This window comes from Strongylocentrotus purpuratus, unplaced genomic scaffold (assembly GCF_000002235.5).
Source record: "Strongylocentrotus purpuratus isolate Spur 01 unplaced genomic scaffold, Spur_5.0 spur5_scaffold_9, whole genome shotgun sequence".
Classification (NCBI taxonomy): Eukaryota; Metazoa; Echinodermata; class Echinoidea; order Camarodonta; family Strongylocentrotidae; genus Strongylocentrotus; species Strongylocentrotus purpuratus.
This window is the reverse complement of record NW_022145615.1, coordinates 30,568,488-30,640,576: the sequence shown is the minus strand read 5'-3', so window position 1 is coordinate 30,640,576 and position 72,089 is coordinate 30,568,488. Positions and strand designations below refer to the sequence as shown.

General features: G+C 36.9%; 2 protein-coding genes across 4 annotated transcripts in view; one reads left to right on the top strand and one right to left on the bottom strand.

Moving 5' to 3' along the window:
* The window catches only part of LOC115918401 (peroxisomal multifunctional enzyme type 2-like), an 18,713-nt gene extending 7,820 nt beyond the window's left edge, over positions 1 to 10,893 (bottom strand). Inside the window, exons 1-16 of the mRNA XM_030976904.1 lie at positions 10,732 to 10,893; positions 9,761 to 9,814; positions 9,042 to 9,149; positions 8,498 to 8,557; positions 7,792 to 7,860; positions 6,932 to 7,081; positions 6,109 to 6,231; positions 5,493 to 5,609; positions 5,018 to 5,083; positions 4,391 to 4,456; positions 3,909 to 4,021; positions 3,145 to 3,223; positions 2,636 to 2,790; positions 1,425 to 1,548; positions 1,024 to 1,130; positions 262 to 397 (exon numbers count right to left, since the gene is read on the bottom strand). Coding sequence (XP_030832764.1) covers positions 262 to 397; positions 1,024 to 1,130; positions 1,425 to 1,548; positions 2,636 to 2,790; positions 3,145 to 3,223; positions 3,909 to 4,021; positions 4,391 to 4,456; positions 5,018 to 5,083; positions 5,493 to 5,609; positions 6,109 to 6,231; positions 6,932 to 7,081; positions 7,792 to 7,860; positions 8,498 to 8,557; positions 9,042 to 9,149; positions 9,761 to 9,814; positions 10,732 to 10,789 — 1,585 coding nt within the window. The 5' untranslated portion in view covers positions 10,790 to 10,893. The remainder of the gene's footprint in view (positions 1 to 261; positions 398 to 1,023; positions 1,131 to 1,424; positions 1,549 to 2,635; positions 2,791 to 3,144; positions 3,224 to 3,908; positions 4,022 to 4,390; positions 4,457 to 5,017; positions 5,084 to 5,492; positions 5,610 to 6,108; positions 6,232 to 6,931; positions 7,082 to 7,791; positions 7,861 to 8,497; positions 8,558 to 9,041; positions 9,150 to 9,760; positions 9,815 to 10,731) is intronic.
* A 3,561-nt stretch (positions 10,894 to 14,454) lies between these two features.
* Positions 14,455 to 69,380, top strand: LOC100892028 (SHC-transforming protein 1). 3 transcript variants are annotated; one of them, XM_030976313.1, is made up of 14 exons: positions 14,455 to 14,791; positions 16,375 to 16,672; positions 21,785 to 21,855; positions 27,490 to 27,547; positions 32,315 to 32,434; positions 35,746 to 35,799; positions 40,313 to 40,364; positions 49,721 to 49,847; positions 50,407 to 50,554; positions 51,589 to 51,883; positions 53,289 to 53,714; positions 61,941 to 62,144; positions 67,400 to 67,683; positions 68,729 to 69,380. In XM_030976313.1, the coding sequence occupies exons 2-14, from the start codon at positions 16,499 to 16,501 to the stop codon at positions 68,861 to 68,863; spliced, it is 2,148 nt and encodes a 715-aa protein (XP_030832173.1). In that variant the 5' UTR covers positions 14,455 to 14,791; positions 16,375 to 16,498; the 3' UTR covers positions 68,864 to 69,380. The 3 variants fall into 3 exon arrangements, with proteins under 3 accessions (XP_030832173.1, XP_030832174.1, XP_030832175.1); XM_030976314.1 differs by having other exon boundaries at positions 53,289 to 53,582; positions 68,729 to 69,378; XM_030976315.1 differs by lacking the exon at positions 53,289 to 53,714 and having other exon boundaries at positions 68,729 to 69,226.
* The last annotated feature ends 2,709 nt before the right edge of the window (positions 69,381 to 72,089 follow it).

The window sequence follows — 72,089 nt, the reverse complement described above, 5'->3', positions numbered from 1 at the left end:
CGCAAATTAGCCACTTAATTTGCGTCTCCATCAGCCCGCAGTTGCAATTAGTGGGATATTTTGTCAAGAAAATATCCCAAGAAATATTGGCCTTGTTTCCAAAATATCCTGCTATTGTGGAAATAGCGGGCTAATTTGCGCCCGTCCGAGTTGTATAGGTCTGGTGAGGACGCAATTTCGAGCTTTGGGATAATATCCCAGTCTGAAAATAGCGGGTTATTTGAAAAAATTGAGCTGATGAAGACAGGCCTACTGACTCACCTCCCATGGCAGCAAAGGACGGATCAATATGAAGAGGATTGTAGTCACCACTGAGCCTATAGAGCGCAGCCTGATCTAGAGACGTCTTCTCCTGCAGAGAGGCATCAGGTGCACGGGATGGCGCTTTCGCTGTTTCCTGTCATGTGGTACGAAAAAGATCAGATTTGCTTCTGAAATTCAACATTAGATTACATTACGGTTGCCTTCATTTCAAACCACTCCGAACCATTGCAATAGATGAGACAGGAAATATGAATAAAGAGACAAACCTCTCACAAGCAAAAAGACCAAATAAACACACAAACAGGAATAGTCCCTTTGATTAAAGGGATCCAGTAATTTTGTCTCAGATTCTAGAAACAAAATCCTGGATTTAGCTCATGCTGCAATGATAATTATAAACCTTAGGTCAGTCAGGAACCCCATGACTTTTACAAGCGGATCGCCCGTCTGATTATCAAGATATTTATGATTGAAAATCGAAACCAAATTTTACATTGGCCAAACGATTTTCAGAACACTATGCCTTTAATACTGTAAGAATAACTTCACATCCTCATTACATTCTTATATCCTGCTCAGAACGAAAACACACATTTAGTTATCAAATGGAAATATGCATCCTCATACATAACACAGGGTGGGTCTCACATCACAAAGTTGATCCCCTAAGTTTATGATTATAACATGTGCAGAAACAATTGCAATTTCGTATTTTCAGATACCAAGAGTTCGATATGAAGCATGAAAAACTTGATATACCTTGAGGTGGGGAGATGATCGCTTGCCTCCGAAACCTCCTGCTCCAACGAGGAATACCACGTTCTGATTGACAATGACCAGTTCATTGTTTTCATCGTAGGAGTTTGCTAAAAAAAAGAAGAGTGTTGTACAACCACATGTATTATACCTGTTATCAAACAGCAAAAATACATGCCTGATTCATTTTCAGATGATGACTGTAAATCAGCTTTTTAGCCAGTAGCCTTCTAGCACTCATGAAAGTTTCATGTCATGAACAAAATAAAACTTCCTCACACATGCTACAGTTTTTTATGCAATTCATGACAGATTCATGCCACAAAAAAAGGTCATCTTAACAGCCCATCATGTTTTCTGTTTGTTGTACATACAAGTCAGAACGGATGCTGTCAAATACATACCATTAATGATGATAACGGCTCCAGATTTCTTGTCCACGATGTCCACAACCATCGGCTTGTTGGTGAGCTTCGCTGATGTGTCCAGAGGCTTCTTGAGTTCCAGATATTGTTCACCGTGGAGGATCTATGAAGAGTATGAAAGAATTTAAAAGGAGATGAGGAAGTTGTCCTACACATGCTCCTGTAATGATTGCCCCATGGTTGATTTCCTATACTTAACCAATTTCCTAACTTCAACCCTGGTCCAAAAGCCATACCTAAACCCAATGGCAACCCCAAGTGTGACTCAGTGTTATATGCTCTGGCTCCTAACCATTAGGAGCCAGAGCATATAACACTGAGTTCCTAAAGAAAATATATTCATTCAGATGGTCATTTCTCAGCCAAAACTTCACTTATTCAATTGGTTTTTGACATTTGGACATTATTTTTGATGCTCTTTCGGAAAATGAAGAAAAAATACAAAAATTCAAAAAATAGATTTTTATGACGTCACAACTTCGGTACTCTATACCTTCTGAGGCGCGATGGCTCAGTGGTAGTGCAGTGGTCTCTCAGTGGTCTCTCAGTGGTCTCGTAACCGGGAGTTTCAGGGTGCAAAACAAAGCCGATGCGCTAAAGGCACTCTGGTAATGAATATCCTCAAACAAACAAACAAACATAATAAAGCCTGATCGGAGCGATTGTCGCAAGAGCAGAGGTTGGATCACCGATAAGATGAAGTAGCTCCCTGATGTAGAGGTTTGCCTGGGGGTTTTGGAGCATCAGTCCAATCTTTCTTCTTTAAACGCAAAATGCTGTTCTAAAATACAGACCAGCCCTTCAGGAACAAGTTCTTGCTGGTTCCTCATGGCTTATTTTCTTTTCATCTAAGGACTGATTCTCTTACACACCTTATCAAATTATTACTTATCTTAACTTGCCTCACTTTCGTATTGTCTTTTTTTCACAAAACATAATGTTACAGTATCAACTTGAGGCCCTCTAAAGCCTGTCTGTACGAGTTTGGCCAGGGGGATTAGACCTCCCTACAAGGTCACTAGCAGGTGGTTATCTCATCAAATCAGCTCGCAATAAACATGAGAAAAAGAGGATCATGGGGGACCGACAGGCACGGATTAGGCACTGTTTGCTATATAGAGTAATGCAGTGGGGCTTTAAGACTAGCTTTACGATTCAGAAGCGATATATCATGAATAATGACCATTTACCCTTGTAACATCAATTGATTCTAATCCTGGGACAGAGGTAAGGTTTTGTAGTGCAGCGAATGATGGGATTACTCCAAACGTAGGCAGTACACAGAAATCTTCATTCAGCTCAAACAGGAACTTCAGATGGTCTGGCTGGGTGGTCGATACACCAACTGGAAGAACAAAGAAAAAACAGAACCATAATGATGGCTTTGTAACTTGCGTATTCACCTAATGGAGCATTAAAATATTTAAATATAACAGATAAATTGATGAAAGTGAAAGAGACGAGAACAGAAGAGAGAGAGAGAGGTAGAGGGAGAGAGAGGGAGAAAGAGAGAGAGAGAAAGAGGAGACAGAGAGAGAGAGAGGGGGAGGAGGGGGAGAGGGAGAGAGAGAGAGGGGGAGGGGAGAGAGAGAGAGAGAGAGAGAGAGAGAGAGAGAGAGGGGAGGGGAGAGAGAGAGAGAGAAAAAGAGAGAAAAAAACAGTTATCAGTTAATGGGTTTAAATCACAACATAAACTTACCTCCAAGAGCATAAAGAATCGCTTCTCTAGAAGTGTATTGAAAATCCTTGGCTCCCATCTCAACCCCGATGGCCTTGGACTGTCATGGAAGTAATGCAATGAGAATCATAAAATGGCCATTACTTTTTTAAGTTGCAAGTCACCATATTTGTTACAAAATGAATTTAATGAGTGATACTGCATATATCAAAGCCTTTATTCCTAGGCAATCTATCACATAGAACAACTTGCTAAGTTGACAAACATTCAATCTACAATGTTAACAATATTACAAATAACCAAAGACTTTTAACAATGGACATCAGCCGACATGCATGATAAATTGACCGATGCTATGTAGGTGTGCGTGTGTGTGTGTGTGTGTGTGTGTGTCTCTCTTTTTATCAATCTATCTATCTATCTTAATCTAGCTACAAGCATCACATATATCATGTATCTTTTCACTTCAGCAACTACGCTGTTCAACATCTTTCTCTCAGGTATTCTCCATTCATTCCAGCCTCATGACATTTTTTCCGTCTTTCCTCTAGCTATTTTTTTTCCAACACACTATCCACCAAATACACTTGTCTCTTCTTCTTCCTCAGTACTCCTCTTACTACCAAGCTTTCTTGTCAGTGCAAGATTCTCTCACACTCCTTCATATCACAAGTGTGGTAAAACTATTATCAGCTTATTCCTATTCTTGTAAAGGTGTAAAATATTTGGATAAAATCCTGATCACAGTACTTCCAAGTAAACTCATTATAAAATTAGATACCAACCGGATTAAATCCTCCATCATCACCGTCCCCACTGGTATCACCCTTAGAACTAGGAGAAGAATCAGCATCAGATGAGCCTTCATTCATACTCTCTAACATGAACATCATGGAATCTGAAAAAAGGAATCACCAAGGAAAATTCTTTTTTTAAACAATTTGTAATGTAAAATAAACATTTAAATATGTAGATAGTCAATTATAGCGTGAGTTTAATTCAGATCCCTTTCCTCCAAAACCTTACCAAAAAAAGTGTGTTATCTGCACTGTAATGTATTTTTTTCTCAAAATGCTTTATTGATGACTATGACTATGTCACCTTTCACATACATGAACAATGAGCAAATAAATACCTCTTTTCATATTGAGTGAAGAAAACGTGGCACCCAACTATTTTGACAAAATACCTTATTTTGATGGGTATAACCACAGGTTAAAAATGTATTTAATTTACTCCACAAATCAGTTGATTAACTTGATCTTACCTTGTGTGCTGGCAGGGTAACTGACTTTCCCTTCAAAATCACAGATCTTATCCCAGTTGTCACGAACTAGGTAGGTAGGTAGGTAGGTAAATATGTAGAGAGAGACAGACAGAAAGAGAGAGAGATTCAGTCAAAATCCTTCACAAATAGCATGACAGGCTGATGCAGAGTTAGAGCTTTGAAGGATATTTCACACAGACTAAAAGAATACAAAAACCACACATCTTCCCCCCATACATGTCTATATTTGGTTCCAAAACTCTCCCTTCAAGATCTCTATAAGCACACCCACTTGTTTTCCATCTATAACTGCATCTATGACTGACTGAAATCTAAACTGCATACACAATGCTAAATTGGAAAACAACTTCCATAAATGATTGAACTTGGAATATACATTCACTTTAACTCAAATGCAGTAATTACACTGCTATAGTGAGCCTAAACATAATGTTCTGTCTGTGTCATTGAATTAATCAATACAAAAAGTCCAAATACATGTAAAAATCGTTGCTTGAATAAATAATGATGTTTTGGTGATAGACTTAAATCAAAGTTTAGTAATGATGATTCTATTTCTTGGGTAAGTTTGTGTAAGTAATTTTTTTTTACTGAAAATAAACTTACTCTGTTCAGCCGTATACGGTTGGTCTGGCTTCAGGCAATTTACTCCAGCTGTCCTCTGCCATCGCACTGTAATACACAAAACAAAAATACAGAGAATTTTGGATGAAGAAATCACTATTCTCACTAGCTGTAATCCACTGCATGACAAGCTTTCAGTAAAACCTTTGGCATGTCTTTCATATGGCTTTCGTATGTAATACACAGGACTGCATCTGGGAAATGTTGAATAGTACCTTCATAACTTAATTCCACTGCTTCAACTTCTCTCTTTCTTCAACCCTATACCGGTATGTAACCTTTGTGAATTGTTGATGGTAACCATGTAAATGACGAGAAATTTTCACGAATTCTAAATGGTAGATTCTATTATGTCCTGAAAAGAAAAATTGCAAATCTGTCCCTCAATGAAAATTTAAAAAAGATTCTTAGATGTATTTATACATTTTTTTAATTGGGGTACCCTTTTTTCTCTTACGTTTGGCCGCCCATCCTGCTCCACATTCGTAGATGCCTCCTGTAGACTGGCATTGTTCATGACTAAGATAGGCTACCATAGGAGCAACGTAGTCAGGCTTCAACTTCTCAAATATATCTAAAACAAAAAAACAATTATAGTGTATACGTTTAATATATTAAGAAACATAGATACAGTTTATAACTTTATGTACAGGTACCTATGAAAGAAAAGCCCACTGTCAACAAAACATACAAATATCCTTTCATTTTGGAATCAAATACTTGCTATCCCAGGAAAGTATGAGTAGGTGAGTTTGAAGGAAAAAATTGTTCCATGCCATTACAGCCAGACAAACAGACATACATTTTAAGAGACAAAAAGACATGTAGACTCTAGACATGTAACATGAGGGCATACAGTGCTTTCTCTATACCCCCATTCACAGACAAATAGACAAATAAAGAGACAAAGAGACATGGTACAATAACACAGGAGCATGGCACCGTGCCCCATACCATCATACACAGACAAACAGATAGACAAAGACACAAACAGACATGGTACCGTAAAACATGAGTAAATTATCTTACCCCAGTACACCATCATACATAGACAAACAGACATGGTACAATACCTGGTGGCATGATGTCTTCAGTGAGTCTAGATGCCGCCATGGGGGCTATAGTGTTGCAGAGGATGTTATATTTTACGCCCTCTCTTGATAGTGTGTTACTCATTCCAACCAACCCAAGCTTGGCTGTATAAAAGAGAATTAAAGTGGGGAAAAAATTGTAAATAACATAACAAAATTTACATTTTAATAAAGATACAATTGAATCAAAATTTTCATCTCTGCAAAGAGTAAAAAAACACGTGACAGATAAGGATATTGGAGATGAGCAGAATGAGGGAAAGAGATATTACAATTATATTCTGCAAAGTACTGTAAAACTGACAGCAAGCAATACATAATTCACTCTAGATTCATTTCAAGAATCAGGTAAGTTAAGTGAATGTTACCGGATAAAGCTTCTTAGTTTAATCCCTTTTCTTTCTCATTGGTCACACTATAGCATATCCTTTTTTGCTGAGAGCCAGATGGACATTATCTTGAGGCACCCTTCTGGCTCTCAATTGCCAAAATGTTCTCTGACTTCAGCCTCCCATCCATTTCATTCACTTCTCAATTAACCCATATCCTATGGGAAACAGTTGCCCCTGTATTTAACATTACAGGAATAAGAAAATTTAGGAGTCAAAGAGTTTAAGGGAAATACAACCTAAATAGAAAACTACTTGAAAAGAAAGCAAAATAATATCATAGAAACAGACTTGTGAAAGTTTGAATAAGATCTGACAACAATAACAAAGTTATGAATGTTTGAAACGTGCCATCACTATATATGTAGTATATAATGTTCATAAACATATTTTGAGCAGTCGATGGGGAATCTAACCTGCGCTGTAGTTTGTCTGCCCAAAGTTTCCATAGAGACCAGCAGCCGATGATGTCATGATGATGCGGCCAAACTTCTGTTTCTTCATGTGCGGCCACGCTGCTCGGGTCACCATGAATGAACCTCGCAGATGGACCCTGTGAACCAGATCTGAGATAGACAATCACATCAATATTAAGAAAATATACCTCAGTTGTTTGAAGCTCCCTTTTATCTTTTTTATCTGGTATTTTTATCTACTCTTCCCCTTTCTGCCACATTTTCATGTTTTACTACTTAATAATTTCCCTGCCATATACATTTTCTATATATTATGTATAATTCAATTTAACTTAATGACACATAAATACCGCACAACGAGAGAGGACTGACTTGACAAGAACCTTGTGGTCCTTTTAAAGTTTTCTTTTTCTCATTTTCAGTTTGGTTATTAATTTTTATGTCACAGTTGCTTGCACATAATTACATGCACAATTCCTTTTGTGTACTAAACTTAACCACTAATTCAGTGAACACACAATCTCTGGAAAAAGTCTATGGTGGGGAAAAACACACGGATGTGTTTCGTGGAGCGGTTCCCTCTTTCATGATAATGGTATTCTAGCATACATTGCTTTATATCTCACTCTATCAGTAGACAAATATACTTTAAAACTTTTTTAGAACCTTTGTGGAGCTTGCATAATTCATAGAAGTTAAATTCTACAACTTTTTATTTGTATGAAAAGATACAACATGGGAGAAAACACTGTGAAAACCACTTTTGTTGCTAAAGCAGACACAGTGTAGGGGTTAGTTTGGGCTATTTGGAATGAATGAAAGCAATTCTGGTGCTAAAGGCTTTAAGATGTGATAGTTACCCCAGTCCATATCACTGATCCTGGCAAAAGACCGGTCCCTGAGAATGCCTGCATTGTTGATAACGATATCTGTATTGCAAAATCGGACAAGAGAAAAGATGGGTCAAAAACTTGAAATTCTTGGTCTTAAATACTTACACAAAACCCTGGACAAACAATTTAGATTATAAAAAACAAATACAATTACATATTATCTATAATAGAGTATCAGTTATGTAAATCTGAAGAGCTCATATGTCCCCCCCCAAAAAAAAACAACAAACAAACATCAGAAAATTAATAACGGTGGCTGTTCAATTATAAATGTGCTTGTATGAGCATATTTATGTCAAGAACGGAATCCAAGAATCTTTTTGCTATATACTTTAATGACCTCTGTTTAATAAATTGTTAGGAGGTCACTATGAACATTATAACCTTTTATCTGCTTTGGTTGATCAAGAAGACAGACAGCGGGCTGCCAAGGTTGTCTATTGTTACATATTCATATTCCACTATCACACATCAATCCTTTTCCTTTTAACTGTAATCGGATAGTGGGATGGCACCCAAGGGCAGTACACAAGACTGATTTATAATGAGGTCAAAACATGAGAACAATGATCTACATGTACAAGCTGATTGAACTTTAGAGTCAAGTAGCCACAGAGCTACAGCTTTTATCTCAAAGAGACAAAGTCTAGTTCAAAAGGAGATATATATTTACCAATCCTTCCAAAGTTATCGAGGGCAGTTTGCACAAGCTTATCTCCATCCTCAACAGAATCTACAGAACAGGAATATAGAAATATAATTAATTAATTCAAAATAAAAATTGAAGTGTTGAAAGGTAGTCGTATGATAGCAATACATGTTTGTATGTGATGCTTACAGCATGCCATGGTAATTGCATATTATATAATGTAAATCAGAGCAACTTACTTCTCTGCTCAACCAGATGATTTTTTTTTTTAAACTTTGGAATTAAATTGAGCATATATTTTAAGTTTACATAAACATATATATATATACAGAATACTATCCGTTCAATATCACAGTAGTGTTAAAGTAGTGTTATTAATTCACCTTAAATTCTTGGTCTGAAATATGCAGTGCCTGACAAAATAGCCATTTTGAAATCGAAATTTAAATTTAAATGGCATCTATCAAAAAATCTGTATGGCATCAAAGAGTAAATACTTTAAAATTGCATACCTGACATGTTTAATAACTTTCATGAAAATAAAGATACCAAAGAATAAAAAAATTACCATAGTTGGCTACAGCCTTTCCTCCTTTTGATCTGATTTCATTCACGACCTGATCAGCAGCCATCGAGCTCTTGCCTTGACCTGCTCTGTCTCCTCCAAGGTCATTAACTGGTCAAAGGTTAAATGGTAATTACATACATTATTATACAAAATTGAACTTTCAGATATAACTTTAATATTGCATAGAGTATTGTATTTATGAAGAGAGTGACTGACAACAGACCACCCAAACAATGCCATTACTAAAAATGACCAAGATTGGTGTGGAGTTACTTTGGTGGTGTGACAGAGAAATCAGCAAGGCATTTTGTCATACTCATATCCAGCAATAATGATTCCTACTCTTTCAATCTATGAAAAATACACTTGAATACCTAAAAAAGCCAAAATATCACAAAACAATGAACCACCAACTTTGTTTTCCTTCTCATTTAAGTCTTTAAGTATTCTATGACTATCACTCGCTTTCAACTCAAGCTCTTTGATCTGACACAGCACATAAACATTGTATACAGAAATTGAGAAATGAGGCTGAAAATTTTAACCAAAATATGTCATGACAGACCAATAACTACCTCTTCATATTTAGTCCTAAAATGCAATCTTTGATAGTCAATTTAGTTATCCTTGGTAACTTAACCTGTTGACCAAATTCTCTCAGTCCCATTGACTTAATACAGGAGCTGACCGGTTCCCATACGCAATGGGTTAAAACTTACCCACAACCGAGGCTCCCCTTGCTGCAAGAAGGAGGGCATACTCCTTTCCAAGACCTGTTATTATAAAAGGAAAGAGGAACAAATGATGAAAAAATAGATTTTATATTTGGGGATTTGTATTTGCTTGTTTGTAGCCCACATGTCCAGTTGGTGTTGAGCGCGAGCCCTGCCTTAATGTAAGTACATTACAATCAGTTCAACCTTTTGATGATGTCGGAAAACCGATTTCAAAATCAAATTGGCAATCTTTAGTCATTCCAGAGGAACCAGTGATTTGACACATCTATTATTGTGTTCGTTCTCGATATTTGTGGTCATCAAAACTAGTAACAGAAGTGCTCAAATTTCTGTGCAAACTCAAAACCAAAAAGGATAACAATGATGATGATGACAATGATAATGATGATCAGGATGAGGACGAGGACGAGGATGAGGAGGAAAATAATAATAATAATAATAATATTAACAATGATGTCTATACAAATTACAATAATAATTACAAACATTAGATTTACAAACATTGACAACAAAAAATGGCAGTCTAGATCTCTACGACTTTATCTTAAAACTATCTATAGGGTCTACATCTAGTAGTGCAATACATATTCTTAGATTGTTCATTGTATATTTATGAGCAAATATCTCCAAACTTGTTTTCTGCCGCTCCATGCATGATGCATCCCCCGGGCCCCTCCCCCTTTTTTTCTATCTCTCCCTCCCCCCTCTCTCTCTCTCTCTCCCACCAAGCACATTACTTTTAGGCTAAGCTGGTTCCTGACGGTTTCTTTCAAATTATCTAATTGCATTAATTGTTCCGTAAAATGCAACGATATTATATTATGTTCCTTAACAGGAACAGTCGAAGCCAAGCGCCCAGGCGCCAGATGAGCTCAAGTCCTACCGATACATATTTTACTGCGAGTGGGACTGGCAACGAATATGCACTGCCTTTTAATTTTGTTACATCTTACCTCCACCGGCCCCTGTAACAAGAGCAACGCGACCGTCGAATCGTAGTTCCTCCCCCATTTTAATCTTACTCCTACTGTGGTCTAATGGAACATAGGCGTAATTCAGCTCAGTACAGATCAATTTGAGAAAATAATTCGATCCAAGTCTAGATTAGATAAGTCACGACCATAGTCCAAAAGTAGGCTGGTTTTAGTCGTTTGCTGATATGCTTCACGGACGCGTACACTATATCGCAAAATATATCGCAAGGAAACAACGTGAAAAACTCTATCAAATGTATACAGTTGTCTGTGTAATGAGCCCTCTTTGAAATATATGAACACAACCGCCCTCCCGATCCCATCCTCCTAAACAAAGAGAAAATTGGTGTTTTATTTTCATTTATTTATTATTTGGGGGTGGGGGTGGGGGGGGGGGGGGTGGACAAAGTGGAAAAAATTCATAAATTTCCCTTAGAACATAGACGTAGGCCTACTGCACGTCTACTCCACATCTCCAAAAATAATCTTCATGATAATTGCAAGCACCAAAAGGTGAGATACAAGGCTCATGACAAGAGGATCCCCATAGGCTATATGTTTTCTACCCAAAATTTGATTGGCCAAGGAGTGGGACGAACAAATACACTTCTTCTATTTAGGTGGAATGTTATTAGTCAAGCGGACATAAGGGGTGTTTTGATCTGAGGTGCAACTAAACTGTTCTGCAATGGTCATAAGCAGGGGCGTACGCAGGATTTTTTCAAGGGGGGGGTTTTAAAATATTTTGCTCCCGAAAATTTGAAAATCGCGCCGGCCGAAAAGTCGCTCAGTGGGGGGGGGGGGGGGGGGGGGGGGGGGGGGTAAGCGGACACTTTTTTTTTTTTTTTGGAGGCCAAAAAAAATCGCAACGACTCAGCCGGCAGAAAAGTCGCTCAGTGGGGGGGGGGGGGGGGGGGGGGGGGGGGGGGGGGGGGGGTAAGCGGACACTTTTTTTTTTTTTTTGGTCTCAAAATTTCAAAATTTGACATTTTTTTACGTATGGGGGGGGGGGGGGGGTAAGGTCACCTTATTTAGGTTAGCCGTGGGTATAATTCTTTTTTTTTTTGGTTTTTTTAGGGGGGGGTTTACATACATTAAAATACCAAAGGGGGGGGGGGGGGTTTGAACCCCCAAAACACCCCCCCTGCGTACGCCCCTGGTCATAAGGAACTATATCATTATTATCATTATTCAAATATCATCATTAAATTTTTTTAAAGGCCAAGTACGTGTTTCTCATCCCCTTTTTTTAAAAAAAAAGGAAGAGCTGTGGAATTCCATTATAAATACTTTGGTGCTACTTTTTTTAAATTTTTTTAACTTGTACTTTTTCGTATAAAAAGAGCGAAACATCCTACATCCTACGACGGAACTGTTCTATGGACAGTAAATAAAAAAAAAGCTTTAAAATAGTCAGTATCTTATTATGCATGTCATCAACTAAAGTTGAAGAAATGGAAACGGGGGGGGGGGCGCTTACAAAATATTTCAGGTTAAATTCCAATTTTCCAAGTGCTATCCTTTATTGTTATAATTGAAGACGTTCAGGAAAACAATTACTGTAAATTTTTACGTTATCTTTTAAGTTTTTTCTTTCCAAACCCAACCTTTTTTATTTGTATATTTGAACTGTTTTTTTTTTAACCAGACCAGGATTTTATCTGTCATGGTTTCATTGTACGATAATGAAGATATGTTTTGTGAATGAATATTTTTTTTCTATTTATATGTATCCTCGATCATTGTAAACACACAATTTTTTAGCTACAGAATGTGCATCATTGTGCTCTATGTGTTTCGAAATAAAACCTTGAATCGAATTGAATTAAATTTATATTATATTGTCATCAAATGAAATCTGACATTCACTATATCCTATTTGGAATTATGTAGGCTATGAAGGAGGGGAAGATTAAGTATAGTACTGTAAATAAGGTTAAGTTTTTTCTGCCAACCTCCTCCCTACTAATGTTTTACTCGACATTAATTTTGCCCTACTTAAATTATGGTATTATTGTTTGGGGTAATACGTACAATTCTTATCTTCATAGAATACTACTTCTACAAAGAAAAAGCTATGCGTGTTATTTGTAACACTTCCTGGAGATCTCATACTGACGTTTTATTTGTTGAAAATAATGTGTTGAAAATAAATGATTTATATCGTTATAGCCTCGGTCAGTTTATGTACCAGTTAAATAATAATACGCTACCATCAGCCTTCAATTTAATATTTATCAAAAATAAAACTAAATGCCCTACGCGCCAATCTGACGAATTTCATCTGCCATTAACTATAGAACTTTACTTGCTAAATCCATATTCACTTACGCAGGCCCGAAGCTGTTAGCATAAAGAATGCCCCCAGTTTAAATTCTTTTAAATTCAAATTAACATTTTTTTTGGCGTAATTATCAAGCGTAAGCTTTCTCTCTTTAAATTTATTTAACTCAATAAAATACATTTGAATATTTTGATTCATTTTGTACTGGCCATCCGTATTCCAGTCGACCCGTGTTATGTTGTGTGTGTTATATAAGAGCCCTGCCCTCTCTCGTTGTCTCCCTTCTTTCCCTGTCCCTTTCACTCCTTCTATGTTATGTTTAATTGGTATATGTATTTGTGCGTTCCTTTATTATTGATATACTATTTTTGAACCTATAAGTTATAGGGGGCTGCAATCTACAAGCCCAGCTTTTCAGCAGTCCCCTCCATGACCAACCTGTTTTATATGCCTATTGTACACTGTGGACCAATTACAAATATATTGTTAAGTTTCATTGTTTTACTATGTACAATGCAATCCCATGTACTTTATTATTTTGTTGGAAATGGAAATAAACGAAATGAAATGAAAAAAAGTACTGAGTCGGAGAGGAAAAAAGTTGGAGAAGATAAATGAGCAGAGTTGTGACCTAAGTTGTTCTGTAAACGGCGGATAATATTTTTTTGTTTTTGTTTGAATGTATATATTTCTATTATACTTTATTTTTGTGCCGCGATTTATTGTATTGCCTGTTATATCATGTGGTTATTGCTGGTGGAATTAATAAGCCTCATCAATTGTTACTCAGAGAGAGGAAGAGGGCGGAGCCTCTGGAGTAATTGGGGGGGGGGGGGGGGGAGAGAGAGAGAGTGAGAGAAGGAGGAGGGTGAGGAGAGAAATTAACCTCAGGAGTAATTGGGGGGGGGGGGGAAGAGAGAGAGAGAGAGAGAGAGAGAGAGAGAGAGAGAGAGAGAGAGAGAGAGAGAGTGAGAGAAGGAGGAGGGTGAGGAGAGAAATTTAAAAAAATAATCAACCGAAGTGTTACTGGCTCTAAAAACCAACAATTAAATCAAACATTTTTTGGAAATCCTACGGCATTCGCCCTTCTTTACAAGAACTTGACCCCTAAAGTATGGACAGGGCCGGACTGGACCATGGCAATTTTTTAGACAAAGATCCGATGAGTGGTCCGCGAGGACGCTTTTAATTTAGACAAGGAGTAGGAGCGGTTGCTACACCAAACGCAGACTGGGGGGTTATAAAATTATAAATTAATAATATATTTTTTAAAGTTACACTTCGCTTTCCATAAATGTATACGCGCGCATACGTGTCCGTTTTCTCCTTCCTGCATATCATGTACAATCATGGTTAACAAGCCTGTTGTGCACTACGCGCGGATTCCTAATTGGATTTTATAGATCTAGAGCGCTAGTATAGTCGAGTCGAAGAAGCCGCCGAGGCAGCTCACAATAGTACCGCGGCATTATTTCGTATGCTCCATATAATGTAAACATTGGACCGTAGACAAGTTTACACGAGTGATCACAGTGAAGGAAGTAAACCACACTTATTCAGGATGATGTTCCAGGCCAGGATCTCGTCTGTAGACTAAAGACGACTTAAGTTATCTGTTGAAACAAAGTCATGCTTGGATTAATTCCAGAGAAGAAGATAAAATTGGAAGACGCTACCGCCGGTAATAATGATTCGTAACAACATTTATTAAACACGAAAGTCAACTCTTGATGACAGGTGCATGCATGCACGCAGGTGAGTACGCTCTGATTATATTTATAATAAATGAAACCAGAAGCGTTCTCGTGATTACCATACACTTGTCTAGCTACATTGGTAGTCTACATGCAATATATGTATCGTCACATTTTGAAGAAGTCCAACGTAGGCTAAGCTATATTTACAATTTACTGTCATGACATTGACAGCACAGTTGAGATTCGTGAAAGTGAGAATGGAGGTATGAAAATGAAGAGAAAGAGGAACGATGGAGAAGAAGTTGCATGCATCTAAATGTTAATTTTTATCAGTTTATGACCTTCAAACATGAAATAACCTTAAGTAAGTAATAAGATGAAGAGGAGGAGAACTAGAAGGAGGACATGGAGGAGGAAAAAGAAGAAGAAGAGGAGGAGGAGGAGGAGGAGGAGGAGGAGATGATGATGATGATGATGATGATGATGATGATGATGATGATGATGATGATGATGATGATGATGATGATGATGATGATGATGAAGATGAAGAGAAAGAAGAAGGAGAAAAAGGAGAATGGGAAGAAGAAAAAAGGAGAGGGAGAAGACTAAGAAAAGGAAAAGTAGAATAACATCAAACAAGATTGAAGAATGTCGGACCATAACTGAATCCACTCCTACATGTACAAACAATTGCATATGGTCATAAATATTCATAAATGAATGATACACGCCAATCAAAACTAAAACAACAGGTCTAAATGACTAACCATAAAGGTATGGATATCATTGTCATACACAAATTTTTGCTACAGACTACAGACTCTTCACACACATCCTGCACATGTAAACAAGTGGGAGAAAAATATTTAATTTTTGTTGTTGAAATAATTAATTTTAAAGAGATGCTCAAAAAATCACACTGTTATAAATATAACCATAATAATTGAGTTCTGTAATTTCCAGCCAATGCTATGAATCCTTTTATGAAAGTCAAAGTTTCCCACCCAATAATATGTGGCTTGTCCAATATTGATATATAAACGGGTGTTTTTCAAATAAATTTATCACCTTTTTGAAGAATATAGTGTCTTTTACAATGTTTACATGTACATGTATAGTACATGTACATGTATGTGCGATACCGACATTACAGACCACATGACACATGTGAGATTTTATGGTGTGAGCCTATTCATGAGGTACATTGTACATGTATGTAGCCCTAATAGAGCTCAGATCAGGCCAAACATTAGCAAAAATGGAAAAATATAATACCACTTTATCTACAAATGTATACAGTGTATACAGTAGGCTTGCGGGTGCACCATGTGAGAGAGAGAGAAAGGTTGAGGAGTCCTGAAAAGGACTCTGACTCGGTAATCTTTCTTGGGGATGTGTAGTCCTGAAAAAGACTGTTTGTTATCTTTCTTTAATTAATAGCATATAGTTCTAAGGAGAACTACATGTACATGATAGCGCTTTGAGAGAATGTATAGTCATACAGCTTCCCCAGTACTTGCGGTGAATGGTATGGGACACCTAATGCTCCTTGCCCCTTTCCAAATTGTGTTGTACAGTATGCCAATTTAATTCATCTTGTGGTCCTATAATATTTCATCCTTTCTGTCTTTTTTTCTACAGTTTCCAGGCTTCAAGAATCTAACACTTGCCAGGGAATTCTAAAGAGAAATTTGCAAGCTTTTGGACAAGTGAGGGGGAAAGAACAAATAACAAATTGTTTACATTTTGGAAGTGAAACAAAACTATGGCAGGGGTCATGAGTCACTTTAAGAAGAACAAAGGACCTAACATGGTAGGTCAAAGGTCAAATGAAGAACTGTGGACGAGGACAGGAACATTTATCAACAAACCAACAAGAGGATGGTTACATATTGAAGAGGAACTTAAAGACCATGGAGGAGTGTGTTATGGTGTGAGGGTAAGTAACAATCATATTGAGTTCTAAGATATTAAGTACCGGCACTGTAGCAAGTTTATTATTTTACACATAAAAATGACTGAATTATTCATAATCCTTTTAATTTTTTGTTTTTGTTTTTCGTAACTGGTTGAATTATGGCCTTTGTTGAATACTTATAGCTTTTAATAGTATGTCACATTCTAAAAAAACATAAATTTTGAGTACTTTTTTTTCTTCTTCATGAATATTTTTCGTAAATATTGCTGTAATCGAGGAAGGAGTCAATTCTCATTCTTGTGTTGTTTGGCTTTTACATGTACATGTAGGGGGACAAACCAATCAGGCTCTCAAGTCTCAATCAATTAAATATGTATAACAGATCAGACAGAGTCTTGACTGTGTGTTTTTGTGAGACTACAGTACCTCCCTTGTAATGGCAACATTGAGAAAGGATCTTAGACTTGATGAAAATCAAAGATTTATTGAGATGGTGGAAACCCATTCTACCCAGGCTATACATGAACTTCAGTGGACTATAGCCAGTTTTAGCCATCATTATACAAGCCATACTAAAGCATACTGTACATGTACATGTCTATTTCTGGATTAAAGAGTGATCTTTACATCTTTGTAATTCATAATTTCTTATATTCGTAATCCAATTTTGTTGAAACTTTGACCGATTGATAATTTCTCTAATTTTTTGTGTGCTTTTATTCAGAGCAATAACTGTCAAAAGTTTGATTTCCATTCACATATTCAGAGGGTTATGTTACAAACTTCTTACATGACTAATTGATCACACTTTTACATAATATTTATTCTATATTGGGTTTACACATATTTATCATAAATATCTTCAGGAGTAAACACTTAATGCAGACCATTGATGACTTCATTAAATAATGTACATGTACATGTAGGGTACTACACATGTACATGTGGGCTTACTCTGTACATTGTAATTGATGTACAGTATGTACACTGTACGCTCTCATTATCATGTTACTATGTGTTAGATCATGTTAGGATGCCTGATGATGCAGACTGACCATGAAAATCTCATTTAGTCGGCTGAAGATGGATGCCGAGAGATCTTTTGAGATGTCGTAATTGTCTTGGAAGGTGTCAGGATTTTTATGTTATTCAATAATGTAGGCTACTCGGCTTACATTGTAATTGATGTACTGTACAGTGTACATACATATTTACATGTGTACATATGAACGCTCCCATACTGTGTAATCATGTTGGGATGCCAGACGATGCAGACTGACCATGAAAATCTCATTTGGTCGGCTGAAGATGGATGCTGAGCAGAGAGGCCCTTTGAGATGCAGTGATTGTATTGGAAGGTGTCAGTTTGCTCTATCGGTCTCTCTCGGTCTCTCTCTCGGTAAAGCCACCTTTCTAGTGTGCATGCATGGCAGGAAGGAAGTAGCACGTGGGGCTCACAATTGCGGAGGTGTTAAATTGTGACCCTAATTGCAGTGCCCGTAGCTTAATACGTAAACACGTGATCATGTACATGTAGGTACATGTACATTAGCTTTGATTGAATGGGTTTTCTTCTGCAATCTGCATTCATAAAAATTTGTGAACATCTTGCTTGATCATATGTACCTGTATAGTAATGCAATTACAGTACACATGCACTTAGCCTACTTTACACGTACACACACAGCTGTTCCTAAAGTCTGAATTTCTTTCTCTCTCTCACTTTTTTCCTCAGCAATTCTTATTGAGAACAAAAATGGTTTGTGGCAATTTAAGATTAAAACATTTTAGGTCATTTTACATGTACATGTACATTACATTGTCATCTATAATATATTTTGGGATAAATAAACCTTTGCCCAGGGCTATTGCCCTTTGGAGCCACTCTCAAGTACTACATGTACTACTATTACATGTACTTCTACTTCTATTAATACTACTACTTCTACTACTGCTACTTCTATTACTACTACTACAACTACTACTACTTCTACTTCTACTACTTTTACTACTACTACTACTGCTACTACTACTACTAGTACTACTACTACTACTACTACTTTTACCACTATAATACTAGTACCACATGTACTGTTCTACTACTATTAATAATACTACTTCTACTACTACTTCTACTACTTCTACTACTTCTACTACTTCTACTACTACTACTACTACTACTACTACTACTACTACTACTACTACTACTACTACTACAGTGTACTTCTACTACTTTTACTACTACTACTACTACTACTACTACTACTACTACTACTACTACTACTAGTACTACTTCTACTTTTACCACTATACTACTAGTACCACATGTACTGTACTACTACTATTAATAATAATACTACTACTACTTCTACTACTACTACTACTACTATTAGTGCTACTACTACATGTACTACTACTAAAACTACATGTACTGTACATTGTACATGTACTACTACTACTAGTACTTCTACTTCTACTACTTCTACTACTTCTACTACTACTATTAATACTTCTACTACTACTATTAATACTTCTACTACTAATGATAATAATATCAGTGCCTTTACCATACAAAGCACTTCTAGATGCCAAAATTTTACCAAGCAGTAAAATAAGTAAAGATTATTCCCTATAGTTCTAAACTAAAGTTTACAAGCCTACATATTGTATGTACAGTAGAATGTGGCCCTATATGGAAGCTACAGGTGCATTGTACAATGTAGAAATGGAATACAGTAAAGCATGACTTGCCAGCAGCCAGAGGGCGAGAAGCAGACAGCATGATGACGATGGTAGGGTTGTGACAGATCAGTTCTCCTCACCACAACCCTGACCTCTGAAACTACCAAAGAAAAACAAAGTTCTCCCCACTTGTTTCAGACAGCAGACTTGAACCCCAGCATGAGACGCTTCAACCGTTCAAAACACAATGAATACTGTCTGTGTGAGCAACCATTTTGAGAGCAAATATATGTACAGTACACCGGTTCCTGAAATAAGAACTGTGTATTTATGTCCCAAATATATCCCTTTTTGGTGTGCAGGGGAGGTCTGTTTGAACTGGGTCAAACAATGAACTTATTAAAGTCCATGGCCAACTTGTACATGTGTGGTGTACATGTATTTGAGACCAGAATTGGTGCATCATACACATGTATTGTGCCGACCAAAGGTCCCTATCAACAATATATCATCCATACTGCTTGTCTACTTGTAGCTGTTGATTCAGTCATGAAAAAAGGCTGATTATATTTTAATAGTGTAATGCTCATCATAGAAATAATGCATAAATACTGCTCATAGCAATGGGAAGAGTTTGAATAATAATAGAGCAAGTTACACACTACAAAGTGTACATGTACATGTATGTACTATAAGAGTCTCAAGATAAAACAAGGAGGGTAACCTGTAATTTGTAGTCTCTAAACTTGGACAATAAAAGAGCATGAAAACTGAAATGTGACAGTTTCTTGGGGAAATTATGATTGAATTTATTTTATTCAAAAATACTTACCGGTATACTGGTCTGATATGCTGTAGGGCTTGACAATGGCAGGTTGCCAGGGACACATTGCTGATCAAATTCTTACTAATTCTTTTGAACTTTTGAAACGGGGATCATGCATACAGACCCTATGGCCCAAATTCACAAAGGAGGTTTGTCGACAAACCTAGGTTTATGTGCGTCATATGACGCGTTTCGTTGTGTTTTTATAAATCCTGAGACCTGCAATTTGTAATATTTTTTACATTAAAGGCATTCTGGTGTTGTCTTGAATCTTGATACACTTTTATTTTGTCAGGGAAAAGAAATTCCCATTTGGAGCCCTGTCAGTGTTTTTTTTATCCAACTTTATTCTTATCTTGTTGAGGGGGGGGGGGGGGGAGGCAAAATTGTCTGCCTCCAATGTATTGTTTTAAATCACTAGTTTCTAGTCATTACAATCTTTCAAACTGGAGAATGACGGGTTAAATTAACTAATTGGTGTTGATAATAAACAAATTTAATAATGTCTAAATTCAATCAAAACATCTGTGCTTATAGGCAATATTTTATGTGGGCCTAATGTAGAGCCTCTGTATGCCTACATTTTATCGCTGTCATGGTTTCCTTCATTGCAGCCTTTTGTAGGAAATGACAGTAAGTCTGTAGGCAAACATTGAGAATTTGAGATGCAAGCCTCTCATCTCCTCTCCCATTAGTCCTTAATCAAAAGATGATTTCTAAATGGACCCGTCTGGGCATCTCGGATGGGGAAAATTGATCAACCCAAGATTTTCAGGATATATGCATTTTCTTTTCTCATTATTCAGCTCCATACACGTACATGTAACTGATTAAGTACTGGGAAATTGTACCGTTAGTTCATTCTCAGAAAGCTTCTAACAAAAAATATTTGTACATTGTACCCGATTGTTCGGTTCATGTTTCATGAATGGGCGGTATGGCGGCTAGATAAGGCCGTTGTGATTCATCAAGTAGTTTGGTTTCAATTTGTCTTGTTAATGTGAATTGGTTTAACAAGGCAAGCCATTTTACAAATATATGAATGAAGTTCCAATCTGTACTGAAAATTGTATGAATGGATACATGTATGTATGGGAGTAACATTCTACATGTACAAGCAGGCTTCATGTACTATACCGGTACTGTAGTAGTTCTCAATCTTACATGAACTACAATGTATATTAAGGAGTTAAGGACACATTTCTTGCAAACTGGTCTATTTTCTATATTTCGCTTTTCAAATTAAAAGTATTGAAATAACAAATTAAATTTACACATTGTACCCCCAAAATGAGGCATTTTCTTTACTTCTTCACACATTTGTAACAGCTACTTTTCTCTTATATTGTTTATTCTCCACCTCTTGTAGAACATGTACATTGTACATGTATGCATTTGACAATATGATATGTGTATGTTTACCGTGTAAAAAGCATTTTTTTTTTTGCATTCTTTATTTCTCCAACAGGTTTACACACTGTATATCTTCATTTTATAAATAACACCACATTGTGAGATGTCTAATACATGTATGCAGTGCTCTGTCTTTTTAGAAGAATGAAATCATTCAAAAATATTAATTCTCTCTCTCTCCCTCTCTATCTCTCTTCATCTCTCTCTTTCAGTATGTTGGCTGTGTGGAAGTGAAGCAATCAATGAGGACATTACCCTTTGAGATGAGAGGACAAGTCACAAAGTAAGTTCTTTATTAATTCTTCTGCTGACAGGTACACCATGTCAGTTGGAGAAATACATTGTTGGTCTGTTGTTGCACAAAAGTTTCATTTGTAAAGCAAATTCGAATAATCATATCCTATCATTTGAGCTCTGTTTCCCTCCATCATTCCCAAAATATGCAACACATCTTAGTAAATATGTCTGTTGTAGTCCGGATGTTTTGTGATAAAAAGATCCAAATGTTTGAGACTTGAATATTGATATTCAGCAAAATTTTCATACATATACATGTGTACATACATGTATATATTTTAAAGTAAAGTGTTATGTTCTCAATGAGTCAATGTTTATATTACTCACCTATTTCATATCTTTTCCTAGAAGGGACAAGACATTACAAGCACTTGATGAGTGCTAATAACAAAATATTGAGTACAGTATCTCAGTCATACCATCCTTCTCTAATTCATACCTTCAAAAATTGTTAGGGAATCATTGTCATGAGGTCAAATCATGTTTTTTTATGGACCAACATTTACAATAAGACCACACAACGAATGCATGTATAAATCTCCATGAAATGAAAAACTTGGGCAGAACTGCATGCTGTTTGCAGGTGGTAGACATGACAGTGATAAACAGTGAGGTGAACGTCAACGAGGTTAACTGATAAGTTTGTATACAAGTTTGTACATGCTGTACAGTATACTTACAGTATGTGATATGTACATGTCTATGACATTTTATCTGATAAAGAAATGAATATTTTTTATGACTTCCCTCAATCACCTTGCCAATATTCCATGTTATCTGTATCACATCACTGACAAAAATGCAAACAGATTCTGTTATGTACAGTTTGTAGTCAAAACAAAACATATCTAGTGCCAGAAAACAGATGTGAATTTGTATACAGGAAAGAAGGTTTAATATGAAGAATTCCACAACAATAGAAATGTGATTTAAGAATAAATATTATATTTTAAGCTACAAAATGAATGTATTGTACGGTATATGTGCTTTTTGTATATTTTGCATTTGAAGTTCAGCTACAATGTAGGTCATCGCTTCCTTTCTTAAATTTTCCAAAGCTTTTGCTGTGGACCTATTACTGACAGTTCAACCGGGTTCTATAGAATCTATAGAAAAGAAAAACAAATTACCGTCAAGTTAGGGATTTTAGTGTAGTTCCACGATTCTCTGTTTGAGTATTGCGCTGTATAATATAATAAGAGAGGATAATCAACTGTACGTGCCTTTGAAGCAAGGTCAAGATGGATCCCATCCGGTAATCATATTAGAGCATGAAAATCACACCTGCCTACATAGAAACCCAGACAGCATGGAGTCTCTGTGGTAACCCAGCGAGAAGAAATTCTCTAGTTGCGTTCCCACTGGCTCTCACAACAAACGCAGAGTCCTGTGTGACAAGATGTCTTCATGTGACAGTGCTCAAACCCTTCACAAGGCTCATAATACATTGTACATTTTACTGGGGGCAGTTTTGCCTTCTGAAACTACTGGAAACACCCCCTTAGGTTTATAAGTACAGTATACAAATGATGCACAGTTTTGAGTGCGTCGGTAGGGATTATGTGCACAAGGTACCTTTGAAAGGTTTGAACCCACGAGGCACAGCCGAGTGGGTTTTAGACCAAATTCAAAGGTACCGCGTGCACACAATCCCACCGACCCATGAATTAAACCTGTGCATCATCTGTTTTATAAGATGGGGCCCCAAAAATTGTCAAAAATACAAAATGTTATTATTTTACAGATTTACCGGATGCATGGCGAAATCATGCGTCCGGTAATTTTTTTTACCGGGCGCATGATATTTTTATCGGACGCATGATTTTTAAGTTATCATGAAATTTAAAAAAAAAAAAAAAAAAAAAATTGTCATTTGAACAAAAAAAAAATAATAAAGAATTTGAGAATTTTTTTTTTTTGAACAGATTATAATTATCAAAAAACATGATAAACAAATAATTATCACCAAAAAAAAAATTATCACAAAAATCATTAAAAAAAAAAATATATAAAAAAAAAATTTCTCAAAAAAAAAAGAAAAAAAAAAGGGGAATTATTAAAAAGAAAAGGATATCGGTGGTATCGATGGTGGTATTGATCGCGGGCACCCAGTAAAAATAATTACATGGTAATTGACCAATCAGATTGCAGGGATTCTTCTACCCATCTTATAATATTGCTTGGAATAAAGAAGTCACACCAAAGTACATGTAAGTACCGGTACCTCCTGGTTTCTGTTTTTTTCCCGGTAGGATCACTCTTTTCTTTAATTAAAAAAAAAAGAGCCCACAAATACCGTTTAGAGAATTACTGTACTTGCAGCAAACAAAAAATGGGTTATGTTCTCACAGTTCACAGCTCTACATGTAACTGTAGATTTGATGAGTGTGAGAAAATTATTAAATCTTTTTTGATTTTCGAAAGAGGAATTCCTGGGAGGTGTTTCACAGAGATCCTAAGTCGAACTTATCTCTAAGTTGGACTTAAAAGTTATGGAAAGCCATTAGCATCCTTGAAAATATTTTGTAAAAGTTATTTTAAAAGGCATAAAATGTTGATTCAAATCATTCATATTTTCTATTATCATGGGAGATTTCATGTTCATGATGTGGAATTTATGGAAAGTCTAAAATACTTGCTTTTTGCTTTTGAATATATTCTATTTTAAGGCTACAAATGGCTCTCCATAACTTTTAAGTTCAACTTAGAGTTAAGTTTGACTTAGAATCTTTGTGAAACACCCCCCTGGTGTTTCAAGCCTGTTCTTGTCAATCTTGCAGCTGTATTCTTGGTGCATGACTGCATTTACATACCCCGTGTTGTGCCACTTAACAAGCTAATTTCCAAATCTTTTCTGCGAAAATTGAACATCTGGTAGATTTCCAATTCAAGTTCTTAGAATTTTCTTAGATAGTCTCAAGACATTCTTGACCCATTTCCTTCATTTAAAAATGTAAGCCAGGAAATTACGCATTAATTTAGTACCGGTAGTTCTAATATCTGGTATCAGTTTCATATTGCTTATTGACTTTTTAATTGCTATCTTTTTTAAACGAGGATTGTTGATTTTTTTTTCATATTAATTTTTGTATATCATGAATTCAAATCATTTATTTGAATTAGCATTGATTAATAAATATACAAACTCTGCGTAAAACGAATCTACTGAACAGAAATAAAAATATGCTTATTTTACATGAAGTTTTTTTTTTTTATATAGGCCTATACACTGTACACTGTGTAGGCCTTCAGAAAGATATTATAGAACTCAGTTTGCACTATGGTGTAGTAAAGGCAAAATGTAACCCATAGTGCTTTACAGCTTTGCCAATACTGCAAATAATGATATTCTGATCTCAAAAGAAGCCCTGGAAAGTGCATTTACTTTACGGTATGCAAGGCTGATTCTTGATATATTATAAAGTCTCTAAATTTCACACTCGTACAGACAATTCCATTCACTTTGTCAGACTCGGTCGTGATTACCAGAATGACATTATGTCTATCCCTGTCAATCCGTTCCTTCCACATGGCAGGCTGTAAGCATGTTCTATCCTTGAAGGATGTGACATATCACATGCCAGTGAACTAACGCGGATGTAACTCTGGGTATCTTACCTTATCCTACAAGCGCACTTGAATTAATAGGCTTACTGGGAATAAACTCTCTGCACAGAGTCTGCAGTGAAGTCAAGGAAGGGGCAGGATATATCGAGGAAGACAACCATGCTCACTATAAGTTACCTACATGTAGTGAAAACAAAAAATTGTCTCATTGTTGATCAAAATGTATTTTTCTCCCCAAGGAAAATTGCTTTGCCTTTTTTTATATATACATAGTTCTTTCTTGATAAGAATATTTTTAGAAATCATTTGTAGAAGCTTGAAAATTCCTGAAACAAATGAAAATGTTTACTTGTGTACCCGGTACCTGTATGTAGTGTACAGTGTCCATGTGCATGTACAGTAGTTTGCAAAAGCATTCTTATTAATGAATGCTCCCTTGTACAGTTTTTAACACTACAGTTTGCCTTCTGAAAATGTACAGTACCCTCCCCAATCTTTCACTAATTGCTTGGCTTTGCTGCCTGTGCTATGTGCACTTTAATTTAGTCTGGGGGAGCTCGGGAAGTGAAAGGAAATAAGATTATTCCTAAATCGATTTAATGATGAACGTGCTGTGTAGAAACGAGAGAGCTCCGGAATGTATTTTGAAAAGTGTAGGCTCTAGAATGACTAGATACCGGTACTTCAATTTAGAATTTGTAGTGATCTCTTTTCTTCTTGAAAAATTAGTCTTGTACATGTGGGTGTAGAATGAAACATCCTCATGAGATAAAATATCCTCATTTCTAAAAAGATGAAAAAATTCTTGAAGTTCAAAACAAATTAAATCTACATGACATGAATGACGGTAGGATCAATTAAGAATCCATTACTTTTTGCTGCAAGTTTTTGCTTGAGTTGAAGAACATGCACTATATGAGTTTTAATTGAATTTCGTAGATTCAAATTGAAATTCCTCAAATATTGAGACTGGTTGTCCGGTCCGACAACCTCCGCTAATGGCTTAAGTGCTAGAATTTTGCTTTTTAATTGGCTTTTGCACTTGGTTCTGCATACAATGTATGTGACACGTATCCTCAGCTGAGCACCTACATGTATCTTGTCTGTGGCAGGATCCTGAACGTACCTGTACTATTGTTTGTTGAAAGATTCAATTATCCGCTCAGGAAAACAAGCAATTGTGGTTTCTCCAAGCCAATTATTTGATGAGGAAGGGATGAGTATCTGCCTATTAAATGAATAGGCACTTGTAAATTGCAAAGAAAAGAAATGAGTGAATTTCTTGACAGTCTGTGCAAGGACTGCAGTCTACAATGAACTGAGCACTAATAATAATATTGGGTTCTTGTATAGTGCCCATGTCTGGCATATTTGACACTCCTGGCGCTCCTGATTATTACCCATTACAAAATACATATGTATGAAACTGATAGGAAGGAGTCTGCGAATATTGGATTCTAAGACTAAGGCCCGTATTCTATTAAATTTAAATCCTATGCTTGGCGTCATTTTTTGTTCAATAATTCGGTCAATAATTGCGTTAAAGAAAGGACGTTAGTCTGGGATGTAAATTTTACTTTGTTAAACATGATTTTAGATCAGAGACTGGGTTTAACTGAATTAGTAGAACTGTAGAGTACGGACCTAAATGTTTTGGCTTGATCCATATCACATGATCAAAAAGACTGGTCTGCAGGGTTTAAATGTACATATTATGTACATGTCTGTTCAATTGATTGTTTCTGAAAAAATGGCTTATGAGATTGAGAGAATCTTCAGCAATTGTTGGTGATAAACAATCCTAAAAAATAAATGACAAATAAATGAACAACCTGTAAATATTCATAAAATTGTATATGTAATACTAATATGCAGGTAAATGTATGAAAGAGAACTGGGGCAGCATTTCACGACCCCCCCCCCCCCACAAAATAAAAAGAAGGATGATAAACAAACAAAAACATGTAAGTTAGAGTAATGCCTTGTGCCTGTATAAAGACTGTGTCTAAAGAAACCATGTTATTCTTCTTCTTCTTCTTTTATGTCTTTACAGAGAAGCTATCTTCAGAATATGTGACGCAGCAGGATTCAAGTATACAAGAAAGAAAAAGGTAGGATCAAGAAAGATTTATTATTGTCTTTAATGTAGGTTTTATTAATACTTCAAGTAAAGTCCACTAAAGGTAATCTTGAGTTTTTATGGAAAACCAATTCTCACAGAATCATAGAATTAGAGTTATATTGCATTGCCAATGATATCTGTTGAACGATTGTGGCATGAGTTAATGTACATGTAGTGCAGTAAGGAGAGATTAAGGAAGATGAGGAGAGATTTACATGTAGGCCTATTAAAGGTAAAGACCAGTATTGGAAACGCCCCAATTTCAAAAAATGAAATGGAAGCTCTTATTACCAATCATGTGAAAGAATATGTTTTGACTAATACATTATGATAACATTTTTGCCGGGAAACCGCCTACTAATTGATATATTTGGTAAATTAGTTTATCTATTGGTATGTGAGAGATAAACGCATGTGTCGCGCACGTGTGCGTATAGTCCCATATACATCTTTCTGTGTACAGTGCTTGTAACTTTACCAAGACTGGGCCAAATTTCTTATCATTTTGATGATTCCAGAACCTTGCAGTACACACCAATACTTAATGCTAGATGATCAACCTTTTCTGATCGATTCCACAACGTTTCTTTTACAATGCAACCGCATGACCATAAATGGTCTTTATCTTTAATGTCTGATGAGGGTCAAGTTGATACACTGTATACAATTATATACATGATTGATTATATCAATCAGTGCACTAATTTCATGGAAACTAAACTGTTAAATGCACCTGTAAAACCTCAACAGTCATTAATTCAATTGCTTTGTCTAAAGCATTAGATTTTAAATGGTATAATAGTATTTTATCAAGTGCTTAGCGAAAGTGAAACTATCGCCTCCTTGACGTGAGAGTGTAAGATAGTTTGCCTTCCAGGCCATTATGATTGATCTTTTTTGATCATAAAAAAATTAAGTTGTTACAATTGTAGGCTTATTATTTAATTGTTTAACACAGGAGTGAACTTGAATTAATAATAATAATAATAAACATAAATTAGTCTGTCTGAGACCACCTTGAGGATATATTGACCATGTTGGCCAAATATAGATTTCATGACTGTGTATTGTACTTGTACTGACCTCTGATGGAGACTACATGTAGAAAGTTTACAGGGTTTATGGCAAGCTACGTGTTATCTCAAATAATAGCAAGCAGTAGGCTTCCTGCCAGGACAGGCAAACCGGCATCAAATTCCTTTCATACCTGTCACTCCATGATGGTTTTGCTTTCTGGGTAGTGACTAAAACTTACTGTACCACCTGAGATGTTTAAAGGTACTGTTTATAGTTTAAAGGTACATGTTCACTGTACTGTTAACGTTTAGACTTAGGGGTATTCAGTGAAACTTCGCATTGTGCAGAATGAACAGGTGCAGCTTAAATTGATACTTGGGAGTTGGGGGAACAAACAAACAAGGGAAATTTCAACCTAAGTTCATTGTTATTGTTGGAAAGGAAAAATTCTAAATGTAAAGTGCTTAGAAATATATTACATGTAAGTAATTATTAACAAGTATTAAACAAATGTAACAATTGTTTTAAAAAAAGTCACTCTCTCTCAAAATCTCATATTCAGTTTGAAAATTACAAAACTGCCCCTCTGACTCCCAAGTAGAAAGTAAGAAAATGATTCAAAATAAAAAATGTGCAATATAAATTTGTAAAGGCAATGTCAGAGTTTGCATGGATGATCCAAGGGTGTCGTATACTCCTCTCTGACGGGCAAAGTGAGAGCTGGGGTTACCGGTAGTTTCTATCTGCGACCATTTTAAGCGTGTATCACGATAGCCTCACTGGGACTAATGAATGAAACTTGATATTAAGAGCAGACTGACTTTATCCCTGCACACAGTCTCCTGCTTTAGCATCTGCCAAAAGTAATAGGGTTCAAATCCACTGAATGGTAGTTTTGAGTATGAATTTGCAAAATTTGATATTCTGAAAGTTTAAACTTTAGTTTAATTGTATTGCTGTGTATAATGTACCTGTACCTAAAAGAATTGAAGCTACAAATTGCCCCTTGTAAAGTCAAATGGTGCTGGCCCATTATTAATTTCTTTCTAACTTATTAGATTCTTTAATTGTCAGAATTAGAATGAAAAAAAACAACAACAACAACAACATGTTTTAACCTTGTAAACAAACCATCTGAGAATCAGACTTCAGATATTAAATAAGTTACTACTTCCTCAAGGGGGTGATATGGCACTGCTTGTTTATGAGACAAGGGATGTTTGTTGTTGTTTTTTTAATAATTTTTTAAAAATTGGTTTGTTTGTTGTTGTTGTTGTTGTTGTTGTTGTTGTTGTTGTTTTTTTTTTGGGGGGGGGGGGGGTCCTCGTAGAACCCTACATGGAAATGGATCCTGCTTTTCTATAGTCTTGGACAGCCCTTTCAGCTCATACCCTTTATTAGTATCCATTGACCTAGACTAAAATTCGTCGCTGTTTTCACGAAGTGACGGTAGTGAAAAAAAATTGCATTCACTTTGCGTTACAATTTTCCTCACTACTGTCACTTCGTGAAAACAAGGACGAATTATGTAATACAGGGTCTTCGTTACAGGAGCTTTAGCTAGAATAATGCATGAGTACATTGAACATGTATTACAGACCTACAAATAACAAGTACCAGTTGTCTGACTGCATGTGCAGTCTCCCAAGATCTTGTAAAGATCTGCTATGGTGCTACCCCAGCAGTGATTAATCCTCTCAAACCACATTCACCATCTCCATTATGAGCTGACAAACTTACTGATGTACATGTGCACTCATGTATCGCTTGAATGACAAAGTGAAGGTCATTGTCAAACAGACCCTGCTGTTCCCATGGCAACAGACAAAAATATATATCCTTCCCCTAGCTGCTGGATCCAGGTACGCACTGTCTGTCGTGATGTACTAAACTCAAGAAGCTTGGAGATGCATAAGTTTTTCACTTTCATTGAAAGTTTACCCACCTTTTCAAAGCTTTATCTTATCTGGAACTATTGGGCTCGTGAATTGTCTCAAGTTTTAAGCTTCATCAATACTATTTTTACACAAGCACATATAGGCAGTGACAGGGGGGGGGGGGGGGGCAGGGGGCTCGGGCCCCAACCCCTGGCAAACAAAGGAAATGAAAAAAACACCTTTAAAAAATACTGCTCACTCTCCCCACTCCCCCCTTCCTCCCCCTCCCTCCTCCTGTTGAGCAAAAAAAAAAAAAAAAAAAATAGTACTCACTACCCCCACAGAATCTCAACAAGCACATGCTCTTAACTACTGCCCAGGGATTTGACTGAAAGTGTAATTTTGAAATGGGCACAGATTCAGCTGTGATACATGTACAGTGGACATTATATTTTTGCATCCCCCTTAATATTAACAAAAAACAACAACATTTTTACAAGTTGTAAATCTATAGTGTACTCTCTCTTTAGCCTACATGTAGGTCTGTACATGTACATGTATGTTCCACTTTTTCCCCAAAATAAATGGAAAGCCTATATTGTCTGCTGATAGATAGACGAGTATTATTCATTTAGCGCTGAGTTTAGTGTGAGTGTACATGTATGATATATATATTTCCATTTGTTTCTTGCAAAAATGAATACTAGTAATAACCATTATTCGATATATCAAGAGATTTCCATTTACAGATGAAATACCTGTAAATGGATAAATGTCATTTTTCGTATGGGACACATTGCATGGAAATTCCCTAGTAGTTATAACATTTTGATGAATAATTAAAATGAACACAGATTCTTATCAGATGCCAAATACACTGTAGTGGTGTCCGGAAGGAAAAGGCAAACTATCAAGGAAATGAATTACATTTACTTCTTGGTAAACACGTAGAACAAGGACATGTATGCTCCCTATGAATACCAAGCTGGTATCTCTTTGGTTGTACATGTAGCACATGATTGAAATATTGTTTGTATTCACTGCATTTCAAGGTGAATTATTTCTGATTACAATACAATCCATGGTTGTTGGACATTTGTGTACTTGTGCCTACTTCAATGACGTGTACACAGCAGTTATTTCCAGTGCCCCACTTCCTCTTTTGTAGTACACACATATCAGGTCTTTCACTCCATTCTAAACCCATTACCTATCAGAGTTGGGTGGTTATTGTACAAAAATGACAATTTAGCAGTCAATGGGTTCACGTTTTTGTGAGCAAGCAGAAAAGCTTCAAAAAAGTTACTATAAACTAACGGTAGAATTATAGGCTTAACGTTTTGTTTTAAGCTACAATGTAATTGTCAAGGCATTGATCTTGCTACCCACTCTCTACCCATGAGAGAAATGGGGACCTGGTAGGAGAAGATGCCCTCAGCCCTTGTAAATGAATGTGTCTACATGTATACTTCATTGAATGGAGATGGTGCACACATTGCCCCAAATTCACAGAGGTTTGTCGACAAACCTCCTTTGTGAATTTGGGCCATTGTGTGTGTGTGTGTGTGTGTGGGGGGGGGGGGGGAGGTTCAAGGAGCAGTATAAAGATTTTCTGTAGCTCACTCGGGTAATCCCTAATCGCTACCATTATTTTCATGTTCATATTTTCATAAGGGTTCAAATGGATAAACACTTGTTAAAATGTTTGTATCCAATCCTGTTTTTTGAATGTTTGATACCAAATACATGTACACATGTAGTCATAAAAGTTGCATCTTGTTTTTGTTATTCTATTCATTAAAAAAAAACCTGTATGTTATGACTTTCTCCCATCTTTTCTCACATCGTTTTTCTCTTACCAGGCAAGCAAGACAATCTGTAAGATTATAGGAGAGAACCCTAACATTCTATTTGGAGGAGCCAATGTCAATCTCACAATATCTACAGCCAGCATTAACATCAGAATAAAAGAAACCGGAAAGGTAGATTGCTAATTACACTAACTGTTCATATTTGTCATGCTATCTCAAGGTGCAAATGTGCTTTGTGCTTTTTTGGTGTATGTGATTTTCATCAATTTTGGTAAAGAAGTTTGTTTTTATGTAGCTGGTCCAAACAGTCCATCTGCTGCTTGATGAATATATCGGAATAATATTTTAAAAAAACTTGCTTCTCATAATGCAATTAGTCTCTTAAATTTTAAAACGATTGCAGAAACTTCAAAAATCAACCTAAGGCAATTTCAGTAGCCGTGTCCATCGCCCACATGTATTATGGGGAAGCATGACAATGACATGTTGGTGTACCGTGTAACCATGAATTCTGTAGGCAATGCATTTTAGTTAGAAATCAACCTCTAATTCTTGGAAGTCATTGTGATCGTGTTTTCATCAAATGTTATCAATGCAATACACAAGTAGGTAAATTGTCAACACAAAAGATTAATGTGAATTACGTGGCGTTCATTTCCTAAGCATTTCATCTTAATTGAAGGAATGCATATTTTCTTACTTATTTTACTTATTTCTATTGTCTCGATGTATCTTCTAAATGTTTTTTTTCTTCCATATTTGTAATAATTATTACCGGTATGCCAGTTCATTTTTATATTCCAACCCATGTATTTCACAACTGCCCTACATGTATCTTATGAATGCACACGCACCCACTGTATTCTAATTCATTTGCAAGATGTAGCATTGATGCAATGAGAAGTCAGTTGCTTATTGGAGAGTCATTGGAAGGAGAGATAATGACATCCACAGATGTGTTTATAATGATGTAAATTGAGTTCCGAGATAGATGGATGACAGTCGTCTCAATTACAAAACATCGCTGGAGTTTCATTTCCAAGTTTATGGTGAAGCCCTGTTCATACATGGGTGTTAGCCACATCAACAAAAAAAAGAAGAAGAGAACTGTTCATACATAATGTGAATGGGAAGTGGGGAGGAAATCAGTAGCTTTACTGTGAATAACTTCATCGCTTGCCAAGAGCCAGAAGGGCATGATTTAAACTATAGCACTTTATATAGAGTTAAAGGGAAAGTCCACCCTGAAATTAAGTTAGTTTTAATAGGAGTAGAAAAATGAGAGAAACAAGTCAGTGAAAGTTTGAGCAAATTCCGATTAAAAATAAGGAAGTTAGGATTTTTGAAGTTGTGATCAATCAAACACAAATTGGCAACTCTATGACGTATCATGCGAGCTCAACTTCCATTTGCTCAGTACTAAAAAAATCTAAAATTTTCATTTTCCCTCAAGAAAAATTTCAACCGTACATGCACCCTAAATATAATAATTGCAAATATGTTTCTATATTCCCCCTGCAAGGAACAAATATATATTCCATCATCAATAACGAAGAAAACATGATTTTATGGAATATTATGCACAAAGCAAATGAGGGAGAGCTCGTATAATAAGTCACAGAGTTGCCAATTTGTATTTGATTGATCACAACTTCAATAATTCATAACTTTCTTATTTTCATTCAGAATTTGCTCAAACTTTCACTCACCTGATTTTCTTATTATTCTGCCTCTATCGAAACAAACTTATTTTGGGGGTGGACTTTCCCTTTAACACCTTTCTGTCTCTAATCTTAGCCAAATAAATATGAACATATTAAGCATATGTACAGTACATACACAAATACACATGTTCATACATACATACATGTACATGTATGTATTTGTATACTTGGACCTACATACATGTATGTATGTGTACAATGTATTATCAGCTGCAGAAATTCAAGGTGCCCTTACCAGGTATTTTTTTAAATTTTTTAATTATTTTTTGTTTGTTTTTGTGTGTGTGTTTGTTTGGGGGGGGGGGGGGGGTTCCTGCGCCATATGTGAACAGGGCATGATGGATGTATGCATTAAACTCCTTTGACCAGTGAATAAGACATCCTATCTTGACCTTAGTCTACTTGACCCCCTTACTACAATGTACATGTAGGCTATCTATCACAACTTGATATTTCATATGATCGGCCATTTAGGCCTGTACCCTATATTTACAGATGTAGTTATAAACTTGTAATGGTACTGATTATGACCAGAAATAATCTGCTTCTCTGATTTGTCTGCTTTCTTTTAAAGTAGTTTACTATTCAGGTTATATTTCCCTTTTAACCTGATACATTTGGCCTAGACTGTATGCCCTTTTACTCTTGTATGCCCTTTTACTTACGTTTTAGGGGGGGGGGGGGTAGTACTGAAGATTCTATTGATTTTAGGGAAACAGTGCAAATTGTATGTATTGGGAATTTTAACTGGAGAAAAAAAGTGCATTTCATTTTCATTTTCATTTTCATTTTCATTTTCATTTTCATTTTCATTTTCATTTTCATTTTCATTTTCATTTTCATTTTCATTTTCATTTTCCTGTTTTCATGGCGCACTGCAATCATTGTGCCATCTTTATTCAGGGATGTCCTGATCATTGGTGTGTGATCTCCAGCTCAATGCAGTTGTGATTAACTCTGGTTTCAGTTCAAAGAAACGGGTTCAAGGCCATTTATACAGTATATCAAAACTTAAAGCCCCTTGTCAGAGATACACAAATAAGAAATTCAAATTCTAGATGGACATATCACAAAGGCCTATATTTTTCTATCAAAATTCAAACCTGATCCTGGATTCAGAGCCTTAGGCTTTTGTTCAAATTGGTTTGAACAAATAGAGTTCCCTTTAAACCTGGTAAATTGGCTTAGTTTAATTGTATGCCCTTTTACTCTTGAATATTTTTTTTTTTTTTTGGGGGGGGGGGGGGTAATACTGAAGATTCAATTGATTTTTGATAGGGAAACAGTGCAAATTATACTGTTCGGAAGAGGAATTTTAACTGGAGAACAAACTGCACTTCATTTTCATTTTCATTTTATGGTGCACTGCATTCATTGTGCTATAGCATACAAAACATGGATACATTTTGTGGATGACAAAATAATAATGATACATGTACATGAAATTGATTTTTGTTTGATTATGGCTTGTTCGTCTCCTTAAATTATGTAGTTTTACTGTATTCATAAATAATTAAACAAAAAAACAATACACATATTTACCTTGCACAGCTACCTATGAAATCCCCAGTTTGATATGTGCCCTAATTATTTTCCTCTCTGTCTTTTTGTCTATCGTTTTGAAGAAATGTGTTACAACATTGTAGAATTTCAAAAGTTATCAGCTGCAGCATGTACCTCTCATATCCCCCTTTGTATACATGTATGTACTCTAATGATTTTCTTCTTTTCTTTTTGTATATTTTTTGTGACTTTCAGCCAATAGCCAACCATCAGATGCAGGGCATCTCGTTTGCATCAGGTGGCGATGCTGTAAGTACATTTATACCTCTATTAACTTCCTTCATTGTACCTTACATGTTTCTTTGACATCAATGTGACATGGCAGTACATTCATATTGGTTTCATAGCCAACTAAGTTTTTATGTACATGTACTTGAGATTTAATCATTCTGTATAAGAATAGCAATCAATGAACCAATGTCATTATGTACTATGCGATTAAAAAAAAATAGTCACTTTATGGGAATACTCATTGGTAAGATCTGCTATATAGAAACTATTAGATTAACATATATAAAGTAGACTGAAACTATTTGATGAGAAGAGTAGACTGAAACTACCTGACTGAGAATCTGGTGTAGTGCAGGTAATTACAACTTAATTACCGGTATTCTTTCTTGTGAGACAACATTATTGAACAAGTACGATTTAACACAAGAAGATTTCTGTCTCTAATGATCTTCTGAACTATAGGTGCATATGGTTTTTCTTAACTCAACGTATCTTATAACCTAAGCCCAAACTAGTCATTTTAAACTCTTATGCTCATTGGAAGCCTACTCATCCTTCCCTTTAAATGTGAAAACATGAGCAATTACTGATAACCAGTAAACCGTTTTGATGTATGTATAAACCCTGGGCCATGTCTTGGATAGGACCCAAGTCTTTCACTCGATCAGGGAGGAATTTAACACACGTGTTACCACAAGAGGGACTTCAAGGTGTTAGAATGGCAACTGATTAATAAGCCTACATATCTTTATGGGCTTCATAAACAAGTTTCTGGCAATGCTCATGTTACATACATTGACACGTTGCTCCATGTACTGTGTTACTGAATTAAATTCATGCTACCCTCATCAATCTGAATCTGGCTTGAAAGGAATGATGCATTTTGATACTTTGAACTACATTATTATACATGCAGACCATATATTTTAATAGTTTCTTGTGACCTTAGACTAGTATTGAAATATGCTGTGATTGTCAGTCTTAAAGTTACATATAAGTTACTGTATTTTCAACATCCTTAGAATAGAAGTCAAAGAACTAAGAATGAGAAATTTCATGAGAATTCTGAATTGATATGATGCTGAAGATTTTGTTGTTATGTCAAAGGATATTATGATTTTTTTGTCATAATATTAGATGAAATTTTTGATTATAAAAGATATTGCAATTTAAAACAGATTTTTAAACTTCATTTCATATACTGTGTATTAATATCTAGTTGCTTAAACTTTGCTAGAATGAAAGTATGTTGAATCAGCGCCAAGTACTTGATCAATATTCAATAGTGATAGTCCCTAGTACGATAACTACATCCCTAGTAATGTGAATATGAGTGGACCAAGGTTATACATTAAGTGCCAATGTCATTAATTTCTCCTGATTTTTCATTTGGGAAGACATCTAGGAGTAAAACAGGACATCCTGTTATAGGATAGCGTTGTTATCTTCCTGTCCAGAGGGTACACAGAATACTACACGTATATACTAGAGTATAGTAATAAAGAAAGTAATTACATGTTGTTGTCTGGTGTACTTTCTCAATCCTTCCTGTTCAAACTCTGATTTATGACATGGGTCTTATTTTCACACAAAAACAAGGAAATATGCCTGTTAGGAGGTCTTTTTACAATACATATTTGATTTCTTTATACAATTTTCCTTCACTTTGATGGCTTCATTTCCCTTGTTATACCTTTTCCGTATTTTTCCTTGTATCTCTAATTTCCAATGCCTCTGGTATATTGTTAATACACCGCCATAGCTACATGTACAGTATATGAATGCTCAAGGTTTATAATAAATAATAAATAATATTATTAATATAATAAATATATATATACAAATATATATATCAAGGCCCTATTCCTTGCAAGCTGCCATTCCTGTACATGTAGATTGATATTTTTATATTTGATTTCTATTTTTTCTTGAATCTATCACTGTCATTTTTGTTTCTTCTCAAATTATAATGTTGTATTTCTTGCTTTCATCTTGAACCTACATGTAATATGCATATGTCCTCTTTGTATTCTTTCTTATCACTTCATCACACCATTTTAAGGATGAATAAGTAGGGTGCTTTTCAGAGTTCTTTAGGTGGCTTTTCTCCACACCTGGAGTTATCAATATGCCCATGTCATGTACACAGAGCCCTTCAGTGATTGAACAGTCATCAATAAACCAGCAGCAGTTGTTCTTTATTCATCAAAAGAGAGATTTACTGCTCATATTAATAGATCATCTCTCCATTTTTAAATTCATTAAGATCTTTGACACTGTTTGGTCAAAAAGAAGGTGGGATTTAGGAGGGTGTTACATTTTTGTAAAGATTTCCTGCTCGTATTAATAGATCATCCCTCCATTTTTTAAAGTCATAATATCTTTGACACTGTTTGGTCAGAAACAAGGTGGGGTTCAGGAGGGTGTTATATTTTTGTAAAAGATTTCCTGCTTGTATTAATAGATCATCCCTCCATTTTTTAAGTCACTAAGATCTTTGACACTATTGGTCAGAAAGCCCAAGGTGGGGTTTAGGAGGGTGTTGTTACATTGGTCATGTCTTGTAAGGAGGGGGAGAGATAACAAAAAGTTCTAAATAAAGATCAGTGGATATTAGTTGATAATTGGCTTCAGGAAAATACATCTGCAAAGGACCTGAAGGGAATTACTTCATATCCTTATGCCCTAATGACTCTCACCAGAGAACATGAATGTGTAATATTGAATACTTGTCCTATGACTTTGAACCATGATTGCAAGTGAGGAAGCAAAGGACATGCTTCAAATTTGCATGTGCTTGTGAAAAATATAGAACTGATTTATAGTGAAAAAATGATAGGTCTCGTTACTACTAGGGCGCGTTTATCAGGGCTTGCCACTAGATATGTACATATCGTACCCCACTATCAAACCCCACTATCGAACCCCACTATACGATCGTGATTTGCGGGATGTCGCGTTTATCGTCCCTTCACAATTCAAAGTAAAGGCCTTGTGTCTGCCCAGCTGTTTTGACCCGGGAAGCAGACAGTTTCTCGGAGGTCAACTTCACATACATGCTTGTACACAACACATGGGTGGTCCTATTTGTATGTGAGGTTCAAAACAGCTTTACGTTTATCAACCTCTCAGAAACGTGATTCTGGCTGTATATGTCACATTCAAAACACACCTTTTTGCATCTTTAGATATGCCCATATCTACAGACGTTTGAAAAAGGCTTTGCGTTTATCACCTTCTAAATTTGCCTGAAAGACGTTTGAGAAACCTGATTCTAGCCAAAAATCTGGTCGATAAACTCAACCCTAGACATGCAAATAAGGCAATACAAACATGTTCATGTGTATGGTGCAAATTTGTACCCCTCGCTTATTGTACATGTAGGTTGTGGGAAGTGATATTGAAATTTGTATCCCAACATGCCCGGAATCTGATAATTGGCTACTCAATTCTGTCATACACATTGATAGTAATGAGTTAATTATTTGTACTGGTGTACACTGTAATGTACATGTACAGTTGTAGGTCCAATCTTTACAATCGCAATTTGAATTGCATCTACCGGTATATCTACTTGTACATTAGGAATGCAAACTCTGATTACATTTCAGTGAGTAGTGTCTCCCAATATGAAAGATTAGTATCAGACAGAGAGAGAAAGATGGTCATCAAAGTTGACCATCCTCACTTGTGTAAAGGTATATGAGGTAACACAGATGCTTCATTTGGTGACATACTGTATTACTTTTACTTTTCACCAGTTTAATTTTGACATTGATTTGTAATAAAAAGATTATGATGAGGTGAAGGGCTATCCAAACAATTGCACAGTGTGATTCTGTAATTGAGGATGCATTGCCTATGTTCTATATGTACATAAATATCCTACCTTTCATCAAATGTAAATATTTATTGTTTTAATTGCCTGGAAAGTACAGGGTCAATGCCAATCAGTTATTGCTACAGTATACACCTCTAAAGCACTCCCATTCGCAGGGACTGTCTTAAGTCTATAGCTGACAATCTGGGTCATGTCTGCTTGTCCCCAGTTAGATTTTGACATTGATTTTGTAATAAAAAGATTGAGTTGATCGTAAGTGCTATCCAAACAATTGCGCAGTGTACCTTCTGTAATTGAGGATACATTTGTTTGGCACTCCCAATCAAATGTAAATATGTATCATTTTAATTGCCTGGAAAGTGAAGTGTCAATGCCAATCAGTTACTGTTACAAGATATGCCTCTAAAGCACTCCCATTTACTAATAAACTGTTTCAAGAATATATGCCTTGATATTGAAAGACACATTTTCCATCCCAGGCCAAGCCTGTGGGCGTGCATGTAGCATTTAATGGGTGAAAGCCACAGGGAAATTAAAATTTTGCCTTGTTTTCTCCTTGAATCATTTATAATCCTGTTATTGCATTAATGTAGTCACTGAATGGCACAATGATAGGTATGCCTCATTTACAATGTGATTATCTTTTTGTTCCTCTTTCTTCTGAATCTTCCTCTCTTCTTCATTTTACAGGAAACTCAGAACTATGTGGCGTATGTGGCAAAGGACCCAGTCAATGGAAGAGGTAAGAAATAAACAAAACAAAAATCGTTCTTAAAAATCACCTGATTGAATTACGCCTGTGATATTTGGCAGTTTTCACCTTTGATTTATTTACAACATGCTATAATTTTTGAAAATTGGAGTGGACTTGGCCTGTAAGTACAGATCCTATGCAGTATGCCATTAGCCTAGTCTCAAAGTGCAGACACTGTTACACTAAACGAAGGACAAGGGTTAATGCCTGCAAACTAGAGATTAAAGCTGTGTTGCTCTTCTGACTGAGTGGACACTCAGTACTTACTATTGTTATACTGCCTGATACATTGTTATCTTGCTTGTCTTTCAATTTGATTCCCAAGATGTCACTAGAGAGATCGGGTAGAAGTTGTTGAGGATGAGATTGTATGCACATTGTATGCACATTGTTCCATTGTTTGGGCTGTTTGTCAACAAAGTATCATTGTTGATGCAATAAACAATCACTTCTGCAGTGTAATGTAAAATGACAGTTTTAAAAGCAGCAACTAATAGTTGAGAAGAACAAAAGAACATAGGAGAGAACAAACAAAATTGGGTTCACAAGTCATGAAGACATTCATGTAAGTGCAAATTTGAGTTAAAAAGGCTGTTTGTCAGAGACTAAATCAATCTGGGAGTATCGCACTCTATTGCGGTAGTCCAGATCGGTTTCACCTATCTCACCTATCTGTCTAATTATAGAATATGTAAATAGAAACCCGGTTATATAAGCAGCATCGGAGCATGAGGATACACATGTATTAATCATAGTCTACGAAGACTTTGATTACTTGACCTACACCGAATGGGGATCGAGTCATGCTTTGTAACAGTATCCCTCATTAACCTTCAAGCCACATTTTACCTGGCCTGCATTTGATGAAGATTGGGAATGAGTAATGTTTGTATATAAGATTTTCTTTCATTATACCAGTTAATCCTGCCCCTTCTTTAATAAGTAGGCCGCTTTCTGAAGTACATTTGTTTTGTAGGCCTTGTTCTGAAGTAGGCACTTGTAATTACAACTGTATCTGAGCAAGAGGTACATGTACATGTATGACTCACTCTCTGTCTTATAATTTGTAAACAGAACAGTTTAATGATGGTTATAGTAATATTATTCTAAACAATAAGGATCTTTCTATAAAAGTGAGATAGATTTGATCACAAGTTTGAAACATTCATCAAATCATATTTTGTTGTCTGATTTCATTAAACAAAATTCACCAGTCTGCTTCTCAGATTTGTTTTCCTGTTTAAAGGGGGTGACTTTTTCATGGCCTGACTCGGGGGAGCAATCAGGTATAATACGACTACGGAGATGCGACTGCAGTGTTCACGTACGTACGCAAAACCGAAACGTGAGGAGAACTTTGGTCTGTTTCGTGAATGCTAGCGCACTCTGACCATTAATCAAGTCCATTCGTTTACGTGCAGTTGTTGAAAAGAAATCGTAGATGGCAATAACCAGTATTCGCCATGCTACACCCCCTTTAAAACACTGGTACATGTAGCTGGATCTGAAGGTTGGATTTTCCTTTGAAATATTTGCTACCGTGGCAAGTGAAATTAATGAGCGATGATATTTTGGACTTTTTGCTGATATCTTGCTACCCATAAGTCCATAACTCCTTTATTTGGCATGATTTGGCTTCATTTAATCTTCATGAGTACCTTTAAGATTATAGTGTGATTAGTCAGAGAGCGTTGCTTGACATGTGCTCACCAGGCCCAGCAGATGTACCTGTCTAGCTGCCAACCATCGCAACATGACGGGACCCTCCAGAAGGATTCCTAGAGATGAAGTATGATTCATGCCTCCAGGCAGGTGACCCTCTTCTCTGTATCATTGCCATTGTCACCTGAAAGCTAATACTTCCTGTCTTCAGGCGGCGTTGTCGTTGTAACATCACTCAAGGGAGAGGAGGAGAGATGGGGTGCGTTTATCGTCCCATTATTTTGCCTAGAATCAGCGTTTTGAAACGTCTTTCAGGCAAATTTGTAAGGTGATAAACGCAAAGCCTTTTTCAAACGCCTTTAGGTATGGGTATATTGAAACGCCTTGCGTTTTGAATGTGACATAGAGCCAGAATAACGTTTCTGAGAGATGATAAACGCAAAGCTGTTTTGAACCCCACATACAAATCGGACCTTCCCAGGCTAATTTCCCGTTTGGAGAAATAGCGCAAGCCATGTGCTGTGTCATGTTGACCTCCGAGAAACTGTCTGCTTCCCGGGTCAAACGACGCAAAGCAGCTGCGCAGAGACAAGGCCTTTATTTTGAATCGTGAAGAGATGATAAACGTGACATATGTACACATAGAATTGCAGATTCTGAGTGGCAAGGCACGATAAACGCACCCATGGATCAGAATATCAAGAAATGGAAGGAAAGGCAATCCAATGAATATTTGGAAAAGGCCAGTGGCGTTCATACGACATGTCCTGATTGTGGTAAAGGGAAGGGGGGAGGCAATGCATTCATTGTATACAAACCCTTAGAATTTATGATACACGGTACTTTTGTTTTTTCTGTATGATATTACTATTAGGCTGAGTACTTGTATTACATGTAGGTTTCTATTGGTGATAATTATGGAATAGAAAGTGATAAGCAAGTCATTCTAGAATGAATTGGTTGAGGATAGAGATTATGAAGTAAAAACAAGGTGTAAGTATTGGGTGAACCAGTAGAAATTAGTGCCAGAGGAAATTTAAAGTTAAGACGTACACAAAATGACAGGCAAAGATAAAAATTGGAAACATGCCATGTGTATATAGTCACATACTTGGACGTGTTAACCAGAGATGCCAAAATAACATTGGCACTTGAAATTTAATCTTTCTTGATGAGAAGAGAGTTTCCAATGAGAGCTTTCTTTATCTTTGTAGATTTTTGTCCATCATGTCTTTCTTACAATAACAGTAAAGAGAACAGTTCCCTCTAGGAAAAATTGTATGAGGATACAGATTGTGTAGATTGTAAGTGTGGACATGGATCACTCAAAAGGAAAATTCCTCTTTAGAAAACGTGATGTGGACAAATGTAGAAAGAGTTTTAATAGGATGACTTGTTTACTTCTACTTCATCCAATACTGTAGTGTAATGGAGATGAAGCTTGGGGAAAGATTTGAAGCACATGAGCTAGGGTTTTTGTTTGAATAAATAGAAAAAGAAATAGTAAAGCCAAAGGATAAGATAAATTTAGATTTGGGGGAAATGGGGAGAAGAGAAGGAGAGAGATGGAGGAGAGAGATGGAGGAGAGAGATGGAGGAGAGAGATGGAGGAGAGAGATGGAGGAGAGAGATGGAGGAGAGAGACGGAAGAGAGAGATGGAAGGGGAGAGATGGAGGATAGAGGAGAGAGATGGAGGAAAGAGATGGAGGAGAGAGACGGAGGAGAGAGATGGAGGAGAGAGATGGAGGAGAGAGATGGAGGAGAGAGATAGAAGAGAGAAGAAAATGAGAGAGATGGAGGAGAGAGATAGAAGAGAGAAGAAAAGGAGAGAGATGGAGGAGAGAGATGTAGGAGGGAGATGGAGGAGGGAGATGGAGGAGGGAGATGAAGGAGAGAGACGGAGGAGAGAGATGGAGGAGAGAGATGAAGGAGAGAGATGGAGGAGAGAGATGAAGGAGAGAGATGGAGGAGAGAGATGAAGGAGAGAGACGGAGGAGAGAGATGGAGGAGAGAGAGGGAGGAGAGAGATGGAGGAGAGAGATGAAGGAGAGAGATGGAGGAGAGAGATGAAGGAGAGAGAGGGAGGAGAGAGATGGAGGAGAGAAGAGAAGGAGAGAGATGGAAGAGAGAAGAAAATGAGAGAGATGGAGGAGAGAGATAGAAGAGAGAAGAAAATGAGAGAGATGGAGGAGAGAGATAGAAGAGAGATGTAGGAGGGAGATGGAGGAGGGAGGTGGAGGAGGGAGATGATTGTGTCGATCAAATAAGATCAAAGAAGGTGAAGAGTGGGTGAGAACAAGGATAGACTAGTATGGATAAACAAGATGAGTGGCTTCATCTCATGAAATGTGATACATTGATGTCCTTAGGTATCCTAGCTTGCCTTGTTGAGCCTTGGTCATGTCCAGTGTGGGCGAGAGGTTGGATGATTAGTAGGATAATGATATCCTATGGCATTGAGGTGAGAAGAATGGTATCAACTTCCTCGGAGGATGCTAGATACATTTACATGCATGTACATCTTGTATACCATCTACATGTAGGCTAGAAGGAATAAGCAAGGGGGAAGGGGAGAGAGAGAGGGAGGGGGGAGGCGGAGAGAGAGAGAGAGAGAGAGAGAGAGAGAGAGGGGGGGGGGGGAGGGGAGGGAGGGGGAAAGAGGGGTTGGGGTTGGGATAGAGGGAATATTGAAAGAACAACCTACAGGACATATATATCTTGGAGCAAGATTTTGTTAGGCTTGTATGCAAGAATAGTATTCAATTCTGAAGGTTTTAACAAATCTACTGAAAATTTGCAAGTATCTGGTGATATGTGTATGAAATTTAGAAGAAAACTATACATGTTGTTTCTGCTTGTATGAACAATCCTTATAATCTGGTTACTATCTTTTATCCCTTTGGACATTCACTCTGCAGTAATTAATGTCATATCTCATTTTGAAACATGCATCCAGCTTATTAATAATCATTCCCCAGAGCTGTATCATATATCTGGTAATATAAGTGGTAGAAATTCCTGGGATACCTGACTGTCCCTTCATTGAGTTTCACTTCATGTGATGGATTAAACGTGTACCCTGGTCCCACATATATATATATGTCAGATAACATCATTCAATACTTATATCTTTGTAGTTTTGATAATTTCATTTTTAGCTTTAATTCACTTTCATAAATGCGAATGCTGCCACAAAACATGATGTCTAGTTTGGAAGAGGCAGTATCACATTTTGTTTTGAGAGTTCAACCTTCCATTACACTAATAATAGCTTTACTAAACCAGGAGGCTTTGTTTGAGTTTTTGATTACATAATAAATACTGTGTAAAGTAGAGTATAAATGTCTTGTCAGATAGTCTATTGTACACAGAATATTGTTTACCAGATATTGTAAATAGTAAAGGGTATGCAATTACAAATTCAAATTCATATCTCTTTCTTCCAGAATGGTAAGATCACATATCTATATATTTGATAAAAACAAAAAACAGTAGGATTCATGTTTGATATGGAGATAATTTTGTTTAATTTGTGCAATGTTGGATATACATGTATGGATACAAGTTTGATCCAATTACAATATGAATGTAAAATCGATATTGAAACTGGGGCTCTTTTGGGCATTTTGGGGGCTATTTCACCCTGAGCCTCCGTGTATTTTTTTCACTGCATTGACATATACATATATATACTGGAGTTAAATTGTTCCCTGCTCTTGTTATCAGTTCCACTTTTTGTGATTCTTGTGATTCTGTCACTATTAGAAAGGAAGGATATAATGAGGAAAAAGGTACATTTATGTATGCCCCACTCCTTCCCAAATCACTTTTTCCTGGTAAAATGATCAAAGTCATGAAATGATGTGGTTTCTGTGGTAAGTCGTTTTTTGCATACTTGGTTGCTTATGAATGGGACTACCGGTAGGCAATGACCTCTATATGGTCTAATACATATAGAAATAGAACACATGATGTGTATCAGTTGCTATATGAGTGATCATTGCGGTTTCATGGCTATAGTCCCAGTCTCCCTGGGAAAATGAGAATGGACTGGATCCATGTGAGTTGGTTTTGTTATGGTTGAGGAAAATGAGAAGTGTTAGTGGCCTGTCCTTCACTTCACTTCCAGTAAAGTTTAAACAAAATGTGACAGATTTATGTCAAACTTTTACAAGGTATAAATGAAGTAGACCAATCATTAATGTTCTTTCTCTCTGAACCTAGGCTCTTTAAATTCTCTTTCTTCCTTTCAAAAGGTAATCTTGAGTTCTGGTACCAATGGAAAATAACAATTTCACAGATTCAAAGAAAAGTAACATGTATCCTAGCCGTAGATCAAATGTGACCTAGGCATAATTACTAATGAGTCTTTGCTATTGTTACGAAGCCCTACAATCCCATGGTCTTTCTATGGATAGAATGTAGATCATTGCAATCTTTATAAAACAGGATTCATGGATAAAGTGACTAATTAGCATAAGTCTGCCCCTTAATTGGATATTAGTTTAGATAGGAACTCCTACAACCTCATGGCCACTGTCTTGTCATGATATCAATGAAATTAAAATCAGCATCGTAAAACATGTAATGAGAGTGGACTGAGTGAGAATGGGACTAATTGGCAGTACCTCCCAATGTAACAGATGTTCTGATGGGGCTCTAAAGTAGTTCATGTCTATGAAACATTTATGTTAAGGGAGGAGGAGGAGGGAGGAGGAGGAGGAGGAGGAGGGAGGAGGAGGAGGGGGAGGAGGAGGGAGGAGGAGGAGGGAGGAGGAGGGAGGAGGAGGAGGAGGAGGAGGGAGGAGGAGGAGGGAGGAGGAGGGAGGAGGGGGGAGGGGGAGGAGGGAGGAGGGAGGAGGAGGAGGAAGAGGAGGGAAGAGGGGGGGAGGAGGAGGGAGGAGGAGGAGGAGGAGGGAGGAGAAGGAGGGAGGAGGAGGAGGAGGAGGGAGGAGGAGGAGGAGGGAGGAGGAGGAGGGAGGAGGAGGAGGAGGAGGGAGGAGGGGAGGAGGGAGGAGGGGGAGGAGGGAGGAGGAAGAGGAGGGAGGAGGGAGGAGGGAGGAGGGGGAGGGGGGAGGGAGTAGGGAGGAGGAAGAGGGAGGAGGAGGGAGGAGGAGGAGGAGGGAGGAGGAGGAGGGAGGAGGAGGAGGAGGGAGGAGGAGGAGGGAGGAGGAGGAGGGAGGAGGGGGAGGAGGGAGGAGGGGGAGGAGGGAGGAGGGAGGAGGAGGAAGAGGAGGGAGGAGGGGGAGGGAGTAGGGAGGAGGAGGAGGAAGAGGAAGAGGAGGGATGAGGGGGGAGGGGGAGGGGGAGGGGGAGGGGGAGGGGGAGGGGGAGGGTGGTTTGGGAGGAGGAGGAGGAGATGATGATGATGATTGGGAAGAAGAATTATTAATGCATTTGTATCATGAGATGTATTACAAATTTAATGTATCATAACAGCCATTTCTCACAATTCACTTCTCCTATAAACTGAAACATATTTAGACAATTATATGCCACTGCCTCTATGGTGACATTGGAAAGACGCATTAAAAAAAAAATCTTCTTATGTAATGGATTATCTTTAAAAATAACAATTACATGATTATGATCGGACATCAAGATTGTGATTCCTTACATTGTACATTCATTGTCAAGTTTCTTTACTTTAAATGTAACCTTGGATGTCATGCAATAACAGGGGCATCATGAAGTGGGTCAAACTGTGTGGGACGCAATGAAAGAGTTTGAAAGTGAAAGAGAGCCTAGCTGATCCTGTTGGGACATGGGAGTTAGGCAGCGTCATGTTAGCTATGTTTGCATGGCGATGCCGAAGTTTTGAACTTTGATAAAACCAGAAAGTTTTAAACAACGTTACACTAAACAATGATAGGGGTTCGTACATCACTAAAGCAATGGGTGCTCGAGGTTCTAAACCATAAGCTGAGCAAACAGACCATGCAACACCAATTAAGCTGGTGAAACCTCAAAAGGTATATCTAGGAATGCCTTTAAGCTCAAATTTGAAGGCAGAATGAGCGATGTGAAACGCTCATCGTAAACGCTCATCGTAATCGCAGTTCCACGGTGTACTGTTTTATGCTCACTTCTCTGGCTCCTCCAGGCAATTCTCGCTGGGTGGCCTTCAGCTGGATTCGCAAACCTGCAATGCGCATATGCTACGTAGACCCACTAGAGGTCAGTGCGTTGACCCCATTTAAATGCGTTTACAAATGATCGCCGATCATAAACGCACCTTTTTGTGAGTTTAAGATCGGCGATCGTGATCGCAGTTTTTCGGTGATTCTACAAAAGTGAGAAAGGACGCAACCGTGTTTTGAACTAAACGCGTAACAGATGCCTGATTCTGGCCAGAAAAAGTTGAGCATAAACATACCCTTTATCAGCTCGAAACTCCAGCTGGAGACTCCATCTCAAGAAATTAGCTCGAGCTTAGAGCAAGTCTTCGGGCTGGTGAAGACGCACCGGAAAAATAGCTGGATATTTTGCAAACTAGTCCAAGATATCTTGGGATGATTTCCCAAGCAAATAGCCTGCTATTTGCGCCTTCACCTGCCAAATAGCCCGCTATTTTATGGTCGGGCTAATATCCAGGATCAGAAATAGCAGGCTATTTGGCAATCTTGAGCTGATGTTAACTGTGTCTGCACAGCATGTTACTTTACGTGAGGACCTCGGCTGCTCGTAGCTATCATGCTTCCCGTGAGATTGCTTCTGGTTGGAAACTTTAAGTACCGGTACGCTTTTGAAACCAAGAGTGTTCCACACTGGTCCTGATCAGATTACAAGATAACCATGAGCTGACATTAAAAAATATGGTCTAGCTGTCATGCGAACTTACGTGATTATATGGCCTGTCATGTGAACTTATCGTGATGACGTTCTGCTTTGGGGGACTCTTGACAGCTGGAGGGCATTGGTGGACATGATGTACTCATTAGATGAGTGTCTGTCTGGAACATAATGAATCATTTCTCTATTAATAGATCATCCATAAAGGATTCTATCATCCTCCTCATGACCTCACGCATAGATTTAATGTACCTGTAAGCCCTTGGCCTATGGTAGACATGTGTCACATGGGAGGACCACATTGGAAGATGATACTGTTTGTTGAGAGCCAGAAGGCTGTTAACCCTGTATGAAGGTTCAGGGATCAATGCCCTTCTGACTCTCAACAGATGATGCCATGTTTATTGTCATGCATGTTCGTGTAAATTGGAGATTAAAAGCGAACATGGACAAAGAAGCTACATGTAAAGCAATGTAAATACACTTGTACATTTACATTGATCCTCTTTTTACATCCCACTTCAACAAACATCTAAAGTTTTAAGCTTCAAATGTTTTTGATTGAGGATGCCCACCATTTTTTATTCAGATTAATATGCTTTGAAACTTCAGTCGAGTATCATTCAGTTTAACAAAACATTTTGCTTTAAAAAAAATAATTAAGTATTGACTATTGATATAGAAAGGCATTGATACACTCATTTTAAATCACACTGCACACATCTCACAGCAGCTTTTTAATATCATTTGCAGTATGGAAAATATTCATCCAAGGTCATTCAAGGAAACTATTTTGTTGTTGTTATTGTTGTTGGATAGAGATGCTTCTTATATTGTTACAGATCATTCATAATGTTTTTTCTCTCTTCTATCTCTTTGTTTCTTTCAGCATGTCACGTACTGGAGTGTCTAGCAGGTTTAGCTCAAGATGTCATTACGACGGTGGGTCAAGCGTTTGAGATCAGGTTCAAGGATTACCTCCGCAATCCACCCCAGGTCTTCAGTACACCTGACAGGTAAAGTTTCAATGCTGCCCCCTTCCCCCTCCCCCTCCCCCTCCCCTCCCCCTCCCCCTCCCCCTCCCCCCTCCCCCTCCCCCCCTCCCCCTCCCCCTCCCCCCCCCTCCCCCTCCCGAATGGAAGAGGTTCATGTTTAACTATTCAAGAATTGTGAGGTATGAAAAAAATCAGCAGCAGCAGCATCTTTCCTCTTCTAAAGATTGCTTCTCAGTTTGATTTTTACTGCTGTACTACTTTTACTCCATATTCATTTTCATTTGTCATAAACTCTTAATTCGCAATACCCAAACACTACCAAATGTGTATAGAGTATCATTTAATTAACCTTATTCATGAATCTGGTCATATCCAATATTTAACAAAACTAGACATGTACATGTATTTAACTACAATTAAAGTGTACGGGCAAGTATGTACATTTTGACTGTATGAACAGATGATTTGAATTGATTTAACCCTATGACTACTAAATTGTTTAATTCCCATTGGCTTGATACAGAAAGCCTACCGGTCCAGGAGTCAATGGGTAAATTTGGATTATTTCTTTCTCTTGTAGAATGGAGGAGCCCTTATTTCATGAGGGGGAGTCAGCTTGGGGAGATGATCCAGATTACTACAATGACATCAGTAAACTCAATGTGAACCTGCCAGATAGAGGGGTCCCGCCACCACCCTCCGGCCAGTATATGCCTACCAGTCCAACAGTTAGTATCATTACAACCAGTTATTAATGTATGACATCAGTAGACTCGGGTCATTCTTTTAGAAAGAAGGGTCCCTCCCCCACCCTAGGGCCAGTATATGCCTACTAGTCCAACAGTTAGTATCATTACAATCAGTTATTAAAGTACATGTGTGACATCAGTAACCTTAGGGTGAATCTTTCACAGAGAGATTCCTCCACCCCCCTCAGGTTGGTATAAGCCTACTAACGCATCAGGTAGTATCATTACAATCAGTTATTGATGTAAACTCAGGGTGAATCTTTCAGAGAGACGGGTCCCTCTGCCACCCTTTATATCACTGCAGTGGGATAAGTGGTCTTTTTTAAATAGCTGGTCTTGGGTTTGAAAATAAGCAGGTTCTTAAGCGCCCTTTAAAAGACAACAATCAACTACTGAGTTCTATGGATAAGAATTCATTTATATTCATTAAAATTTGCAGCTGGATTGTGTGGATAGAACTCAATAATTGCCTCTTTCCTCAATCTGAACAGCGCCATCTATTGGTTGAATTTCACTATCATAGTGTCTAACAGAATAGAATTGCACACACTGTACTGTGTCATTTTATTTTGTTATGCCACCTAAATTAAGAATATCCAATTTATATTTCATTTACTTTCATTAGATAGTCTTAGATGTTCTTGTCATAAGTATTCGGTTTTGGAATTTCTTATCTCCCTCTTCCTACTAACTTTTGTTTTTGTAGTCTGTAAAGTCATGTAATACTTTGCATTTGTAGATAAATGGTATTATGATCTAATTCTTTCATATTGGGGGATCCACAAGCATTGCTTTTAAGTGAATCCCCCCATTTCCTCAGAAATTAAGCATTCTTGTAATAATTATATTATGTGTAAAGTGTATTTGTATAGTTACCAAGAAAAATTGAATTTTCTGTTATACCTTTTGTGATAATATATGCAATACCTTTGTTTATCTTTCTGTTGGAAATGAAATTAATATTAATTGAATTGAATATTTACTTTTTCTCTGAAATACTTTTCTCAATACAGCGACATCAGCCTTACACAGAACTTCTTGGGCAGCAGGGATCTGGTGGTTCCTCCCCCGTCGGTCCCCCTCCCGGCTACACGGCCAATCCTCCACCGTACTTTGACAGCAACCATCCTTCAAACAGCAGCCAGGCATCAAGTAACCCCAGAGGTCCGCAGGGCGCCACGCCAGGCCATCAACCCATGACGGGGAGGTTAATTGATATAGATAGCGAGCCCCCCATCTACGGGGCCACAGCCTCACCCTCTAGGAACAATGGACCCACTGCGTTGGATAACCCTCTCCAAAGATCATGTAAGCAGCGGTAGTTTGGTTTTCCAACTTTGTTTATTCCTTTTATGTCTTATATATAGATGTACACCTGTATTAAACAGATCATTGTTTTATTTGTGAGTCTCCATTTGTCCTTTGTTATCCAAAGTTATCAGTGTGTGATACATTTTCTTGTATCCTTCCCTTATTTCAAATCTATTTGAAGATTTGTAATTTCTATATTTTAGATTCTTTTTTAATTCTTATAACTCTATCCCCCCCCCCCCCTCCTAAACCAAACCAAACCACACCATCCTCCCCTGGACAACTACTTCTATGAACAAAATATATGGTGATAATTGTCCTTGAAGGGTAGTTGAACCAGCATCAATTCCTCGATTTCAGTGTCCAACAACCAATCCACCAGTCATTACCTTTAAAATTGTTTTGGGTTTGTAATTATGAATGTTCGTGCTGAAGAAATAATGAAAATAACCGAGTTCTCCCCTGTCAACACACTTTAAACAATCCTGATAAAGTTGTTTTTCCGTATCAATTGAGAATACTCATGACCAGTCACAAATATCAAAATAACCATAAGAATTAAGTAAGTTTACGATTTTCTTGTTTAGATATGTGGCTCATAATTTATTGTGACCAAGAGCATCCGTAGGGTGCAAAATTTAGTCGTCTAACCGATCAGGATCTAGGCCCTTGAGATTCATTTGATGCAATGTTATATTTATCTTACATGGCAACTGTAGCAATTCATCACCACCAATTGCAAAGAGAAATAACACCAGATTTAGAATTGTTTGTGTACCTAACAAGATGGATACCATAGCTATTAATCTTGACAATTCATTGACACAATTTGGCTTACCCAAGCAATTAGGTTAATAGTACCCTTGAGCCCTATCAATCACAGAAACATCAATAAGCTTGGGTAATGATAGTCTTGTAACCCCCTTAAAGCCAGGCTGTATATTATTGTGAGAAACTTATTTGTGTTAGAAAGATGTACTCTTCCATCAAGTTGAATTATAGTTTGCCTTCTGTACTTTTATACCAAGTTTTGTCAATAACTTTATTTATTGTATTGCCAGTATACATGTAAAGCCCCATCATAATTGTGTTATTGTATTTTTCTGGTGGCTTCACTGATCAAAACGTCTGAGTTGAACCCTTGAGCATTCCAAATCAATCCCACCCCCCCCCCTCTTGTATTTTGTGGCATTCGTAAACTAGCTTTTGATTACCTATGCATGTACTCTGTGGTGATAACAATGAGGGTTTATTATGTTTATGTTCAAGAGGGAACATCAGCTCATTGTTCGTTCGTCTTGTGAATATTTCAATGTCTGTCGCTGTATGTCTTATTCTTCTATGTCGTCTTGTCCTTCTCTCCTTTGCTCACTCCCACCACCACCACCACTCTCTCCATTAGCAAGACATACTAGTTCCTCCTCATCCCATCTAAGTCCCCAACATAGTCCCACCCACAACAACAACATCAAGAAACCATCTCGCAAGGCCAAGCGAAGAACCCCGTCCCTCTACGACAACCCGCCCACCAAGGAGGACGTAGAGGCCAAGGTCAAGCAGCTTACACCGGCTGAGAGGAACCAGTACCAGAACATTATAGCCAACCCTGACTGGAAGAAACTGGTTGATTCCGGTTATGACAACCTGAGGATGCTTAACGTCTGGAAGCAGAGCAAGTCGGTGATGCTCCATAAAGGTGGTGACCAAGAAGGGGAATATGCCAATGTTGCTTGTTTCCATGACGATCATGATGATGATGATGACGATGATGAGCATGGCAACCGGAATGATGGGGAGGAGGAAGAAGAGGAGGAGGTTGATGATGCACGTATGCACGCGTCTCTTTTAGCTTTCACAATTCCTTTTCATATTTTCATCTTCATTTGCAGATTCTTCATTATTAACTATTTATTATTTCTTCATCATATTTGATCTTTTTATATTTTATTTCTTTCATTTTAGGATAGCAGGCAACTATTCTGATGTACTTGATCATGCTCTGAATATTATTCATGTTGTATGTTTTGTATTAATCAAATATTTAAGGATATTTTCAATATTTGAATGAAATTTTAATAGCACTTGCATCTTTACTCATTGCCATTATCGGTTTCAAACATAAACCAGCAAGAGGAACAGGAAACTATTTTTGACCATCGGTAAAAATTTCAATTGATAAAGAAGTATTAATAATAATACAAAACATACAATGACATTCTTTTGAGTTTGTTCGTGTTTCTTCTACCTCATTATCAAATGTGCTACGAGTTCTTTTTAGAATATGTGATTTTGAGTTTCCATTTAAAATTTAAAAACTATCAGTTCTAAAGAGAATGTACTATACACATAAAAACTGCACTTTTCAGCATTATGATTTACTTTTATCTTGAGTTTTCCTATTCGTTTGATTTGATTTTAATCTGAAGCATGGCATGAAACTATCTTGAAGTATTCTTGCATCATGCCATGATCACACCGCACGTTTAATATCAACATGTAAATCTCTAATTTTAGTGAAAGTGCGTAATAGTTTTTACGTCTTAATACACATACATAGCTGAGGACTCTGGAGGATACTAACTCGTTGTTGATGATGCTAGAAAAAGAAATGCTGCCCTCTCTAGTTCTCCACACATTCTGTTCCATAGCATACAATGTATAAACTGCCTGCATATAATTTTTGCTACAAGGCCTCTATTTCTGGGAAGTAGTGTTTTTTTGTCACCCTTGGGGTTAGTTTCACAAGGACTGAGTTACATGTCCTACATGTATATGTTCTACAGGTAGTTACAATTCATACATTTCACGCAGGGGGAGTTTGGGGGGGGGGGTATTATCTATAAAATGTACCTACATTTAAATTTAACTGAAAGGCTAAGAGTGTACAATAAAATCTTCTTTTTTTTCCAACAACAAAGCATCTGATAGTTTGTAATGAAATAAGTAACAGAACTCTGTAGAAAAGACTGACAAATGAATGCTTGCATGATACAAATGAATATAATTCAAATCAAATTTGCTCTGTGAATGTTTTCACTTTATAGGTAGTCTCACCTGGACCCAATTGAAAATCGATAGATATTCAACTTTTTACTCTTATTTGTAAATTCCAGGTTTTTTTTCCTTGAATATAAAACAACTTTACAAAAATGTCACATATCCAATAAAATTATTAAGTTTCCAGACATTTAACATGTGAAAACCTCATTTTTCAATCAATCAGTAACTCAATTCAGTGTAAGTAACCGTAAACTGTTAGCAATTTATATGTAAATCTTATCAACACCATAGCTTTATTGTTATTTAATGCATTGTTGCTTTAGGTTATAGTTTGCTACATCCATCATCTTTTTTTTTAGATGAAACTGAATAATCAGTACCGTATCATTAAACATTTTTAAACAGAAATAATATCCATTTTTCTTAGAATGGCTCATGTATCCAGATTGCCTCTGTAGCTTCATCAGTAGCATGCTACAAACATCATTTTTCTGGCAGGGCTCTCAATACAATCAACACCTGTCTGACTGTGGAGGTGTTACCACTTACTGGGGTTAAAATAAAAAATATTTTGGTTCAACCAAGTTTGGACTTTCAGTATAGACACTAGACAGCTCTGATTACCATATTATTGGTGTCACTTAACAGTCTGTTGATCAGAATGGCTGTTCACAGTTGGCTTATCAAGCAAAGTTATCTTTTTCTATTCTGATCTTCATTTTTGATTTTTGATTGCCAGACAAAATGTGACTCAAAAATTCAAGGAATCAAGTGAAAAGGGCGAGACTATTATGGCAAAAGCAAAATGATAAAATATCTTCTCAAAGCATTTTTTAATGGAGAAATCTTCAGTTTTAAAAAAATGTGTAAGTGTGGGTGGTCCTTTCATATGTGTGTAGTCGTAGTGTGATAATTTGAGGTTTTAATTCATTTTTTGCATAGATTTTCCTGAATACATTTTAATTACTTTTGTGCATTAATACTTCAGACTGAAAATGATTTGAGGTAGTTGTGAAAATGTTTGAACAAAAAATTGCAGGAGATTTGGACATTGGCCATGAATATTAAGTAAGCAATTTCACTCTCCATTTCAAGGAAGTGAAGTTGTGAACTCTAAGCCACTATCTGTAATTAAAGATAGCACATTTGTTGGGATATCCAATCTCATTACGTCTAGGTCATTATACGACTGTTAATGACCTTTCAGCAAAGCAGCGTCTGGAAGGGTTTTATCTGGCGATCTGATATTTGTTTAGGCAACATGGGTTCCAGGCTTTATTTCATCAAAGATATAGGGCAATGGTTAGTATTGCAATCTGGTTTAAATTAAGATTAGGGTTAGAATAAGAGTTAGGTATAGTTTTGCATCCATGGTTGAAGTTAGAGAGTATGATAGTGTGGAGCAATTACTGTGGAGCAGATGTCACAGGTGCATGTAGCTACAACCATCCTTGGAGGTTATCTTTGGCTAGTGTAAACAGTAATATAGCAGGAAATATTAAGGATTAGTCTAATGAAAACACACCCTGTGAATGATGGTGTAAATGTCACAGGTGCATATGTCACAGGTGCATGTAGCTACAACCATTATTGGAGGTTAACTTTGGCTAGTGTAAACAGTAATATAGCAGGGAACATTAAGGATTAGTCTAATGAAAACACACCCTGTGAACGATGGTGTAAATGTTTAAACATCATTGTCTCAACAGAGCACTGGTATGGGGAAAGCATGTCCCTATTGGTTACTCACGTCGGAGGTGTTAGATTATGAATATACATTTTTATGTCATTTATGATAGTAGAAAAAGAGAGGGTGAGATTTTCACAGTTCAGAGAATTTGTTATAACACCCAGTATACATTACTAGTGACAAATAATTCCTAAAATTCAAGGCTAAACATGTGGTTTCTTTAAAAGGTAAGATTCCAAAGTAAATTTTGATTATGATTGTAGTGAAACTGTCAAAAATGAACGTGATATAGAATTCTTTTCTGAGAAAAGGTGGTGAGAATAACAATATTTTCTAAAACTATATACGTATATCCAATATTAAGTCCATGTGTTGGCATAAAATGGTGCAACAAATGATGATGTAAAGAAGTTTTGTGCTTCAAATCCAAGTTCTGTTAAATACCACACACATTATCTTGAGGTAACAAAGGATGAAGAAAAATGCCTTAACTTTGTCAAACTCCCTCTGCGATGCAATTTTCCAAGTACATCCATTGTGGTTTGAAGTGAAAAGTAGACAGAGAAGTAGACAATATTAAGTCCATGTGTTGGCATAAAATGGTGCAACAAGTGATGATGTAAAGAAGTTTTATGCTTCAAAACCAAGTTCTGTTACCACATTATCTTCAGGTGACAAATGATGAAGATAATTGCCTTAACTTTGTCAAACTCCCTCTGCGGTGCAATTTTCCAAGTACATCCATTGTGGTTTGAAGTGAAAAGTAGACAATGCTTGTGTGAGAGAGTGATTTTGAAGCAATAATGATTTTCAAAAATGAATGTTGAAGATTTTTAGGTCAGTTTAGAGTGAACAGGGAATACTGTGCAATCAGTCAAAGAGAGAGAAGAGAATAACAAGTAATGAAAACATAAGGACAAGATAAGAGAGGCAAAGGCATTAATTTCCAGTTTCAAGAATTGTTTTCGAATCCTTATGATACCTCATAATTCCAGCATCATTAAGCAACTTGAATGTTGAATCTCAAGTGCATACCTCTCAGAGATACATGCACTAACTTTTTCTTGGAGGTGGGGGGTACAGTATGTGAAGTATTATCGAAAGAAGCGCTAAACTTCTTTATTTCTGCTTCCACTTTTTCCCCAGAAGAAATGTGAAGGAATGTAATTCTTCTTGTGCTTTTAGTGTTTGAATAGGATCATAATTAAGTAGGTGTCCCTGTGCTGCTACTCCTGAAAAGATCTAGGAAAAGGGTCTCCAAATCAACAAAGAGGTGGGGGGGGGGGGGGGGGGGGGCATGTGAAGCATTATTTAAGCGCTTCCACTTTTTCCCCAAAAGAAATGTGAAGGAATGTATCCAACTTTTTCTTGGAAGTGAGGGGGGGGGGGGGGGCATGTGATGTGAAACATTATTTAGAAAGAAGCACTAAAGTACTTTATATTCGCTTTCACTTTCTTCCCAGAAGAAATTTGAAGGAGTGTAATTCTTCTTGTGCCTTTTAGTGTTTGAGTAGGATCATAATTGAGTAGGTGTCCCTGTGCTGCTGCTCCCGAGAAGATCTAGGAAAAGGGTCTCCAAATCAACAAAGAGAATACAAAGAGGGCAAAATGATGGATTTTTCACTTGGAATTAATTTACATGCATCCCTGGAGCTGATTTTTAACGCCTTAAAGGAGGATTGGTCTACTTTACACTTAACCATTTTCCTTTTATTCATCCATCACTAAACCAGTTGATTAATCACTCCCAAGATGGTAGGGAAAGAGGGAATTGTTTTCAACCTCTAAACAGGCAGAACTGTCAAAAACATCGGTTTAGAAAGATCAATAGAATTAACAAATTGAATGCTGACGAAAAAATCTGTGGTGAGAACAACTGAAATACTTGATGTTTTATTATATTACTTTTCCATATTGAAGAAGCAAGTTTAGTCTAATATCTAAGATTAAAAATTGAGGTTACAACTCCTAATTCTCTTGAAATAAAATGAATTTGGGGGAATAGTTGAATTACTCATATCTTTACAGGATGCTACAAGTCTGAGCTATCACATGTTGTAATGTCAAAAAGCATGGATATTATATTTTAATGTCAGGAGTCATCATTGGCTTTCTTTCCTTTTTTTCTAAGCCCGCATTTTTGTCCTTGCTGTATAAAAGTGTTTTTATCATTATAAATTAGAACTTTAAAATTAGGTTCAAACCTGTTCTAGAATTCTAGTTTTGTTCTTGTTCCTGGAATGATAGGAAAGAGTGTTTGTCTCTTTGAATGAAACTAAAAATACATTTTAATGTTATACATTGGCTTTTATCGAGTGTGAGGGTTTACGTCGGCCGCACAATACAGCATACTGCTTCAGGCAATGGATGAGACGTAGTTGGACTTGAAGTAGCTTTGGAAATAAACTAAGCCTGATTTGATTAGGGGTTCTTTTTATAGTCAAGATTAGCGAATTTTCAACCGGGGTGCCGCAAGACGCCTCGAGGGATGCCGCATATAATATACTAAAATTCATAACTATTTTGAAATAAAGCCGATTCCAGGAAAACCAAATATTAGAAACAAGTGTCGGACTGATGCAAAATGAATCTCTAAATTTGGGAAATTTGGGTGATGTGAAATTTGTTTTTTTTTAAATGGTGCCGTGACTAACAATAGGTTGAAAAACGCTGGTCCAGATAACTTTGCGTAATTAGGAACCTAGTATATAGTGCTTAAGGAACCCTTACTAGGGAAACAAACATGATTGTGATGAGTTGAAGGCAATATGTTGGATACTGGTATCTATAGGCGGATGAGGACTTGGAATGGTATTATCCATCGCATCTTAATGTTTCTAACCGAAAGAAGCCCATGCAAGATACTTTTTGAAGACCAAGTCAACTTTAGAATCTGTTACCACAACCTTTGGTAAACTCTCAGTCAATGTATGCATATTTCAGGTGCTGCCCTTGGTGTAACCCCCCTAACTTGTTGAACGTAACCAAATGCTTCGTAGATCAGATGGCGAGTTCTATACAGAATTCAAAACTTGATAACGTGATTACCCGAGCGATCGTTTCAAGCTAGTTCTTAGATCTGGGCAGCTTTTTAGCATGGTCAAACAGTGCTAAGTAATTTCTAAGATCTGGGCAGTACCTACGTGTATGTACATTTAATGATAGGCAATTAATGTAGTATGGAGACAATGATACATCATTTAATTTTCTAGCTTTGTAAAAGCAGCAAGACCCTCTTCGAAAAGACCAATGACATTCCCTGATGTTTTTGAAAGGTTACTTTAACTCTTCTCCTCCATTCAGTTTGATGTTGGTTCATGAATTATAGATGGCATCCATTAGAAGAGTGAGGGAGAGTTTGAAGCTGGAGCTCAAGTGGCTTCAAGTGACATTAATCACCATATGCTATTACCTTCATGTACACAGTACATAGAATCAGGGGCAGCAGTGGCGGATCCAGTGCGGAGCCCGGGTTTTTTAAAAAGATGGTAACATTAATTTCACCTTTAAAAAAAAAATGGTGATACCAGAAAAGTTTAACTGTCTTTCATGCTACTAACTATTTTAACCTAAATGCCTGTCTACGTCTCATACTATAAATATTCCCCTCACACGCAGTGGCAGATCCAGGGAGGAGCCCCGGGGGGGGGGGGGGGGGGGGGGGGATAGATACAATACAGCTAAAAACACCCCCTTTTGCCAAGGGGGGGGGGGGAGGTGTTTGAACACCTAAAACAACCTTGGTACATTGAAAAATGAAAACAAAAAATAAAAAGCTGATGGATGAGTGAAAAAAAGAAAAGGGAGATGAGTTGAGTTAGTTTTCACAATCACAATCATGAAAAAAAGATGTAAGGGAGAAATCCTTTTTTTTCTTCCTGTTTCTTCCTGCATTTATTTCTCAACTGTAAACATAAGGGTAATGAATATGATTTAAATTTGTGGATGTGGTAAAAAATGCAAATGTTCCCTTATTTTTGTACATAATAATGCACTTATCATTCATATCACAAATATGTATATTATTATTTACTCATCACCGTAAATGGGCTATTTTGTTTATTATTTGAGTTAATTTTTTGTTCTTTTGTTTGTTTTGCTCATGTATTTGTTGTTGTTGCTGCTGCTGCATGTTTCTTTAGTTCTTTAAATGTGCATCTTGTTGGACAAGCTAGATCTGTAGTTAATGGAACTACATATGTTGTTCATATAGGATGTTTGGTGATGCAAGACCAAGAAGAACTGCAATAACTCCTCAATTATTTTGTTACAATGTTTTTGAAATTGTGTAACTGACTAGGCCCAGTATCATTTTCATCTAACATGCATACCTTCCAATGGGTTTAGACCTGAACTGTCTCAAGTTCAATTTCATTGTTATTATGGTCATTAAAGCATGATTTATTGATGAAAATCCCCCAAGGTTACAATGTTACGGGGGGGGGGGGGGGGGGGGGCTCAGCCATGGTCCATTATATTAATACTTTTCAAGTCTTTATAAGCACCCATTAGGCCGATACCCCTATAATGTCATTTGGTATTGATCGAAATCTGCTGCATAATTCATTATGTCGCATGACTTTCCATGACTTGAAAGAGCATACATTGCTTTAATAATGTATTTTGAATGCAACTTGAGTGGCTCATAAGCAGTCTAACTTTATTTATTTATACTTTGAGCAGTCAATTAATTTTTATTTTATTCTTTAAGTTTTAAGTTGGCTTAGAACCCATAGGCACACATATATATGGATGAATCGTCTCATAAAATGACATGCTCATTGACGCTAAGCTCCCCAAAGCTCTCTCATAGACCAAAATAACTTTAATGAACTTTATGACATTTTGTTGCGGGGGATATTGTCATACATGTAATACCCAATTATTTCTTTTTTGGAGGAGGGGGGGGGGGGGAGGGGGGAGGGGTAGAATTTTTTATGTCCAGGAAAAAGAAGTAAGGTTGTTATTTTTTCTTTGTATTTCTTAATCAGCTGGTAAAGTTATAGTAGAACAGACACTGAACAACTAAAGTTTATTTGCATGTTTAATTTTAACAATGATGAAACTGATAATTTTACCTTTGTGTAGCTATTTGCATTGCACGATATCATAGCGTTTTACAAGGTGAGACTTGAAAAGAGAAAATCTCAATGCAATGTGATTGATTCTTTGTGATCCAACAAAAATAACTCAACATTGAAATATTTGCCTTCTTTATTCTACGTCTTTGTCAATGCCTCGTATTAAAACGATTATACTTTCAGATTTCAAACATTATGTCCTTTGTTTAGATAGAAAAAAAATACCCTGTTGAAATAGGTATATGAGTAATGTTACTATTCTCTTCCTTTGCATAAATGACAGTTGGATCCATGATGTACGATGACCAAAGACCGGTCTCGGCCAATTACGACAATCCTCAGAGTCCAAAGTTTAGTGACCGTAAGATGACCGAGGCTGCCTACAACGCATCATTGCCGAACCACCCTCTCAACTTGGAGGTGGGTCAGCAACTACAGAGGGCGACAAGCAACGGAGATCAACATTCAATCGATCCATTTGATATGGGTAAGTGGTGAAAAGTCTCTTTCTCATTTATTCATGGTATTCAAACATCATTGTTGCGAGCTGCATAACAGTTCCTAAAAGGTTTGTGAGGACGTGTTAATCTAAGTTACTCATTGTAAAGAACATGTAAAAACAGCAATCAAACCCTTATATCAACTTGCATCGTTAAAAAGGAGTGGAAAAAAAGGGTAAACAGAATTTTTGAAAGAATTTAAAGTAGAAAGTAGAAATACAAGAAAAGGAGGTCGTTCATGGTTGTCGTTTTGATTAAAAAAATGGAGCATAATACTAAGAAAAAGTGCTGATTGCTTGAAGGCTGAAATGTTTGATAATATAAAGCAAACCTTTAATTGATTAATTGGTAATCAACATGTAATCAATACATTTGATATAGGTAAGTTGCAAACCTAAGTCCCTTTATTCAAAATGCAATCAGTGTATTAAGAATTGCTGTTCCGATAAGAAATTGAGGGCCAAATCTCAAATAGTGCCTTGTATATACATGTACATGTATGTAATTCATCTTAATATTTGCACATCTGCCTTAAAGATATTAACAGGGAAAAATTTAGTATTTATTTTTCGGGGGGTACTTTTCAACTTTGCCTGCATGAAAATAACATTCTAAAATTTGTTTTGCATTGAACTCTATGCAAATTTAAGGGGGCTCTTTTCTGATTTCCGGGGCTCTTTTGGGCATTTTGGGGGTACTTCGCCCTGAGCCCCCGTGTGTTTTTTTCATTGGATATTAAGTTGGGTACTGGTCATGTTATTGTATTGTGCAGGGAACTTTCTAGATATTATTAGGAATTGTTGAATATTTAGTACCTGTGAGTATTTGTGTAGAGTGAGGTTTTGGATTCATCAAAGTATTGATAGATGAATTCAATCTTGCTGAAAATCACACACAGTGATTAAAGCACTGCACGCAAATACAGGAATATGGAGTTACATGCACAGATGAAAACGTTTTTGAAGGTTTTCATTATTATTAGCTGTATTTGGAATAGGAGAGCATTTCAAAAGCAATCCTTTTTATTTGATACTGCTACTACATGTATGATTCTGTAAATTGTCATGTTATTCAGCTGAGGCTGCGAGATGATAATAAAACAAACTAAACAGGGGGGTGTTTCACAAAACTCGTCATCAGTGACAAATGAAGTTTTTGTTATAAGCTACTGAAATCCTTGCTTCTGATTGGTTATCAGCAGATTTGTCACTGATTTTTGTCATTTGTCGTTGAAAAAGGCTTTGTGAAAAAGGTCCCTGAACTGCACTTAACTAATTAAAAAAAGAAGGAAAAAGCTTAATAGTAAAGATATTTCACCTTTTCCAGAACTCTGCTTTCTCTTCAATCCAAGAGTTCATGACTTTCTATCACTCTGTAAGGTGACCATTTGTTAGATCACTTGAATACACGAGGGATGAGTTTTGCCTATGAATTAGGTAATATCCCCTCCGGATATACTAGACCTAGAATGGGACACCGGTCTCATTAATATGCATGGACATGAGCAAAGCAACAGATTTCCCCTCTAAGCTAGGTAATATCTAAGAATTCAACCAATAGCCTTAATATATTGTTGTCTCTTGTGCCACCAGAAGAATCATTTGAATTATAAATGACACACAGATTTACAGATGGCCAATGCTCTCGGTGTAGCCTGCACCTCAAGCGATTCAAGCATACAGTATCACTATGAACATAACTGAAAAAGAAAGCGGACAAAATATACAGTTCCTCAGGTAGACAAAGGAACATCCCGTCAGTGCTATTATGTAAAAATGTATAGAACAGGTGTCACATGCATATTCACCTTTTTACATAATAGCAGTGAAGGGATGTCCCTTTGTCTACCTGAGGAACTGTATATTTTGTCCGCTCTCATTGTCTGTCATGTTCATAGTGTATATTGCACTGTACATGGTTTATAAGCAACATAGACACTTACTTGAAGGGGGAAGCCACCCTGATATTAAGTTGGTTTAATTATAGCAGAAAAATGAGAGAAACAAATTAGTGAAAGTTTTAGCAATATCCAGTTAAGTACCGGTATAGGAAATTTTTGAATTTTTGAAGTTGTCATCAGTGAAACACAAATTAGCAACACTGTGACATATCTTGGGAGGTCCTCTCCAATTTGCTCTGTACAGAAAATTTCATTAACTTTCATTTTCATAGTTATTGATGAAAGATTTGTTTCATTTAGGGGTTGTATGAAACATATTTGCAATAATTATATTTAGGGTGAATGTATGGTCGAAATTTTCTGAAGGGAAAATGCAGATTTTAAAAGTTTTTCAGTACAGGGCAAATGGAATGGGACCTTGCAAGATATGTCACAGAGTTACACATTTGTGTTTGATTGATTAAACCTTCAAAAATTCATAACTTTCTTATTTTTTAATAGGTTTTTTCTAAAACTCTCACTGACCTGTTTCTCTCATCTTTTACTGCTTCTATTAATGCCAATTTAATATCAGGGTGGACTTTCCTTCCCTTTAAACTACAGATGAGAAGATATTCCCCTGATCAGATATTTTAAATATCAAATGGTAGACAAATGTGAAATCATTGGCAACTACAAATTCCCAAAGCGAATGTACATATGTGTATAGACATTCCTTTTAAATTACAGATGAGTAGATATTTCCCTGATGAGATATTTTAAATATCAAATGGGGGACAAATGGGAAATCATTGGCATCTACAAATTCCCCAAGCGGATGTACATATGTGTATAGATATCTGTACATATGTCATACAGGTTGGCAATATTTGTAATTTCTTGGTCTTTCTGTGTTTTTTAAAGATATAATACCTGCCAAGTCTTTACACATTACCATTCAGGAGGAGGGATTTTAGAAAAATGAATTTAATTAAGTGTGTTATTGTCATTTTCAAGACAGTGTCGAGAGTAACGGATAGAATGATGTAATAACAAGAGTCCTTGCACGTGCATTTACAGCAGAAGACTTAGTGTTAGTATTTAAAGTTAACCCATTGATTACAAGAACTAAATGGTTCGTGTAATAAGCCTATGAGAATGAGAGAACTCAGTAATCGATGAGTTAAGTTGCATTGGAATGAAGAAAGGCAGCCTATGGTCACTGAAATGTGTGTTGATGCACTGCCCCTTGTGGACTGTTACATCAAAGGCTTTCGCCAACTTTTTCTTCATTTCTCGAGATAAAATGATTACTTTCAGACCACAATTATTGAAATGTATGCTGAATTCTCCTAAGAGCCCACAGCTCTTCAGAAAATTTTCTGGGGCTGTTTCCTCGCTTGCATCGGGGAAAGGCAATCAATTTGGTTAAAGCATCGCTCATCGGGTAGTATCGTTCAAAATGTATTCCAAACTGTAGTCCCCTCTGCCTTCGAAGCTGGCAAACACTTGATTTGAATGCTAATGAGTGATGCGGCTTCCCCTGGGCAGATTCCTCAAAGGTTTCAATGGCTCTTTGTTCTGTACTGGATATTCCAGCTGGGATATGATTAGTTTAAATGGCTACCTTGAGGGCTGTATAAGAATGATTTGAACTCGAGAAAATATAGGAGATATGAAGAGATGAGAGACAGAGACAGAGACAGAGAGAGAGAGAGAGAGAGAGAGAGAGGGGGGTGGATGGGGTGAAAGAGAGAAGAGAGAGAGAGAGAGAGAGAGAGAGACAGAGATTCAATAGGTATTGGATTAGGATTCAATTCAATTCAATTTTATTTCCAATTTAAAAATAATTTACAAATCACTAACAAATACATATGAATAATAATGGCGGGATCATGAAAAGCACTAATTGACTTATTAAAAATAACCCCTTAAAGGCATCATTTAGCAATGTTAAATCTGAGATGTATGGCCCTACGTGTTATCAGTGTCTGTGATATGGTGTAATATTGAAGCCCTAAAAATTAGTCTTGTTGCAAACTTTAAATATCAAGAAGAAATGGTGTTCAAGTGGATACTTATTACTCTCTTTGATGTGCCAAATTGACATTTCTCACATGAAAGTGAAGGAAATGAGGGAATGATTGACATAAATTGCAAAGCAAAAGTCAATAAAAGTGTAAATCCTTATTCTTTTTGCATGGGACTGGGTGTAGCTTTGATTTTACTCTGTACAATACAATACAGTACAAGTGTGTATTTTAAACTTTGAATAACCAAGATGCTATCACCTATTTTTCTCTCAAAAATGTCGCAATCTAAAGAGAAATGGTGAGCTTAATTTGAAAATTAATTGCCTTTCTGGATAGTAGAATTTGTGGCAGATAGCTACTTCATGTAAATGGCAATCATTCTATAAACGGTTAGGAATTGCATTTGATTAGAAATTTGCAGCACTTATCTATAACAATTGTAACAATGTGCATGTAAATTGAATCAATTATGTCAATTGACCACTGTCTTAACTGTCTATTCAATAATGGTGGTGGTATGAAGTCTTATTGATGCTCTACGTGTTATTGAAAATAGAGCTTCTTGAGGAAGGGGTTCTTGAGGAAAGAAGTACCGGTACTTCAAGGATCTAGATCTAAATTAGATGTGAAGATAGAATGCCAATTTAGGATGGCAACTGTCAGAAGGAATCATTGGATTTCAATTGAGCCCTCTCCAAAAAGGTTAATTGCTTGAGCCAGAAGTAGTCCAGTTAAGTAAGGCTCTTTAAACCCATCCACTTGTTGTGATGGCTGGTGATAGTAGAAAGAAGAGAAGGGCAAAAGTTAGAAGGTGAGAAATTATATTGAAAGAGGTGCTGGGTTTTATTAAAATGATTCAAAATGTGTTTACCTAGTGCATTCGGTGTCCTCCTAAATTTAAATGACCTTGACAAAGTGGTGATAAAGTGGTGCCAGAGTGTAGAAGAAAAAAATTGGCTCACTCACAGAATATGCACATTGTTGTAAGGGACATTGTTTTCTATGGTTCAAGTTAAGTTCTCTCATGTACACTATAAGTTGAGAGAGAGAGAGACGTAGACAAAGAGACATACAGAGACAGGCAGAGAGATGGAGGGAGGGAAGAAGGGAAAAAGAGAGAGAGATAGAGAGGGAGAAAGAGACTGACAGACAGCAAGACAGAGGAAGATGTAAATTTCATATATTTTATTAAGATCAGTCTAGATGAAATATATTGTAATAGCAGTAAGTGAATTCTCATCAATGAAATGTACCCATACTGAAGTGGAGAGACATGTACCTATAGTATTTCTAAAACTTCTCCTTTTTCTTTCCTTCTCTTTCCTCATAGAACCATTCAATCCTGAAGCAGCTAAACAGCCCTCCAACCCTTCTGCAGGAGGTGGTGGTGGTGCCTCTGGCCTCCATCCTCATGACATGGCCCCACCCACAAACCCGCTCTACAACGAAGAATGGTTCCATGGGCCTATGAGTAGAAAGGAAGGGGAGCCATTGCTCAGCAACGATGGTGACTTCCTGGTGAGGGAGAGCACGACGGCCAAGGACCAGTATGTCCTGAGCGGGATGCAGAATGGAACACCTAAACATCTGCTTCTGGTGGATCCTCAGGGCAAGGTAAGTCATACCTCAGGCAGGGTTCTCCCTCTTCGTGTCATGTCCTGAGACGTTGGTGACCATGGAGTGCCACAACTCTCTGTCCCATAGAAGTAATTCATTCTCCCCGAGATCAATTCCACTTTCAGAAATCCCACTCCTTAAGCTACGGGTAGTCATCCACAGAATCCTCCTTCTACCCCTACTCCTCCTCCCCTCGATTCTTCCAGTCAGTGCAAGGTTTTCCAAACCATTCTTTCGTATAACATGACCCAAGAAGCTCGGCTGTCGACGTCTTATATTATTCAGAAGCTTTCGTCTGCAATCCAAGGGTTACTCAGCCTATATTAATACTTCATCATTTTTTCAAGGATCTGTATTCAAATGAGAGTATCACAGCCAAGAACCAGTATATGTTAAATCAAATGCAGCATTGACTACCTCGACACACCTGTTACTTGTACATCTAGATGCACAGGAAAAGTAAGTCATACCAGAGGGTCACTAGTGATCGCTGTTGTAAGGGGTGTATTCTGTAGCCGCTTTACTTTGAGAGGGACTATGACTTTATAAGAGGGATCATAAAGAATTTCCTGTAGGATGCCGGTCAAGGAGGTGTTAGGATTCGTTCAAATAATCTAGCTTGGTTTATATATTGAGGGGTCAGTGACATAAAGACGTAACTCCATTTTCGCCATTTTGAGAAAAAGTGGTTTATGTGTCACTAAGCACTTCGCCTTAAAGAGTCTAGTCTATGTTTCACTAGCCATTGACTTCAATGGGGTGTTTGGTGGAGTTAAGTCTTTGTGTTTCCTTTTTCTAAATATTTTGATAAACATGTAGTTACGTCTTTATGTCACTGAACCCTCGATATGCCCTTGTGCCCTTATCTTCCATGTGATTGACGTCAAGTTCATCATTCTCAAAATGTTACTCTATTAGCTGTATCTTTTGCCTTTCCTCTCCCCATTCCCCCTCTCCCTTCAACATTTCTCATCCATTGTCTCTACCGTGGCATAACGTCATATCAATCTCTTTTTACTTTACTATCTCCTCGTTGTTGCAGGTAAGAACGAAGGACAAGGAGTTTGACAGCGTGAGTCATCTCATCAACTACCACCGTAACAACCGACTTCCCATCATTTCAGCCGGAAGCGCTGTCCATCTGAAGACCCCGGTCGTCAGGAAATTCAAAACATAGGTGCCCCTCCCCCCTCCTGCCCCCTTTTTGTTATAAAATCCCTAATTTTTTTCAAACTCTAATTATATTTGGATCGAAATGTGAACGCTGTGAATTGGTAAAGGACAATCGGCCAGAAGTATACCTCGCGAAGAAGAACATGTATGTTGTCACAGCTGATATCTCTAAAACATTCTGTAAGACTTTGGAGGAGCTTTTCTTGAGAGCTTGAGTCAGTGATGACATGATTGTGACCAGCTGTATGCCAGGGTTTGTTGGTGTTCTTTCAATTGCCACATCTTGAAGAAATGTAATTGACATCCCGGCTCCCGCTCTGATATTGGCCTTCACTCACATCAGGCTAATAACTGGAACACATTGCAACATATACATTTATATCAAATATTGATAGAAAAAGATATTTAACTTCCATTGGTGTCGCAGCATTTATTCATTTCATGATATTTTCTGTATTTGTTTATCAACTAAGCTCGCACCAATTTCTTCAGGGGTTGGACAGTAATTCCCAGTGAAGCAGGACACTGCAATGTACATGTAACTCTTCCAGTTATCATACAGTATGCTGTCTTCACCATTAAAGGGAAGTGGCACATTAAAGTAGCTGTGTAAGACTAGTGTTCTAAATCACTTGCTACGTATCTCTGAGGTTTTCATGAGTGGAGCATGCAGTATTAAGCATGGGATAAGGAGACGAGCGGGTAAAATTACTTCTGTATCATGAAAGTTAACTAAAGGGATGTTCAGATGTAATTAATAGAATCAGATTATTTAGATTCCCATATAGTGAAAAACCATTGTACAGTTATGACTATGATATGCTGAGAGACATAATGGTATTAATTCTTATCTTAAACAAAGAGTTAATGTCCGACGACAGAAGATATGTGGATCACTTTCCTATTCATACTTAAAGAGTGTGTTCTTTATGGCTGCAACGCAAAGAACATGTGTTTAAACATTTGACATCATTTGATTTTGTTTATCATCGATTTGTTAAGCATTTTTTACAGGTGTTTTGGTTATATTGTACTTTAGTCCAGCCCCAAAATCATGAACTTTGGGAAAATATTCACTCCAGCTCCGTGACGTGGTAAGCAGCTTGATGATCAAGGCTATATGAATAATGTATAATGTATATATATTTTTGTTACATGTACAAAGATGTATATGGTCATTATATTATCAAGTTTTTTTTCTATTTTCATGACCCATTTGATTTGAAATAGCATTGTAGTTGATTGCAGGCTTTTTTTCTTTTTGTAATAAATACTGCAAGCGATTTGGTCGGGTCCATTTCAACTGGTAAACACTTTATAAAAAATAGTTGTAATTGTTAGTAAAATTATCATTATTATGATCATTATTTTTATTATTGTAATTATAATAACAATAATATTAATTATTATTATAATTATGATGCATTATATTGCAGATCATCTCCCTAAATGTATACAACTATACATATTTTCATTTTTTTAAAATTAATTACAGGCCCAACTGTAGTGACCATTGATTCACAAATCTTAATCTTCACAATTTTCTGTAATCCGTATAAAACTTTTCAAATCTTTGAAGATTTGTTTATCTACCCAGCAGTGTGTACCGTAATCAATTTAGCAGTATTATTAGGTCATCTTCCAAATGTAACGAATGCTGGCCAAAGAAATTGTGGACCGATTCTTCTGATACCAAATTTCTTTTATTTACATACAGTGCATCTAAAACATTTAAAAAAACATCATTTACATTTTCTCGGTGTGATCTTCAGGCTACATGGTGAAATAATAATAATTGTAATGGTAACACATATTCATGCCTTTACGATAAGAGACTAAACTTCAGCCTGTACTGTTGTCCAGTTGTGATATTTTAATTCAGATTGAAGTCAATAAATGTCAGTTTCCTGCTTTGACATGTTATTTTTTGTTTTAAGTACGTAATTTGTACTGTGCTTTATTAATGATACATTTTTTATATAATTCCTCTCAAATTCACGATTTTTAAAAAATATTTGTTTACAAAGTCAGTAAAGTTGGTACATTGTGCTTACTAGGAGTCACATGTCTATGAGTGCATTGATATTAAAGTGAAGTAACTTTTAATATGCAGTATATGACTTGTTTGTGTTTACCCTTTAGTAACGACAACCATATACAGAACTTATATACCCTGTACTACTCGGATGCTGCTTCCAATGTTTGCGATCATTCCTGATGAAAAACAATGAGTGAAACCTCGTCTATTTGATGAGTGAATGGCACTATATGGTGAAAAGGTGTTGATTTGTTATCAAATTTAATTATAATATTAGCTACGAGTATTATCAATGTTTTTAAATGATTTGCTTATGTTCCCCATGACTCCATATATCCCATCGCTGTATTATATCAAAGTCAGACAATCGCTCACTGTCTGTACCAACAGGAACTCTGTTCATTTTCGTTTGGGAATATCTACTTTTGTGAATAGTTGAGGTGTGTCTTCATGATGGTGTGTGCATATGAAGATACTCACTCCACTATTACCGATCATTTATTTACATGTTTAGTAGCCTAAATCAACGCTTTATCTCTTAAGGATTCTTTTTTTGAGAGCGCCAGATGTGGATCACATTTCATATCTTGTCTTTTCTTCTCCTTTCTCAGTAATAAAATACCCAGTGGAATATCTTTTTTTTTCTTCTGATGTTGTGAGTTTAGTTTGGTAGATGTTTGCCATTTGCATATAGGCTGAATTTTGGCTTTAATCTCCTTCCCCTTCCCTCAAACAATCTACCAATTTAGTGGTCGATTGTAAGAACAATCCATTCTTGGGAATGTTAAATAAGCAAAGAATTCAATTTGTGGTTGTGATGATGGCTATATTACTTTTTTCAAAGCTACATTATCGAGGCTGGCCATTATATTCAGTTGGTAACAGGATCTGCATACTTTATGAAATCATTTCTACACATTAAGCCTGCATTTGATCAGTCCTATAGGGCAATACAAAGTTGATCTAGATGCTAGGAAAATCAGCCTTTTAGATAAATCAATTCACCACATCCTGAATGTTTACGACATATGTAGTTATGAGCATTTGACAGAATTTACATTTTTTTAAACCCCCTTGCATTTGGAGGTATCATGGTTATGTGCTTGTTTGTATATATTCAAACTTTTTATCATGATAATAAAATACTAATCTAATATAATAGTACTCTAATTGTTTGTTTTCCAGCTTGTAT

Coding starts and splice junctions, on each gene's coding strand:
- LOC100892028 (XM_030976313.1), top strand. CDS start 16,499: ATGGCAGGGGTCATGAGTCACTTTAAGAAGAACAAAGGACCTAACATG. Junction 32,435..35,745: donor GAATAAAAGAAACCGGAAAG/GTAGATTGCTAA, acceptor TGTGACTTTCAG/CCAATAGCCAACCATCAGAT. Junction 51,884..53,288: donor TAACCCTCTCCAAAGATCAT/GTAAGCAGCGGT, acceptor TCTCTCCATTAG/CAAGACATACTAGTTCCTCC.